The sequence below is a fragment of the Anabrus simplex genome, chromosome 7, assembly GCF_040414725.1.
Source record: "Anabrus simplex isolate iqAnaSimp1 chromosome 7, ASM4041472v1, whole genome shotgun sequence".
Taxonomy (NCBI): domain Eukaryota; kingdom Metazoa; phylum Arthropoda; class Insecta; order Orthoptera; family Tettigoniidae; genus Anabrus; species Anabrus simplex.
The window spans coordinates 245,731,649-245,803,737 of record NC_090271.1 but is presented as its reverse complement, the minus strand read 5'-3'; the positions used below and the strand labels follow the sequence as shown (position 1 = coordinate 245,803,737).

General features: G+C 41.0%; 1 protein-coding gene and 1 non-coding gene across 2 annotated transcripts; both read right to left on the bottom strand.

Moving 5' to 3' along the window:
- Nucleotides 1–31,853: 31,853 nt before the first annotated feature.
- LOC136877089 (uncharacterized) lies at nt 31,854–57,433 on the bottom strand. Its single transcript, XM_067150906.2, has 2 exons — nt 56,931–57,433; nt 31,854–32,758 (listed from the first exon to the last, which is right to left on the bottom strand). Exons 1-2 carry the CDS (start codon nt 57,391–57,393, stop codon nt 32,346–32,348), a joined length of 876 nt encoding a protein of 291 aa, XP_067007007.1. The 5' UTR covers nt 57,394–57,433; the 3' UTR covers nt 31,854–32,345.
- Nucleotides 57,434–62,353: 4,920 nt separating this feature from the next.
- On the bottom strand, nt 62,354–62,430 carry TRNAS-CGA (transfer RNA serine (anticodon CGA)). Its single transcript has one exon. It is a non-coding gene; the product is annotated as a tRNA-Ser (tRNA).
- Between the last annotated feature and the right edge of the window lie 9,659 nt (nt 62,431–72,089).

The window sequence follows — 72,089 nt, the reverse complement described above, 5'->3', positions numbered from 1 at the left end:
AAATTTATTGAACATCTCTCTTGGTAAGTTATTCCAATCCCTAACTCCCCTTCCTATAAATGAATATTTGCCCCAGTTTGTCCTCTTGAATTCCAACTTTATCTTCATATTGTGATCTTTCCTACTTTTATAAACGCCATTCAAACTTATTCGTCTACTAATGTCATTCCACGCCATCTCTCCGCTGACAGCCCGGAACATACCACTTAGTCGAGCAGCTCTTCTTCTTTCTCTCAATTCTTCCCAACCCAAACATTGCAAAATTTTTGTAACGCTACTCTTTTGTCGGAAATCGCCCAGAACAAATCGAGCTGCTTTTCTTTGGATTTTTTCCAGTTCTTGAATCAGGTAATCCTGGTGAGGGTCCCATACACTGGAACCATACTCTAGTTGGGGTCTTACCAGAGACTTATATGCCCTCTCCTTTACATCCTTACTACAACACCTAAACACCCTCATAACCATGTGCAGAGATCTGTACCCTTTATTTACAATCCCATTTATGTGATTTCCCCAATGAAGATCTTTCCTTATATTAACACCTAGATACTTACAATGATCCCCAAAAGGAACTTTCACCCCATCAACGCAGTAATTAAAACTGAGAGGACTTTTCCTACTTGTAAAACTCACAACCTGACTTTTAACCCCGTTTATCAAATGGCAGTGCCCTCACCAGTAATCATTAATACGAATATCTGATATGAATCCCTTTGTTCTTAAAAGATGTATCTCGATTGTCCACCCACGTTGCATTATTCATTGATATTTTCAATTTTTAAGTAAATTTTGGGTATCTTCCCACGAAAGTTAACCTGCGTTATCATTTGTAGCTACTACTACCCCTTACCGTATCCCACATCCGATATTTCGGTATCTCATCGGATAAGTAAAACTATATAAGGATGTACATACCCGCCAACCAGTCTGCAACCTAACGCCCGCGAGGTAACTTTCTTAATGCCTACCGTTGAAGCAAGTCGAGGCAGTAGAAGAAAAAGACGTGTGTAGTACGTTACGTAGGTTTATTTTATTCTGTATTCGTGTTGGGTGAAACAGGAAATAATATCTCACTTGAAGTTTTTGTTTAGGCTAAATATCTCTAATTTTGTTGGTAGTATACTTGAATCGTGAACTGTAAAAACAACATCAATGATATATTTTACAAAACCCATTTTAAAAGCGAATTTTGAAGTTAGGATATAAACTCATGTTTTGGTGTGAAAACAGCATACATGTGGTAGTCAAATGTGGTCTGAATGTAGTGGCGAAATTAGGTTTTATTGCAAAATCAACACAAGTGGCAAAACATAATGTTATTCTTACAACAAAGTAGCTGTTGACTAGCTGGCGATTGCAGTAGGCTTGACAGCTACTAGAAAATATCTCCGCTACTTTCAGATAGTTTTTGACAAAAATCGACTATTAAGCACACTTTTGAAGTGGTTTTTGACTATCATGGATGAATTCTTGGCTGAAGGAGATACCACAGAAAACAATTGAGTCCGTTAAGAAAAAACGTGAAGTGGAATTAGGAATAATTATTGCTATACAAGAAATGTGATAAAACAAGCTAGATTGATGGCCAAGAATACAAAATCGCGAAAGACAAACCAGCTACAGGTACCACAATTGGACCAGATTGCAAGCAAGAAAATGATAAAATTTGCCTTTACTTTGCCCCCTTTAATTGTGATAGATCTGCCAGCAGAAGAATGAGCTAGAAGAAATTTGTTTTGTGTTTATATATTGACTACTTCTAATAACCAGAACTTGAAAATCAGTTGCAGGTTTAAAATTACTTTAACTTACATATAATACAATACTTATCCGAGAAACCTACCAAATTTAACGCTTATGTATAGAATACCCAACCTAAGAGTTAGTGTTGTATTAAATTAGGCATACTTTGCACACTTGCCGTCAACAATCTCAGGGTCTCGGTATCGTGAGTACAAACTCACGGACTGTTCTTTATCTCAGGGGTAGTTGCTGTCCTTTGTAGTCACTCACTTCGTCGTGTGATCGCCAGGGTAAGAAAGAAAATATTAACTACTTGAAATAAGAAGAAATATTATTTTATTGACTCATTATTTATCGAAAATTGAAAAAGGATAAAAGAAGGAGAAACAAATTAAGTGAAATTAAGTTACGTGTCCACAAATAAAAACAGTCAGAGTAAATTCTCTGAGAAATGATCATAAATAATCCATTTTTTCTTACTAATTAACTCAGTGGCTTTCTGAGGTTTCGTTACATTAACACAACCGTTAACTGAAATAAATACACCTAAAAACTAAGTATGGATTTCAAGTTAGACTATAGAATAAGTAGTTTGCATGTGAAAGTTTAGTTGGTCGGATATCGATCTCCAAATTTTCATCCAATATAATGTCCACCGATTGAATACCCAAACGTGGTACTAGACAGTTACCGAATAGACAATTAATTCATGCTTTACAACCTGCAATTTAACCTGGACCATTCGTTGACTATTAGCCAATATTTGATTAAGTGAAATGTGCTTCTCATTGAAGCATAATGATCTAAAGCTCAGTTACAAATACTGTAACTGGAGATGAAAACAAAAAATATTGCATCACCTGAAATAAAACTGACTTCATGACAATGTGAAATAAAAATCCTTAAACTAAGTAGAAGGAAAACAATGTTCGAAATGAACATGGCAACCACATAGAAACTGCAAACTACTCTAAAATCTGTACGTTTAAATTAAGTATTAATAATAAATCTTAAGAGTGACTGAAGAGATAGGCTTAAAATAAACATTAGAATTTAGTTGGACAAAATTAACGTGGTCTCAAGTAAATGTTTCACTTGCTGTTCACAAAAATTTGCAAACTCCTTGGTCCGAAAATAAAAGATGCATATTGAGAGCTTTTTCGTTTCAACGTTCCGTCAAAGCAAAAGATTATGAAAAATATATTCTGACATGTGGATGTCTACTAAATAATCGGCTTCACTACCAATGAGTCCAACCACACTCAAAGAAATACAACGACGTCCCATACTACAGATACAACCTTAACCAACAAAACAAACTCGTATAAAATCGTCAAGATCAGCCATTACTTCAAAATGCCAAAGCATGTGATATGACAGTCAATGAACATACCATCTACTGGAGGTCATAGCCAATCAATATTACATGGGATTTCATGTGGTGAGAACAAATGAGCCGAATCAAGTTACTCAGTTACTAGACCGGAATGTGCACCCCAGTAGACTCGGTTTCTGACACCTACCACGACCTATCGTGCATCCCACTACACATCCCTCTATGGTCTAACCACTGCCTGCTCGATATGCACCCGATGGCTAAGCAGCCCCCGGGTGCATATCGAGCAGACAGTGGATCTAACTCAAAACGCTAGCAACATAGACCAAACGTACTACACAAACGATCTCTTGAATAAATAAACGCCAATTTTAATTTTAACATTTTCATAGACCAAAAAAAAAATGACCGGCGAAGAAGCCGAAAATTTAATGAAAAATTAAGAAATTATTTACATATGACAAGTCAGAAACAACTTCGAATTTATGATGTGTGTGCAGCTTTCTGACTTGCCCGTTCAAGGCATTATTTACTATAGATAACTGACAGTAAATGCTTACTGTAGTGGTACACAACCACGCTCGTGCCAGAGCTCGCTATAGCAGCAGGTAGGTATAGGCAAAGCGAAATTTAATTAGCGCAACGCCTCTCGGCCGAAATCATTTTGCACCCCACTTCCTTAAACATAATATGACAAACCTGCAATTACTATTATTTTAATGTAATGAATGAAGTAATACAGTAGAATGGCTCCAAGGTTAAATATCGAACATTAATACAATTTAATAATAATAACAATTCAACTGTGGGATGAAAACCAATGTGGTTTCAGACCACAGAATGGGTGTCAGGATCAGATTTTCAGTATGCGCCAAGTAATTGAAAAATTCTACGAGGGAAATAGACAGTTGTGTTTATGTTTCGTAGATCTAGAGAAAGCATATTATAGGGTACCGAGGGAAAAGGTGCTCCCCATACTGGGGGACTATGGGATTAAAGGTAGGTTATTAAAATCAATCACAGGCATTTATGTTGACAATTGGGCTACAGTGAGAATTGATGGTAGAATGAGTTCTTGGTTCAGAGTACTTACAGGGGTTAGACAAGGCTGTGATCTTTCACCCTTGTTGTTCGTAGTTTGCATGGATCATCTGCTGAAAGGTATAAAATGGCAAGGAGGGATTCAGTTAGGTGGAAATGTAGTAAGCAGTCTGGCCTATGGTGACGACTTGGTCTTAATGGCAGATTGTGCCGAAAGCCTGCAGTGAGTATGGTATAAAAACTAGCCTTTCGAAGACTAAATTGATTTCAGTAGGTAAGAAATTCAACAGTACTGAATGTCAGATTGGTGATACAAAGCTGGAACAGTTAGATAATTTCAAGTATTTAGGGTGTGGGTTCTCCCAAGGTGGTATTGAATCAAGGTGCAGTAAAGTTAATGCAGTGAGCTAGCAGTTGCGACCAACAGTATTCTGTAAGAAGGAAGTCAGTTCCCGGACGAAACTATCTTTACATCGGTCTGTTTTCAGAAAATCTTTACTTTACGGGAGTGAAAGCCGGGTGGACTCAGCATATCTTATTCATAAGTTAAAAGTAACAGACATGGAAGTAGCGAGAATGATTGCTGGTACAAACAGGTGGGGACAATGGCAGGAGGGTACTCGGAATGATGAGGTAAAGGCTAATTTAGGAATTAATTCGATGGATGAAGCTGTACGCATAAACCGGCTTCGGTGGTGGGGGTCATGTGAGGCGAATGGAGGAGGATATGTTACTTAGAAGAATAATGGACTCTCTTTTGGAGGGTAAGAGAAGTAGAGGTAGACCAAGACGACGATGCTTAGTTTCAGTTTCTGACGATTTAAAGATGAGAGATACCTATAGAACTAAATGAGGCCACAGCACTAGTTGCAAATAGAGAATTTTGGCGATGTTTAGTTAATTCACAGAGGCTTGCAGACTGAACGCTGAAAGGCATAACGGTTTATAATGGTATATGTATGTATTCAACTGTGTTCGTATTTATGATATTATTAACGACAGCTTTGACATAAGCGGAAGGGAACTTCCGTTGTTCATGTCGGGAGCTTTCGCTTTTGAATACCACAAAAGTGCGCGTCGTCTAAAAAGTAGTTTTCAAACTATCACAGCTTTTAAGTTTTGCCGTCATGGACCCAGGCCCATAAGGCGTATGCCTATATACGGCTCTGGGTATACTGTAGTTAAGAGAGTAATGGTAACAAGAAGCTGTATGGAAGATTAGGCACATTACTACACTTAGCTACAGTATCTGCACCAGAGTGCCCTAAGGAGGAGGACCTCAGAGACCAAGACTATCTAAGAATATCTTAACATGTCTGTACTAATAAAGAAATAAGAAATCGAAACTTAATTTTTGCAACTGACTTAAAAAAAGTAACGTGATTGAATTTTGTAAAAATTATTCATGAAATATAAAAATGCGTGGAATGTTGACCAAGTAAAGATCGAACGTAGGGCGTTAATTCTTATAGAAATTAACATTCAAAAGATACAAACCTCACAATTAAACCACAGAGGGGCTGTCAGGACAAGATTTTCGATATGTGCCAAGTAATTAAAAATGTCCAAGACCGAAGTAATGCTAGTAGGTACCGGTAACGAACCTAAGAACTAACGAACTAACGAACTGTCAGGTTGAGAATATAAAGCTGGAACAGGTAGAAGATTACAAGTATTTAGGATATGCATCTTGCCAGGATGGCAGTATAGTGAGAGAGATTGAATCAAGGTGCAAAAAAGCTCATTAAGTGAGCTCGGAAATGCGATCAACAGTATTTTGTAAGAAGGAAGTCAGCTCCCGGACGAAACTTTTTACATCGGTCTGTTTTCAGACCAATTTTTCTGTACGGGAGTGAAAGTTTGATGGACTCCAGTTATCTCGTTCATAAGTTAGAAGTAACCGTAATTAAAGCAGTGAGAATGGTTGCTGATACAAAATGGTGGGAACAATGGATGGAGGATATTCGGAATGAGGTGATAAAGTCTAAGCTAAGAATGAACTCGAGGGATGAAGCTGTACGCATAAACCGTCACCATTGGTAGCGTCATATGAGGCGAATGGAGGAGGATAGTTCACCTCGGAGAATAATGGGCTCTGTTGTGGAGGGTTAGGCAAGTAGTGGGCGAGCAAGACAATGGTTAGACTCAGTTTCTAACGATATAAAGGTAAGAGGTATGGAACTAAAGGGCTGGTTACAAATAGAGGCTTGTGGTGGCGCTCAGTTAATTAAGAGTGTTGCAGAATGGACGCTGAAAGGCATAACAGTCAGAGTTAGGAAGTAATTGAGGAAAAGTAATCGAATAATTGGAACGTATACCTACTATTATAGTAATTTTTACTTGTAATCCTTATTTTACATAATGTTTTTTTACTCGCAATTCACTTCTTGAAATAAAATTGTAATCGTTACATTATAGTAATCGTTAGGTAATCAATATACAAAGTTCAGAAGAAAAAAACAAAGTAGTTTTCGTGTTGATTATCGTTTTAAGAGTAAGTACAACTGGGCAACCATCCTCTATTCCGCTAGAGTGAAAACAACACTTCGAAAAATGAAGCTGTCGGCCAGAGAATGGCCACGGCCACGAAGGAGATGAAAATGAAATACTCCCTAGGAACAACCACGAATTTAAGAGCATGATGAGGAAAATGGCAATACGTTATTTCCCTGCTGGCAAGCAGTCAGAGACGTTGCCATGGTAACCTGTAGGTAACCTGTCGGTCACTCAATGCAGAGCATGATACCCGCAGAAAATAGTAAATTTCTCCGTCATGTGAAGAGTAAGGTAAATTATGAACATTAAGGTAAATTATGAACATAACGAAAGTTATTTATAATGAAGAGGCGTTTCACGTTCGGTACACGGAGTTTACAGAAAATCAATAGTATGAGAGAAAATGGAGGAAAACCAGAATGGTTTTCCTATAAACCCTACGTCTATTCAAAGATTTTAAAAATATGCATATCGAAACCTTCTTCTGGATGAGTATACTCTAAATATGAAGTTTGGTTGAGATCTATCCAGCCGTTTCGACGTGATGGGGGAACAGACAAACAGACAAGCAGACAAACAGACAAACAGACACGAAAAGTAAAAACCACCGATTCGGTCTTGAGTTGACCTAAAACGGGTAAATATATGAAAAATTGGAAAAACAAAAGAAATTACAGACAGCGGACCCCTACAACTTAATTTATATAGACTTGAAGAAAAAGTAATTTGTAATTGTAATTGAGCAAAATATTTCTCACATAACTCTAATTACTGTTTTCTTGAACCGTTACGATCATTGATAACAGTCCATAATGATGTATATATGTATGTACTGTATGTATTAATTCCAGAGCAATAAGCCAGAAAATGAGCACATGGTTTCTAAATAAATATTGAAAAGGAGAAGGGGACAAACTGCACCTTCGTATCACTCCTTTCTGGATTTCTGCTTCTTTTTCATACCCCTCGTTTCTTATCACTGCAGACTGAATTTTGTACAGACTATAGATAATCCTTCCTTCGCGTTATCTGATCCCGATCGCCTTCTGAATCTTAAGTAGCTTGGTTCATTCAACATTTCTGAATGCCTTTTCTAGATCTGCGAATGTCCTGTACGTGGACTTGTCTCTCTTAAGTCGATACTCGGAGATCAGACTTAAAGTCAGGGTTGCTTCACGTGTTCCTCTGAAGCCAAACTGATCTTCTCCCAGCTCAGTTTGAACTTGTCTATCAATTATTCTGTAAATAATACGTGTTAACATTTTGCAGGCGTGGGATGCTAAATCAATGGTGCACTAATTTTCACATTTGACAACACCTGCCTTCTTGGGAATAGGTACAACAACCTCTTCTCCGTAATATCTGGAAAATTCCTATTGTTCTTGACCTAGGCTTGATGTCAAAGCCACCCACACAGATCACACTTCGTGTGTGGAATAAACATGCTCGTCTCATTAACATTCCATGTGGAAACATGAACTGTATTGTTGTAGAATCTGCAGCATGCCTGTGCATCTCCCACGCTTATCTCGTTGTCAACAGTTATGTGACATAGAGTATTAATTGCTATATGTAACAACAGTTACACTAACTAGGCCGGCGAGTTACGAGTCGTTACATCCCTAATGCAGGAGGAAACGGAGATAGCATCTTTCTCACAAAGGTGAGCATTGTTAGCCCAATTCCTTCTATACATCATTCCTCAACTTCTGATCTTAATTGGGTTTGTCTCATTCCCACGCTACTGGTAACGAAAATTGAATTATTTGTTTAGTTAGTATCAACATCTAACGATCAAATTTTCTGAACGGTCCTACGTCTCTCCTAGTACTGTAAATGTAAGCCGATGAACAGCGATCATTAAAAGTAAATAGGCGTAAAAATGTCGAAGTACTTCCTGCCACCCCAGAAACTTAAAACTAGATCCCGGAGAACCTGAAACTCCTCCCGAGGGGACCTTTCAGGGGTGGAGGATGAGAGATATGTGAACGAATCCGATCCACGAAATGTCACTGTAATATTTGTGCCAAATGGAAGATAATAGTTACTTTTACTCAAATACAGTGTAAATCTGCGGTAAATTAAGAAATACCATCTTTACTAGAGAAATATGTATACGTACTTAACGGACTGTAGACAGTACTCCTCTTATGTTGCATTCCGCTGCTCGTGCCGTCTTTTGTTTCTTTCTTGAGGTCCAGGGCAAGCACCGACGAATGGGAGTGCCATGTCTGTGAATTCTCATTATCTTTGCCCATATGACTAGCGCGGGCAGTTGAAACAGCAAAATAGCATGATCCCTGAACCAATAAATATATGACTTTTTTGTTGAAAGGAAAATAGCAGGATCCTTGGACCAATAAATATATCACTTAATGACTGAGTTAGGGCACAAAACGAATGAGCAACATGAACCTAATTAATGCAAACAACTTCAGTGAGCAAAGACATCACACACGAAAGTGATAGACAAACAAAACACATACGGAAGCGCTGCGACGTAACAGAAAAAATAGTTGTAAGGTAGTAAAGGAGTAAAGGAGTGGAATCGGAGGTAAGGCTTTTTGCGGATGATGTTATTCTCTAGAGTGATAAATAAGTTACAAGATTGTGAGCAACTGCAACGTGACCTCGAAAATGTTGTGAGATGGACAGCAGGCAATGGTATGTTGATAAACGGGGCTAAAAGTCAGGTTGTGAGTTTCACAAATAGGAAAAGTCCTCTCAGTTTTAATTACTGCGTTGATGGGGTGAAAGTTCCTTTTGGGGATCATTGTAAGTATCTAGGTGTTAATATAAGGAAAGATCTTCACTGGGGTAATCACATAAATGGGATTGTAAATAAAGGGTACCGATCTCTACACATGGTTATGAGGGTGTTTAGGGGTTGTAGTAAGGATGTAAAGGAGAGTGCATATAAGTCTCTGGTAAGACCCCAACTAGAGTATGGTTCCAGTGTATGGGACCCTCACCAGGATTACCTGATTCAAGAACTGGAAAAAATCCAAAGAAAAGCAGCTCGATTTGTTCTGGGTGATTTCCGACAAAAGAGTAGCGTTACAAAAATGTTGCAATGTTTCTGTTGGGAAGAATTGAGAGAAAGAAGAAGAGCTGCTCGACTAAGTGGTATGTTCCGAGCTGTCAGCGGAGAGATGGCGTGGAATGACATTAGTAGACGAATAGGTTTGAATGGCGTTTATAAAAGTAGGAAAGATCACGATATGAAGATAAAGTTGGAATTCAAGAGGACAAACTGGGGCAAATATTCATTTATAGGAAGGGGAGTTAGGGATTGGAATAACTTACCAAGGGAGATGTTCAATAAATTTCCAATTTCTTTGAAATGTTTTCGGAAAAGGCTAGGAAAGCAACAGATAGGGAATCTGCCACCTGGGCGACTGCCCTAAATGCAGATCAGTATTGATTGATTGATTGTAAAGTACCGTAGATATCCATATTATTCTCTTCAAGTAAAACATTTCGTACTATTTCTTAATTTACCGCAGATTTTACACTTTATTTGAGTAACAGCAATTATTATCTTCCATTTGGAACAAATATTACAGTGATATATCGTGGATCCAATCAGTTCACGTAACCGAGGATGAGAATAAGGATTCAGAAGCAAAACAACATAAGTCCGCAAGTTCAAGCTATTTTGTTTTGCCCAGTAGAAACATATTTTTTTCTAAAGCGATGACAAATAGCTTTCGTGGGCTCGAAAGTTATTAACGTCAAACCCTAAGAAATAATAATTGAGGGGAGTTTTCGAGATGTTGTGGAAATAAGGGTACATAATTGATCAACAAAGGAAGCTTTTGCAGTCTCTTACAATCTTGTATCTTATTTACTACGCTACGTCTTCCATTTTCCCTATGATTAGTGTTAAGAGTCGATGGTTGCCGAGTAATACGTCATCTTAAAACAGGGATGTCAAACCTCGCCCATCGAAAGCGCTCTGCCCGTGCTAGAGATACCTATTCATGAGGGTGCAAGTCACTTTCCCTCAGTCGGCTTGTACTCCCCCACGTAGCTGACTTAGGGCTGTGCACGCCTACCCGTGATAAGCTCCAGTTACCTGTTTTGATCTACAAGTAATGGTTGAAACATTCAGTTGCATAGGCTGTGGCATAAGGACTGACACAGTAATTTGTTAGTGTGTATTTTTCTACTTCTATATCAACATGGTCGCACGAAGAGATGCTATTTTTATCGAGCCTATGCTTCATAAACGTTCATAAGAGAGTTGAGCATGTTGAAGACACGAGCAACTTCAGTCAAGAAATTAGCAACCACACGAGTAAGCTTAATGTGGGCACTGGTAACACCAGAATTAGAAGTAGGGATGGTACGTACAATACCATCAATATAGGACTGTACTCAGAGATCAGGAATTCGGGAAGTGGTGTCAGTTAAGAAGTTAAGGGCAGGTCCATTCAGCATGTTGTTGGGCCCATCTGTACTGCCCTGCATGGTGCCTAGGTAGCAAAGATGGACCTCGCCATGGACGTCGGAAGTGAAGGTGCACACCATGCAGCCTAGTGCGTACAGTTTGAGTCGAAACACGACGTCCTGTGGCTGCACGAAACGCAATATTCAGCATGGTGGAGTTGTGTTCAGGGTTCCTCCGAGCTGAAATCCCTAAGTAGCGGTCATCCACTGGAGTTGTCTCCCTAGGGCGGCCTGAGTGAGGCATGTCATCGACAGTTCCTGTATCTCTGTACCTCCTCCATGTCCGAACAACATAGCTTTGGTTCACTCGGAGACGTCTGGAAATATCCCCTGATGAGAGCCCCTCCTGACAACGTAACAATGCGGATACGATCAAACTGCGGTGTTGACCTTCTAAGCATGGCAGAATTACAGACAACACGAGAAGTGCACCTCCTTCCTGGTGCAATGACTGGAACTGATCGGCTGTGTACGCACTCCGTGAAATAGGCCCTGGTCATGCGTGGTTGTTTACACCACTGGGCAGGTTTAGTGACATATAGGAAGAGTCAAAGGGACTGTGTTCTTGATGCAATATAAAAACTCAGTGTCAATGTTCCGGCGATCTTGGAACGGAGGTGATGCAACACTTTTTTGATGTGTGTAGTTCAGTAGCATGATATTATTGTCATAAGACCATAAGCACATTTATTCGCGAAGAATACTTAATTGAACCTCTACACTCCTGTAAGGAGCGAGGATGTTCGATGTTACAAACAAGTGGGAACAGTGGCTGAAGAGTACGCCGAAAGAGGAGATAAAGTCTAAGTAAGTTATGAAATCGATCAATGAGCCTGTTCGCATGAACCAGCTTCGGTTATAATACAATAATCATATGGCCTCAGCTATCTTGTACAGACTTTTCAATTTGACGCCATCTGGCTGCCTGCTCGTCAAATTCGACGTTCCGTTTTACTCAAGGCCTACTAGATAGCAGCGTACACCGAATCTCTCTTGGGCGAATATAGCTGAGTTTTAATGAATTTTGTCCGGGTAAACACCAAATGAGTTACCAGGGACCTTTTACATGCCGACATCGTACGAGATGGAGTATCGAATGGACTTCTTTCCGCCCTTCCAAAATTCGACTACCCCTGCCGTGTTTGAATCCGTTGTCTTGGGATCAGGGAGCCGAAACTCTACCACTAATCCACAAAGACCATCTGGTAAGGACAATCGCACTGCCTAGAACTGTCGATATAAACTCGCTCCTTCATCTTCTAAGCAGAAAATATATATACATGACTCATCCTTTCCGTGCAGAGGGGCTTTTATTTGATGGTGTATTTCGTCGACAACTTCGTAACTCCCTCTCGTAAGAAGCGTTCATACGCTCCAGTATTAAAATTATTTTTGTGGGAGTGAAGTCTAGATTATTTTACTGTGCTGTTTTAAGCCTTTATAGGCCTTTTATAGGCAGCTTGTAGGATAATTCACCACTTTTGCAAGTAAACATTATCGTCACTCAGATGAATTATATATTACAGAGAGCTTCCTTCACAAAGCCATATAATTCAGTGCCACTAATGTTGATCATTAAGGTACGATTCTTCTTTTATGAGATCCTGCGTGGCTCGAGCCTCTTACCACTGGGCTCTGTAATTTAAATCCCGGGCACTCCGCGTGAGATTTGCACTGGACAAAGTGGTGGCGGGACAGGTTTTTCTCCGGGTACTCCGGTTTTCCCTGTCGTCTGCCATTCCAGCATCATTCTCCAGTATCATTTCCTTTCATCTGTCAGTCATTAAATCATTGCCCCAGAGGAGTGCGACAGGCTTCGGCAGCCGGCACTATTCCTATCCTCGCCGCTAGATGGGAGCTTCATTCATTATAATCCTGACCCAGTCGAATGACTAGAACAGACTGAGGATTATCATTTTCTTCTTTTATGAAAAGTGAAGAAGTGGGTATTTAAAATGTACCATATTGTTGGAATATGATCTGAAACATTTCTAAATATTTATCTGGAATTCATTCCCTAATTCCCTACGATGCATAGATACTGTGTATTATATTTTAAGGTAAATAATATAAAGAACTGTGAAAATGCGTCAGTTGATGAGTGTTATATGTAAAAATTTGTTCAGTCGGCTCCCAATAATACCCTCATGAATTAGAACTTTCTTGATTGTTAATAAATCCTTTGGTAGTGATCCGATTAGAGATGGCTGAAAAAGAACGTAGCAGTTACTTTGTCACGGTTACATGCCTGTCACTGTTACAAATGTAACGAAGACAAAAAAATAACAGTTTACCGAGTAACGACAAAAGAATAACGTACTAGTGAAAACAGTAACTGGGAAGTGGGAACTGTCACGAGTAGCAGCTTACAGACACAGAATGTGACCTCCAGAGTTCAGATAGTACGCATTTCTTCCAAGTGAGAGCGCTTTCGTAGGAGATTGCTTGAAGTCAAATACACTATAGTGTATAATATATTCTATAGTGTATTTGTTTAAGTTACTGTTGTCATCTGGTAGCTCAAGTGTAAACTGTTGTGACATGTTCAGCTGCTCAGGGGTAATCGTTGACTGAGACATCGTGCAGGGCTACCTACATTATAATATTGTAAGTTTCACCCGTATCATTTTTCTTGTGCCATAAATAAATTATTATACTAACTCTCCATATTGATATTATATGTAACATAATATTACTTCATTTTAATCGATCCCAGGCGCGGTTCTGCCTTTAGGTCACATGGTCACGTGCCCCTCCACCGATTAAAACTATTATAAAAATCAGAACAACATTATGCACGATTACTGTCACGACCACCTTCAGTGAGTTCAAGAGGCTATGATTCACCATGGTTGTTCTTGTTCTAGCAGCTGTGGACTAAACTAGGCAACATAGCAAAGGTCTAATCCCGGATGGGACCGACTCGTTCTTATACCTGAACATCATCCCCTCATTCTGCGAGCTCTGAGGGGTGAAGGGGGTAATGGCAAATTTCGTTGATCCGGTCACAGTATTTCTATGACGTGACACTTCAGCGCTATTTCGTATTTTGAACTTACTTCTCCTACGGCCTACTAGATAGCACCCAGCTACACTTTCTTGTCGGCATATGTATTATTAACGCGCGCAAATTAGTGTTTGTAGCAAACCTGTGCTTACCTTGTACGTCTGTTAGATTAATCGTGTCCATCGGCGTCGATGTTCATTGTAAGTCTGAAAAGTGTGTGAAGATTAGTGTGATATATCTGAGTGTATTCCTCTGCGAGCATAAGTGTTTTTAAAATGAATCAAGTGAGCTACTTACAAACAAAATCTCTTAATTACGAAAACAGATTATTAGCTAAAGAAATGGGCCGACCAAGACCAGAGCTTAGCATAAATCGTTCAAAGATAAAAATAGAACCTACAATCGCAGTTTCATATACAATAAATAAGAAGATAGATGATAGATAGATATTTATTTCAATAATTAATTCCAACGAGCCAAAGGCTCATACAGAGGAATTATACAATGAATAATATATTCAATGGCGGATTAATTTAAGATTAATTTAATTGATTTAATTGATTCCTAGTGTTCCTAATATGTTGAATGTGCCCCACCCATGTCTATCATCACGAGCCGCCACTGTACCGGTTTATGTCGAGGTATGGCAGACAGATCATCATGTTTTCTTGTCTTCTATCCTTGATCGGGACATTGTCAAACTCACTCCTCTAGATTTCAGAAAAGACGCTATGTTGTTTTCTCATTTCATCCGTTGCGTGTCTCTCGGTAACTTTAAAGCAAATAGGAATGCGTGTTTTGCTGCACCTTTCAACAGTATAGTGATGCGTGCGCGCATGTGCAAGTGAATGAATGGGACTTTGCAACACAGCTGCAAGGAGACAAGCTTGAAGCCGTGTAACGTTGTACGTTATTTTTAACTGTTACTTTTCACAGTTACTTTATTGTAGCAGTGACAGATGTAGCAGTTAAGTAAAAATAACCGTTTGTCACACCTCTAATGGTGATCATACAGGAACTACTCGCCGACCACGCTTACGTCACATGATGTCACCAGTCAGCTATGTAAAATAATAAATAAGAATTATTGCACTTATCATTTATAGACAACAAGTAATAATAAAGTTATTGGTTTCATGTCCCACTATACTTTTTCAGTCTTCGGTGACGTCAAGGTGGCGGAATTTGGTCCTACAGGACTTCCTTTACTTGCCAGTAAATCGACCGATAAGAGGATCACTTATCTGAGTATCTTCAAATATAACTGGAGTAAACCGGGATCGATCCCACCAGAAGCCCAGCGCTCTACCGTCTGAGCTAGACAGGTCGGCCCATTGGAATTAAGCGGCCGCCAATCGAACTATTGATCCTCTGCACCAAAGGATAATATGGAGCTCGGAAACAATAAATATATTTTCAAATATTTCAGAAAATCCTAGCATAGAAGAATGGATATGTTATTTTCCTGTCTCCCCCTGTGAGTAGGGGCGGTAGAATAACACCAATGGTAGCACCTGCCCTGATTCCTGACATTGGTTCCCCCTGATTGTGCCAGACTCCTCACTTTCATTTATTCTATCCGACCTCCTTTGGTCAACTCTTGTTCTTTTCCGATCCCGGCGGTATTAGGTTTGTGAATCCTAGGGAGTCTTTCATTTTCACGCCCTTCGTGGACCTTGTCTTTCTTTGGCCGATACGTTCATTTTTCGAAGTGTCGGATACCTTCCATTTTTTCTCTCTGATTAGTGTTATACGGTACAGAGGATGGTTATCTACTTGTACTTCCTCTTAAAACAAAAATGCCACCAGCTACACCACCACCAACTTATTTTTCTGTCGTGTACACAAATGACGTACGCTCATTGCCATGGTTACCATGGTGTCGGATAATGTCGACGCTAATTCTAGAGAGACCCCCGTTCCAAAAACATATCCATGTTATAATTAATCACAGTGTCAGATTTTTGCCCTAGGAAGGGTTAAGGTAAGCAGTTTAGGTAGTGTCAGACAGTGCTGTCCTTTAGCCAACAAGTTAATTACGCTCATACTGCACATTCCAGCTCGTCACTATTACGAATGCCAACCAGGAACTCCTCCAGTAGTGGGTTATAGGATCGTGACTAAGACTGCATTGCCAATTTACTGGCAAACAGCCCAGCGCACTGATGATGTCACACATGGTCCAATTTCTACAATTTAAAGCGATCAATATAATCGAAGCCAACCATTATCTTTTTTATCAAGCTGACTTGGCCAACTTCAGCGCACCTTAAATATTTGCTTAAGTCCGCCTCAGTGGTCCGGTATCCAAGAATAACGGCCGAGAGGATTCGTCGTGCTGACCACACGACACTTCTCTGCTGGCCTTCTGGCTGAGCAGCGGTCGCTTGGTATGCCATGGCCCTTCGGGGCTATTGCGCTTTGAGGTTTGGTTTCGACTCAGTGGTGTAGTTGTTAATGTGGTTAGTTGCCAACCCTTAATGCCCGGGTTCGATTCCCGGTTCTGCCACGAAATTTGAAAAGTGGTACGAGGGCTGGAACAGGGTCCACTCAGCCGGAGGAGATCAACTGAGTAGAGGAGGATTCGATTCCCAACTCAGCCATCCTTGAAGTGGTTTTGCATGATTTCCCACTTCTCCTCCAGGCAAACGCCGGGATGGTACCTAACTCAAGGCCGCGGCCGCTTCCTTCCCTCTTCCTTGCCTATCCCCTCCAATCTTCCCATCCCCCGCCACAAGGCCCCTGTTCAGCACAGCAGGTGAGGCCGCCTAGGTGAAGTACTGGTCCACTTCCCCAGTTCTATCCCCGACCAAATGTCTCACGCTCCAGGACACTGTCCTTGAGGTGGTAGAGATGACATCTCTCACCGAGTCCGTGGGAGAATCATCCCTGGAGGGTAAACGGATTAAATAATAATAATAATAATAATAATAATAATAATAATAATAATAATAATAATAATAATAATTCTACTCTATCTTATATTTTTCCTGATCCTTTTCCCTCATTTCTTGGGACGGGCACTTTGTGAAGATTTAGTCGAGTTTTAGAGTTGGATACCCTTCCTGGCACCAAACCTAAATAGAGGGAGGTATTCACTATTGTTTGTTCCTGCTGTGGATGGCATTGCGGTCTTTTCTTTGGAAGAAGAGGTGCGTATTATGACGAAAACAAATTCCGAGCTTGAGAAATTAACTTTGAGCTGTTTAAATTTCTGGTCCGGCCGGGAATCGAAGTCAGGGCCTTCTAAACCGGAGTCCACCACGCTAACTACTCAGCAAACAAATCGGGCAGCTAGGTCTAAAGTAACCTTCCTTTAATCAGAATGTCACGTCACCTCACCACCGCATACATACATACTGTACCAGGAAAAGTTTATTTTAAAGAGCATGAGGTCTTTCTGAGGGGTGCCTAGTCCTTAGGAGATGGTACAGAGAGGGAGGATCGCAAGGCGAAATAATAGATATTATATCTTTCTTTCCTTTATTCAATCTCTGGAAGGTCACCCTATTAGGCCGCCGAATCATAAATACACTGACTGACAGAGCAAATGCAACACCAAGAAGGAGTGGTCAGAACTTTATGCCAATTGCAGGGTAGACTGACGTCACTGAGGTATGCTCATGATGTGAAATGTGCCGCTGTGCTACGCACGTAGCGAACGATAAATGGGACACGGCGTTGGCGAATGGCCCACTTCGTACCGTGATTTCTCAGCCGACAGTCATTGCAGAACGTGTTGTCGTGTGCCACAGGACACGTGTATAGCTAAGAATGCCAGGTCGCTGTCAACGGAGGCATTTCCAGCAGACAGACGACTTTACGAGGGGTATGGTGATCGGGCTGAGAAGGGCAGGTTGGTCGCTTCGTCAAATCGCAGCCGATACCCATAGGGATGTGTCCACGGTGCAGCGCCTGTGGCGAAGATAGTTGGCGCAGGGACATGTGGCACGTGCGAGGGGTCCAGGCGCAGCCCGAGTGACGTCAGCACGCGAGGATCGGCGCATCCGCCGCCAAGCGTTGGCAGCCCCGCACGCCACGTCAACCGCCATTCTTCAGCATGTGCAAGACACCCTGGCTGTTCCAATATCGACCAGAACAATTTCCCGTCGATTGGTTGAAGGAGGCCTGCACTCCCGGCGTCCGCTCAGAAGATTACCATTGACTCCACAGCATAGACGTGCACGCCTGGCATGGTGCCGGGCTAGAGCGACTTGGATGAGGGAATGGCGGAACGTCGTGTTCTCCGATGAGTCACGCTTTTGTTCTGTCAGTGATAGTCACCGCAGACGAGTGTGGCGTCGGCGTGGAGAAAGGTCAAATCCGGCAGTAACTGTGGAGCGCCCTACCGCTAGACAACGCGGCATCATGGTTTGGGGCGCTATTGCGTATGATTCCACGTCACCTCTAGTGCGTATTCAAGGCACGTTAAATGCCCACCGCTACGTGCAGCATGTGCTGCGGCCGGTGGCACTCCCGTACCTTCAGGGGCTGCCCAATGCTCTGTTTCAGCAGGATAATCCCTGCCCACACACTGCGCGCATCTCCCAACAGGCTCTACGAGGTGTACAGATGCTTCCGTGGCCAGCATACTCTCCGGATCTCTCACCAATCGAACACGTGTGGGATCTCATTGGACGCCGTTTGCAAACTCTGCCCCAGCCTCGTACGGACGACCAACTGTGGCAAATGGTTGACAGAGAATGGAGAACCATCCCTCAGGACACCATCCGCACTCTTATTGACTCTGTACCTCGACGTGTTTCTGCGTGCATCGCCGCTCGCGGTGGTCCTACATCCTACTGAGTCGATGCCGTGCGCATTGTGTAACCTGCATATCGGTTTGAAATAAACATCAATTATTCGTCCGTGCCGTCTCTGTTTTTTCTCCAACTTTCATCCCTTTCGAACCACTCCTTCTTGGTGTTGCATTTGCTCTGTCAGTCAGTGTATCTACTAGAAAATAAATCCCATTTTCAACAACAGAATATCGAAAAATCAAGTTGATCAAGTAACATTCAACTGAATAATGTCTTTCTCAATCAGTTATGTCCATCATAATTTCATGGCATAAATTAATAATAAAGCATGTTGTAAGTAAGTAAGAAATCCTAATGTCTTTTCTGTTGGCACTTGCGGTTTCATATTACGCTTTCTACATAAATTAAATAAAGTAAATTTGGTAATTCCTTTTTTGTAAACACATCAAACTCAAATATGAAACACTTGAAATTAAATCTGATCTTCTAGCATAAAGTTCTGAGTATTGTCCTATTTTTTGTAGCTTATTGTACGCTTTACGTAAATATTGTAAATTAAGAGTTTATGATACACCTTCACTATGAATGAAGCATTCGATTGATATTTTAAAGTTCCAATAAATGAGAATATATGGCATTACGAGAGCACACTGTTATTTGAAAGTCTGTCTCTAATTTTAAGTGTTGTAAAACGTTAATTTTCCAAGTAAAATATTAAGTATGTGAACTTTTAATGTTCTTTGTCAGTAATGACACTGTTTATAAAAGTTCTGTTCATAGTCAGAATTATATTTCTGAATGGAAAAAGCACTGATATCACCTGACATACGCCTTCTTGTTGAACTCGAACAGTTGAATACTGCTCTGCAAGCAGCAATCTGGAACTCATAGTTCCATAGTACCACGTCCCTGGAACTGTCCCTCGTAGTACCAAGTCCACGTTGATCTGCATCAAATCTCCGTCGTTCTTCGTAGTCTCGAATCAGGATTTCTCATGTTACTAAAAGAATGGCTTTAAGACGAGAAAGTCCAACTAAATAGGTTGAAAATGTGCACCATTTGATTTTGCACTGTTAGAACTGATTATCACTGTCTCATAAATAATCACCATTCACTGGATGAGAAATACGTCGGAGCACTGTCTGTTATCGCAAATCATGATAATGAGAAAATACACTTCCCTACACATTTCATCTTGACACTTACAGCACACAGTTCGTATTGAAAAAAAAAAAAAAAACTTTCCTTCGAAGCACTGTTTATCATGTCTCCCTTTCACAGCAAATAAATAAATAAATGGCTCTCTCTCGTAATATCACGTAATGTTCCTTCTCACTACCACAGTTCTACAAGTATTCGTGGATGAATTCTATACTTCACAATATCACTGAATTAAGAAGGTCATTATACAGTCTATCCACACGGGTTGTTTTAAATGGTACAGTCTGTTATGACGAAACGCGAACAGTCTTTCGGCCCAAATTAAAGTGTTCTAGGCTCTTATAATACTCAAAATAGTCAATGTGTTGCGACCTACACTCACGATATTCTAAGTAGAAATAGTTCAAAATCATTACAATTTAAAGTAGCCGTGCTAACTTCAAGTTTGTTATGGTTATTCACACGAAAATTAAGGTATTTGTCAAGCTCAAATATTATAAGACTTATGACTCCGATATTGTACACACGTTAATTTCCAAAGTTTGAATGTCTGACAAATTGCAACTCCAACAATTTATAAGTTAATCACTGGTATTCACAGAAAATAAAAGTCAACTTGCCGTCGAAATTATATAAGTAATACGATGTCCGGCAGCATGAATAGTGAGTTCGACTCGTCGCGTGCAGCGTGACATGCGAGCCAGCTGTGAAGAATGCGAACTGAATTGCTACGGTCTGGTCCGCTGCTTATGTTCGTACGACCCAAGGTTGCTTGCCACGTCACTGGGGGAGGTGTGATTCCTTTCTCCCTTATATCTCTTGAATGCCGTGATGGATTTTATTGAAATTGACATATGTTTACGTTCAGAACATGAGCTACACTATGATGTATATTTCATTTCCGTATCTTTATCGGCTAAAAAGTTAGAACTTTTCCTTCCAGTACATTCGAGAGAGAGGCGTACAACATGTGGCCGTGACGTCACCCGCAGGTTCATTACTCGTGACGTGTTCAGCCGTGACCACCGATAGAGATCGGTGGTCACGGTCCAGCTCGCCACGAGGAGCTTCGTATCACGGTCGTACAAGATGTCGGGCATACGAACACATATTATTGCCGTCCCTTTTTCATATATTCGGGCAATTATAAAACAATGTACAGAGCTGGAACAGTTTCTGGTACAATACATACATATATACATACATACATCGACGGCCTAGATTGAATACCTCGTATCTCAAAAAGTTCTTCCTATCCATTTTTTCCCTTAAGACTGGTCACGCCTCCCAGCCACACATGAATATGCAGTCCATCAGAACAATGTTCATTGGGTTTATTTTCCTATGCTCACCCGTAAAGGAAAATGAACCTTATAAAAATTATACTCTAGGACAGGGCCTCTCAAACGTCCAAAATCTCACGCGTGCAAATCGAAGCGCAAGAGCTCCGTGCACTGTGCATCGGTCGCGCTCGGCTTGTCTCGGACCAACGCTTCGTCCTTGGGCTACTCGGCTAAGCTCGGCTAAGCTCGGCTCTACTCGGCGCAACTCAGCTCGGATTTGGAGCGCTACGGGGCAAGTGTGGAAGAGGGAGACAGGGGGAGCGAGCAAGACAGGCGTGGGGAAAGAGAGAGAGACAGCGCTATTGCTCCAAATCGAGGAGTGGGGGTCTGCACTCTGGTCAACCAAGCGAAGTCGTCTTTTGCACCGTGCACAGTGCATGCACCAAGCGCATGCACCCTGAGAGGCCCTGCTCTAGGAGTTAGTAAATACGTCACGCAGACATACTTTCCTATAGTACGGTACGATAAGGTTCATTTTCCTTCACATGTCGGCATAGGAATAAAGAACACAACGAACATTGTTCTGATGGACTGCGTATTTATGTGTGGCTGGGAGGCGTAACCAGTCTTAAGGGAAGTAATTGATAGGAAGAACTTTGTGAGATACGAGGTTTTCATTCTAGGCCATCGACATACATCTTAATTATGGAATAGACAGCCGAGATGAGTGACTCACACTGCAAAGAGCTGACTATTTCAGCTCACGTTGGCAGGTTCTATTCCAGATTAATCTGGCAATATTTGAAGGTGCCGATATACACCAGCCCAATGTCAGTAGATTTATGAGCAAGTAAAGGAACTCCTGCAAGACAAAATTCCGGCATTTTAACGTCTTCAAACACCATTAAAGTAGATAGTGGGGCGTATAACCAATAGTATTACCGTATTACACAAAACCTTGAAATCTCGGTCAGTGCACCTCAGATTTTTAAAAAACCAAGAATCAAATCCCTAGTAGAATTGAAGGTCCCGAGGAAATGATCACGATATTGACAGCAACGTAAATCTATAATTGGATTTTACCCTTCTTTTAAAACCTAAACATTGACACCTAAGGAAGCCATGAAATGCTTTCAAAGGAAAATATTGCTGATCGATGAAGATGGATAAAGATGGAATGAAGATTCACTATAATCGAGAAGTTAATGGATTTTTTAATACATATTACTTAAGAATGGGTGTACGTGTCGTCTTCGTCATCATTTCATTTTCATTACGACGCACAGGTCGCCAACGGTAGTCAAATAAAAATACCTGCATCTGGCGAGCCGAATATGTCCTCGGACACTCCCGCCGCTAAAAGCCATACGCCATTTCATTTCAGCCAAGTTTAATTCCTTCATCACGGCAAAACATATCGTCGTTGAAGGAACAAAACCTCGTATGTTACAGCCCATTTCCTATCAATTGCTCTCCTTAAGACTGGGCACGCCTTCTAGACACATATGTATGAGCAGTCCATCAGAACAGTTTTCGTTGTGTTCATTTTCCTATTCGCAGGTGTAAATGAAAATGAACGTTGTTGTAATGGACTACATTCGTAGCTGGGAGGCGAAACGAGTCTTAAGGAGAATAATGGATAGGAAGAGCATTGGGACATACGAGGTATTGCTTCTTCACGGACGATATGCTGATCTGCTGCTAACAGTAAGCATATAAATACTTCAAGGAACGTAGAAGTCTGCAGAAGGAATCACGACCATATTAATCACGGCCCCCTACTGACCAGACTTAGGAATCGTTTTAATGGAACTTGGCTGAAAGCTCGGCTGTTCCTTAAATACTTGTTAATATAAGTAAGTGACTTCAATCCATAAATAATATTTATTTAATAAATGATAATGAATCACGAAAACCTCAGTTCTTTAATTAAGTAAATGGATTAACTGGAAGAGAAGGCCTAGTTAAATTCATAAAACTGCAAAAACAAGGTGATTTGGACCCAAGAGGAGATGTTGGAAACTTGGATGCTCGTACAATCTATTCGTTGCCACAGAAAACTAAAGGTTTTGTCCAAAGTTAACATTAATCTAGAATTGTTTCGATAAGGAAGAAGAAGAAGAAGAAGAAAAGCAAATCTCTGGGCAGTTTCATTGATAGACCAGACAATCCCAAATATTTTTTTTTAAATTCAGAAACGAAGCAAGTGCTATGCTTTAAATAATCTGTATCACCGAAATAATAATTTTAGGTCGTGAATAAGTGATACAAGCCGCCTCTGTGGTGTAGTGGTTAGCGTGATTAGCTGCCACCCCTGGAGGTCCGGGTTCGATTCCCGGCTCTGCCACGAAATTTGAAAAGTGGTACGAGGGCTGGAACGGGGTCCACTCAGCCTCGGGAGGTCAACTGAGTAGAGGTGGGTTCGATTCCCACCTCAGCCATCCTCGAAGTGGTTTTCCGTGGTTTCCCACTTCACCTCCAGGCGAATGCCGGGATGGTACCTAACTTAAGGCCACGGCCGTTTCCTTCCCTCTTCCTTGTCTATCACTTCAAACTTCCCATCCCCCCTCAAGGCCCCTGTTCAGCATAGCAGGTGAGGCCGCCTGGGCGAGGTACTGGTCATACTCCCCAGTTGTACCCAGTTGTACGCTGAGTCCGAGGGAAAAGCCGAACCTGGAGGGTAAACAGATGATGATGATGATGATGAATAAGTGATACAAATGATTTGATAATTTACTGTAAGATGCAACTAATAACATGAACAAATATACGTGCGATGGAATGTCTAAAATAAAATGATAAAATGGAACGTGATCTCCGTGAAGCTTAAAGACCCTTGGAAAAATGGAAGATGAGGGATTCCACTGACCATAAGCTCAGCAATATATGGAAGGGGCCGTTAGATCCCACCTAGCCGCCTGTAGAGTATGGTTGCCTAGTTGTACTTCCTCTTAAAACAAGAATTACCACAACATGAACTTCTGTACGTTTTGTGGAGAATTTTGCTCCACGTCTTCAGAAGAAAAATTCGTCTTACCACGATGAAGACTTATGTAGTAATCTTCTTCTTACGCTTCTTTCACCTTTCCCACACCTGTGAGTTCACTGGTGCGAACTGTGTAACACATGTGGATTGACCCTGTTTTACGGCCGGATACCCTTCCTGACGTCAACCCTATGTGAATGGATATATTCAATATTGCGTGTTTCTGTGGTGGTTGGTAGTGTAGTATGTTGTCTGAATATGAAGAGGAGAGTGTTCGGACAACACAAACACCCACTCCCCAAGCCAGGAGCATTAATCAGAGGTGATTAAAATCTCAGGCCCAGCCGGGAATCGTTCATCAAGTCGGACGGTCACTGAGCTACAGTACAATAAAGCAACATATTTTGGCCTACACTGTCGTAAGTCCCTAAAACTTATCAATTACAGTTGACTGACTGTAGTCTGCAATACGCGTTATTCTGAACGCTCCAATTGTTATGTTTTATTTTCAACTTCTTGTGGTTGTGAGCGATATTCAGGCCGATGTGTTGGACAGTCGCCCGGTGTGTGGGTGGAAGGGAGGGCCATAACGGTACTGGACACTGAATGCATAGTTAGAGAGACACCTTTTTAAATAACAAGATGCAAGAGAAAAAACAGATACCACATAAAGTGACATTCTCTATAATGGCTAATGTTAGAGGCTCGCTATGCATTAGACAGCACTCTCCCTGTCGCGAGAGGTGACTGAAAAGGGAACCCACTGGGGCTCACATTTTAGGGCGAGGGTTGGTGACCATGGGCCCCTCTACTGAGCCTGGCATTGCTTTCACTTACTTGTGTTAGCTTCTCACTTTAATGTTTTCTCCTTTCTTGTTCTACTATGAAGTAGATTGTACAGTTCATTACATTTTGCTCATATTAGAATAAGTTTTACTTTAATCTAGTTAGTAGATACATTCTTTAGTTATTAATTTGATATTTTTCTGTTATTGCCTATTCCCTATTTATCCTGTACTTTTTCATAAATCCTAATCTTAATTAATTGTATTATTGTTACTTCTTATCTGATTTACTCGTCGTATCTCATTAACTGCCGTCCCCCTGATGTAGGGTAGCGTGTTTGCGTCTTGCCTGGAGGCCCAGGGTACTATTTCCGGCCAGGTTAGGGATTTTTACCAGGATCATAGGGCTGGTTCGAGGTCCACCCAGCCTACGTGATTAGAATTGTGGAGCTATCTGACGGTGAGATAGCGGTCCCGGTCTAAAAAGCCAAGAATAACGGCCGAGAGGATTCGTCGTGCTGACCACATGACACCTCGTAATCTGCAGGCCTTCGGGCAGAGCAGCGGTCGCTTGGTAGGCTAAGGCTCTTCAGAGCTGTAGTCCCATGGGGATAGGTTTATTATCTCATTAACTGCAATTAATTATAATGATATTTTAAATTAATGCTGTAAAAATCTAAAAATTGTATGTGGTTAACTGTAAGAGGGAGCCAAGAGCCCCAACTTCGCCACTTTACAATGACACAAATAAATAAATAAATAAATAAATAAATAAATAAATAAATAAATAAATAAATAAATAAATAAATAAATAAATGTGAAACAGTGTGTTCACAACTTGCGACGCATCACATCTCCTGACAGGGGTAGTGTGCGAGTTTGTCTTCACCCCTAAGGTGAAGGAAGCACCTGACGGTATCAGATTCAGTATAATGTTGTGAAAACTCTTTAATAGATTGCTCTATTTAAGTGATCGGCACTATTATTCTGATTTCAGAATTTTAATTTAAAACTACAGCGTATAATAGTGCATTTTGCACTCAACAGTACCGTTTTGTGAAACATTTAAAATACAGTCCAAGGAAGACAAAATATTTCAAATTGGATTTTACTAGAAATTTTTTTCAATGTTACAAGCAATACGGCCTTCCTATAGAACATTCGGTGCCACGTGTTCACAAATATAACACTTTTATTTCAATAAATTACCTTTATTGGCTATGGATATGTTTTTTTCCTGCTGGACAAAGGAAACAATTAACTTGTTTCGTATTTTTCAACATTTGAATGATTTCCGTTTATTTGGCAAAGTTAATGCCAAATTGCCTACTACGTTTCGGCATTCTTCAAGTTTCCAGATTCGCGCTCATCCGCTTGACCTTCTGACAAACCAAGCAAAGCCAAGGAGAATGAACTTCCAATTTGTAGCAATAGAAATGAGTCATGAATTATTTTATCACGTGATACCTCGATCCGAACTCTTTTCCACAATCTTGTGAATAACTGCGAATATTTAGACAAAAATAGCCTATGAATGTTTTCATTTCACTATAGAATTCGTAAACGCCTGATTAGGCCTACTTTGAGACGACCTGAGGCGAATATGAGAGAAATACAACAAATTGATAGTAATTTGAACCCACTGTTTAAAAATGTTGGGTATTTTGTAATTATTGAAAATTGCTCCAGGATCCCGGACAGGCGGATAAAGTGAAGGACATGTCAGGGTGAAAAGGAGGACTTTTCGTTACCCTTGACAGGTATAACAGTTCGTAATGAAGATGTATATAGATGCACAACAACAAAATAATACATACAGAACATTACAAGTTGCTTTACGTGGCACCGACACAGATAGGTCTTATGGCGACGATGGGACAGGAAGGGCCTAGGAGTGGGGGGGGGGAAGTGCCCGTGGTCTTAATTAAGGTACACCCCCAGCATTTGCCTGGTGTAAAAAATGGGAAACCACGGAAAACTATCTTCACGGCTGCCGACGGTGGAATTCGAACCTACTCACTAACTCTACGGTCAATTCGCTCGGTAAAATAAATAAATAAATAAATAAATAAATAAATAAATAAATAAATAAATAAATAAATAAATAAATAAATAAATAAATAAATACTAACATTTAGATCATACTCGACAGTAGACCTAACACATGTGATAAGTGATTCAGGGTCCGGCTCCATGGCTAAATGGTTAGCGAGCTGGTCTTTGGTCATAGGGGTCCCAGGTTCGACTCCCGGCAAGGTCGGGGATTTTAACCATAATTGGTTAATTTCGCTGGCACGAGAGCTGGGTGTAGCTGTCGTCTTCATCATAATTTCATCCTCATCACGACGCTCAGGTCGCCTACGTGCGTCAAATCAAATGATCTGCATCTGGCGAGCCGAACATGTCCTCGGACACTCCCGGTACTAAACGCCATACGCCATTTTATTTCAGTGGTTCAGGGAGTTCAGGAAGGATCTAAAAGAAATTGGACTAAATCGTGAAGATATTGCTAACAGAACCAAGTACCGACACCAGATCAATAACTTCAAGGGCTTTCGTGAAAAATGACAGCAGAACAGCGGGTGAACAGCAGACAGGAGACAGGCTGCCAGAGAGAGGGAATTCAACGATACTGGGCTGCAAGGAAAGCTTCTAAAAATGTGTAAATGTTGCTTATGATGGTCTCTAATGGCCGTAAACGTCTAATAAATAAATAAATCAATAAATAATAATAAACGGAAATTATTTGGTTCTACTCGGTGTGGTTTTCTCCCGATGTGTTCCACACTTCCCAAGAAATTGTTGTACCGCGCGAGACACCAACCCGAATCTAAACATAATCTCACTACTATAGCCACGACCTACGGTACACCATGCCTGTTGTAAGACGTGATTAAAAGGGACCCCAGGGTCTCCATGGCTAAATGGTTAGTGTGCTGGCCTTTGGTCATAGCGGTCCCGGGTTCGATTCCCGAGAGTGTGGGCTGGCGACCTCGGGACCCTTAGCTGAGTCCTGGCATAGCTTCCACTTACTTGTGTCAGGCCCCTCACTTTCATCTAACCTATCCGACCTCATTTGATCAACTCTTCTTCTTTTCTAACCCCGACGGTATTTTGTATGGAGGCCTAGCGATTCTTTCATTTTTACGCCCTTCGTTGCCCTTGTCTTCCTTTGGATGATGCCTTGATTTTTCGAAGCGTCGGATCCCTGCCTTTTTCTTTTTTCCCGCTCTGATTAATGTTAACAGAGGATGGTTGCTTAGTTGTACTTCCTCTTAGAACAATAATCATCACCACCACTCCTACAGCCACAACAATCACACAGGTTATCAGGCACGTTTTGGCACACTCAAGAACACAGGAGTGATGGAGTGGCTGAATGTTTACCCCCTTAGTCCTGTTTCCTGATACGGGGTCAGGGATGAAGTGAGATTATATTTTATAGCACGTTTTACGCCGGGATGCCCTTCATGACTCAAATCTCAGTTAAGGAGCTAATAATAATAATAATAATAATAATAATAATAATAATAATAATAATAATAATAATAATAATAATCGTATGGCCTTAGGTACCATGTACAAACATTTAATTTGACGCCATCTGGCTGCTTGATCGTCAATTTCGACGTTCTGTTTTACTCTAGACCTTTAGGGGTCGATGACCTAGATGTTATGCTCCTTTGAACAACAAGCTTCATCACAGGCCTACTAGAGGGAAGAGTAAACCAAATATCTCTTGGGTGTCTATGGCTGAGTTTTAATTAATTTTATCGGGTAAACACCAAATTTGTTATTAGAGAGCTTTAATATGCCGACAGCGTACAACTTGGGGTGCCGCACGAACTTTCTTCCGCCCTTCAAAATCCCCACTACCTCTCCCGAGTTTGAACCCGCAGACATTCCACTGTTGATACACAGAGGGAGCTAGTTGATGAACTTATGAAAATGAAATGAATGATAGTGAATGAATTTGGGTAAGGAGGTGGAAGGAATCGTCTGTGTCCGCCGAATAGGAACTGTACCGGCAGTTGCCTGGAAGTAAAAAAGGGAAACTACATAAAATGATTTTCAAGACAGCTGACGGTGGGGTCCGAATCCACTCGCTTTCCGAATGCAGAGCTCGGCTCTCTAGCCGTAGAGCGTTAGTTCGCGCGGCTACTTCACTCATTCTAACAGTAATGGAATACGTGTCAAATGATCAAAACTAATCCATAATATCATTCTCATTGGATATTGTTAATTAATAACTGCTTCATGACTAAATGGTTAGTGTCATTGCCTCTGGTCTAAGGGGTCCCGGGTTCGATTCCTAGCCGGGTGGGGGATTTTAATCTTAATTGGTTAATTCATCTTCACCGGGCGAGTTGGCCGTGCGGTTAGGGGCGCCCGGCTGTGAGCTAGCATCCGGCAGATAGTGTGTTCGAACCCCCCTGTCGACAGCCCTGAAGATGGTTTTTCGTGGTTTCCCATTTTCACACCAGGCAAATGCTGGGGCTGTACCTTAATCAAGGCCACGGCCACTTCCTTCCTAGTCCTAGGCCTTTCCTACCCCTTCGTGGCCATAAGACCTATCTGAATCGGTGCGACGTAAAGCCAATTGTAAAAGAAAATCGTCTTGCTCGGGAGCTGTGGGCATGCTGTCTTCATCATTAGAAATCATCTTACGTAGGACCTCACCCTCACAGGCATGCAGGTCGCTTATAGGCCGTCTACTAGGATAGGACTTGCACCAAGCCTCTCCGGAGGTCATACGCCATTATTATTATTATTATTATTATTATTATTATTATTATTATTATTATTATTATTATTATTATTAAGAACTGCTCTGTCGCTTCTCCGTCAGATGGTTCTGCTGCGCGAAAACTATCCGGTCAGACGCTGGCCTCCTGACCCCAACTTAGCAAGTTCGTTCCTGGCTCAGTCCGGTGGTATTTGAAGGTGTTCAAGAACGTCAGCCTCGTGTCGATAGATTTACTTGTACGTAAAAGAACTCCTGCGGGACTAAATTACGATACATCAGCGTCTCCGAAAACCTTTAAAGTAGTTAATGGTACGTAAAGCCAATAACATTAGGAGAAAAATATTGAAATGAGCATAGGAACTGGAGGGATCAGGAATTGTGTGAACGCCCTGAGGGCTAGCAGGATTCAATCAGGTCTTCTTTTCTGTTAGGGATACTGTAAAAAAATAAATAGCTAGAATATAATTTTATTTCTTTATTTACAAAAACATCTTTACACAAATTTCCTTGGCACAATGAGAAAAATGTCGTCAGTCTTACTGTCTTGTTGAGTCTTCTGTTAGTGTATCTAGCAGTGTTGGTCAGTAAAGTTAGTCCGTCACGTTTTTTCTGGTAACTGTTACACCCGGCAAATATATCCATGTTATCTGGAAACTCTTCTAATGTACGGTATAGTATTAAAAAGTGTTAGACATGGAAATATTGCTATGGGCGTTCCGTTTCACAAAGAGTGGTTTGTTAGTCCTGAGCTTGTTATTGGTAGCAACTGAGCGTCCGTTGTTCCCATTCATGTCCTCACGCGACTATTTGTCAGTCAGGTAAGGATTTTAAAGAGGTTAGTTCAGTAAAGATCATGCAAAATGTCCTAACCACTTGTCTGAAAATAGCAAAGGAAAAGAAGAAGGACCTTATTTTCTGTTAAATGGTTGAAGCAGTAACATTTTAGATATGTATAATGACTGCCGAGTTAAGAAGTGTTTGTAATGAAACAAACTCTTTAATGGGATTTCCTGAAATTCAAGTATTGATTTTAAACTAGTCGTACTGTGTATTCTACTAATTGTATTTGTTAGTGAGATTAAAATATTATTAACATGTCAAAGTCATTAGTTATATATTCAGGAATAACTTTATGCGACTCCTTTAGTAAAAGTATTGAGGAATGTTAGCCGCAAAAGCATGATATTAAATCTAAGCACTCTCGAGCCTACTATACATCGAGTGGAGAAATTAAATATTTCTCATGACTTCCTTGGTTACTACTAATTTTGGAATAAAGTGGGTCATGATGCCTCAAGCGTCTGTTACATATAATCGTGTTCAACTTTGTCGTTTATCACATGTGATTTTTTAATAATTCACTGAAAGTAAATGAACAGTTTTCTTACATTTTGGTAGAAAACATAGGACTGCATGGGAACCATTTTTCTGCATCAAGATGCGACCAGGTGAAGAAAATATGAAGTTTCAGATAATATTATTATTAATATGTGTGAGTATAAAAGTGACTGAAATATAACTGACTAGCTAATCAAATTATATAAAATATATTACATAGTATTAACACATATTTAGTTACTCACTAAAACTCCAACGTTGTCACATCGACTACATAAAAAAATCAATTTTTACTAATGTGTGTGAATTTATGTTTTGCTATGAGTTTGTCAGAGTGTATTTTAGTGGTCATTAATCTCATGTAGCGTAATTCGTTATCCATAATATTTTCTGTCAACTAGAAAATGTACCAAGTGCAAATATCTTGTTGTGCATTATAACATAACAAACATATAACATAGATATAAATTAACTGAATAACTTATAAAAAATAAATTAAAATAATATTATACATTAACAAAAAACACTTGAAGACTTAAATGCTTTTATGTATGGAATGAAATCTAACATTAAATTAAGAGAATGTATATGTACACAAATGTGATATTTCTGTATGATACAGGAAATATCTATCAAGATACGAATTACTGAGGAATTTATTTTACTAAAGTAGCTTGTGTTTTTTTTATTTGGTTCAGATATTAAATTCTATTTTTGAAATATCAATTATATTTTTAATATGTTTTGTGTTGTGGGTTCTTGAAAGATGAGCCCACATGTAAACAAAATACTATACAACGTAATCCCTATCGTACAGTGTGACTCTTAAATTATTGCTGTAAATGAAACAAAGGGTTTGCATATTTTCAAGCAATAAGCAAGTTAATTGAAGAACGTCACAAAGGATAAGGATATTTTATATGCAAACATCTCGCCTTCACATTTTACTATAGATAATAATATCGAAATAAGCTATCTCCTTCACATTACGTTTCGATTCGTCCTTGACGATGCTGGGAAATCCTAAAACACAGATATGTTTTTAACCTCATTATAGACATGATTTCAAAAATTCGTAAATTTTAGAGCCAAAATGGTGGCTTAATGAAGGTAACAACAATGTCGAGATCTTCAAGAATGTTTCACTGATCCACAAAATCATACTGTAACTGTTATCTGAAAGGAAATAATACTAGAGAAATGTCTTCATCTATGCAGCGGAAACAGTGCTTTGTTGTTGGGGGATCTGCGCCTTAAATGCCATCTGGTGAGCGTCAGCATCGTCAAGACTTCTGGACCACCCGCCGGAAGAGCCCGACCCGGTGCTCCATCCTCCTGTGCCGTAACCAGCACCGCTGTAGCCGGCGGAGCCTCCAGAACTCCAGCCTCCCGAACCACCGGAGCCCAAGCTGTTTTTACCAAAACCTCCAAGTCCACCTCCTCCCAGAAGCTTCTGGATGGCGATAGCACCGGCGATCAAGAGGGCCAGCTTGCTGACAAAGAAGGCCTTGACTGCTATCAAACCGATCAGCCCAATACCAGCGGGGATCAGCAGAAGCAGCTTAGCTCCAATACCAAGGATGAGGGGCAGGAGTGTCTTCAGGATCTTCTTCTTTCCACGACCTGCAAAATTCATTAATTATGTGCGTTAGAACAAAACTGAATCCACTTTCCTCACAGTTATATTAACTGGTGAAAAGAAGGAGAAAATAATTTCTTTCAAACAGTTAAAACAAGAGATAAAAATACAAAAATCTTAGAAATATTTTGGTTAAGTCTTCTAGTTTGAGGCAACTTGGCACTCGCATGACAACTGACTGTGACACACTATTGGACGCCCAAGCAAGAGTTAATGCTGGATAGTTAAAGTAACGTCAGGTCTTTCGTCCAGAAACGTTCTATGGGGTTGAATGTTGTCCTTGACTAAGAGTTATGAGCAGATCCTTCATGTGGTGTTGATGAGGATGCTAAGAAGGCCACTGGACAACTGGATCACCTAAGGAATGAAGACGTTAGGAATTCCCTCAAAATCACCCGAATACTAACAAAGTTGAGAGAGGCAAGGCTGCGCTGGTATGGGCATATAGCCAGAGTTGATGAAGAATCAATTGCGAAATGGGAACTTTAATACAGCCCTAACGGACGGTGACCCGAAGGATGACCGGAAAGGTGGTGGATGGATTGTCCGTTGGAGGACATGCGATATGAACGCGTACACCCATCCGATCTGTAGACCGGGCGAAGTGGAGGACAAGATATAGAACGGCAGAACCTGAAACCTGACGGGAATAACGTCAATGAAGACGTACAGTATATTCAAATTCACGGCTCGGGTTAATAGAGTTGATATCATTTAGATTTAAGCCCTGTGAAAGAGACAAAGTTAATGTTTCGCGAAGACTTCGCTCTGCTATCCTCAGAAGGGAACCACGGCTGTTCTGACAGTAACGAAATGTTTGAATTCGCTCTCGTTCGCCACCAGGTGCCTCACTATGCATTGTCATATTCCGATAAGCAGTTCATGTCGCCATTATTGTTGCACATTTGATACTTTCTGAGCCGTGACTTTGGAAATAGGAAAGAATAAGGTAATTAGCAAATTAAATTCAGGATATTCATGGTAATTAAAACTAAAGAACAATTAATCAATGGCGTGTGGCCTTCTGAGCAGCTTGGTGCTGATCTTGCGAGTTGACGTCTTGCAGGAAACCTGCGCGTCTGTGAGGATGGGACCCTACCTATCATGAAGACGATACACACACCCAATACCCGAAACAGCGGAATTAAACAATGGAGGTTAAAATCCCCAGCCTGGCCGGTATCGAACCCGGGACCCCTTGGACCAAAAACCAACAAGCTAACCACTTAGCCATGGAGCTGGGCACCAAGAGCAATGAAAGAGAAATAAAGAAGATAGAATACAAGAACACTGAGATGAAGACGAAGAGAGAAATAAATATAAAATTCAGGATGGAAAGATAGATGGAGGATGTGGAGAGTTAAAGAGACGAGAAAAATAAATAGTTACAGTATATTAATATTAAGACAAATAAATTTATCTCATAACATGTACTTTTGGCTTTATTGTGTTTTATTTTACTGCGTAAGTTGCCAGGTGCGGCTTGAGGATCCGATAAGATATATTTGTAATTTCTTTTTTCAGGCACTGCTCCGTATATCAGTGAATATATCCAATAACTAGGGGAGTATGAATTTGGAAGAACGTGGACTGCCTACCCAGATCTCCAACAGCCGGCGCCCAGGGATTGCTTAAGTGATAGCAAGTGCTCCTGTTGAGACTGTTAGGATATCCGTAGACATTTAGGAATAAAATCGATTTACTTCTTGCTTTGTGTTGTGGAATAGATCTGACTATCCCAGGAAGGACAGGAATATCTAGTTGAGACCGTAAAGGTGTACTCGATTCACTCGAAAGGACGTGAGTTCGATTCGCCATCTGGAAGTTGAAAAATTCAGAAACGAGATTTCCACTCCTGAAGAGGAACGTGGATTTCAGATTAGCTCATCCCGCACCTAAAATGAGCAATAAGTTGATTCTCAGGGTGGAAGGTAGTCGGGCATAGATCTAACCTTACTACCCCATTTAATCCCGAAGTTACTGATAGTGGAACCCTTTACCTTCCACACCTAAAGGGGTTCAAGGCCTGTATACGTCGTATGTTTTGGCTTCATAGTGTGGGCAGAAGATATAGCAGTACGGTTTATGACTCGCAGACTTTTGATGTTTATCGATGGATGTACTCTGTGTGAACCGAAACGAATTAACTGTTCATTCTTTCCTCGACAATGTTGTGAAATGGACAGCAGACAATGGTACGATGATAAACGGGAATAAAAGTCAGTTTATGAGTTTCACGAAGAGGAAAAGTCCTCTCAGTTTTAATTGCTGCGTTGATGGAGTGATAGTACGTTATGGGGATCAAGGTTAAGTATCTAGGTGTTAATATAAGGAAAGTTCTTCATTGGGGTAATCACATTAACAAACAAATTAATTAATTAATTAATTAATTAACAAACAAACAAATAAAGGTCACATATCACTTCAGATGGTTTTGAAAGTATTTGGGGTTTGTAGTTAGGATGTAAAGGAGAGGACGTATAAGTCTCTGGTAAGACCTCAACTGGAGTATGGTTCCAGTGTATTGGACTTTAACCAGAATTACTTGATTTGAGAACTGGAAAAATCAACAATAACTAAGAAAGCAACTCGACTTGTTCCGGGTGATACCCGACAAAGAAGCAGTGTCACGAAAATGTTGCAAAATTTGGGGCTGGGAAAAGTTGGAAGTAAGGAGACGAGCTGCTTGAGTGAATAGTATGTTCGGAGAGATGGCGTGGAATGACGTTCGTAGACGAATAACCTTGACTGATGGTTTTAAAAGTAGGAAAACCGCAATATGAAGATAAAGCTAGAATTCAAGGAGACAAACTGGGTAAAATATTCGTTTATAGGAAGAGGAGTTAGTTTTTTGAAATTATTTGAGTAAAGACTATGTAAACAACTGGTAGGTAATCTGTCACGTGGGCAATAGCCCTATGTGCAGACCAGTGGTGACTGATTGATTTCCTACAGGCCGAAGGAGTTCCACTTTTTATAGTAGGTCTCACTGTAATCAGAATGTCACGATCTGTGCTGAGTTGCCTCAGGCGATGGAGTGCTGTATTTCTGGGTCCAACTTAGCGGGTACAGTTCACAGCTTAGTCCGGTGGAATACATCAGCCTCGTGTCGGTAGATTTTCTGATGTGTAACAGAACTCCAGCGGGAGAAAATCCCGGTACCTCAATTTCTCCGTAAAAGCAGCAACATTGTTATCAATATTTTATTTCGTGTCATCCGTAGCCTATTGCAGCCACTGGTAGGCAGACACTCCGACGAGGGTCGGTGGCATCTACCATGTATGAGAAACGGCATGTTTGTCCGATACAGGATAGTGTTGTGTGTTGAAACAACCCAGTCCCTGAGCCAGGGTATTTAACCGTTGAAATTAAAATCTCTCTATCCGGCCGGCTTCCGAGGACTCAAGGTCAAGACTGAGACCACTCAGCCATTCAAACGGACATAATTATTAAATCGCAGGACTTCGAAAACTGCGAGCTGGGACCAGATATTATTATTATTATTATTATTATTATTATTATTATTATTATTATTATTATTATTATTATTATTATTATTATTATTATTATTTGACACTGGGATCTCTAATATTTGAAAGTCCTTCCTTCATTAAATAATTAATTTGAAGAAATGAGGCAAAATACCGGTAGTTACTTGTATTGGCAGAAAGCAGTGTGCGATAGAGGGAACAGTTTCTGTGATAGAAATGCTGAAATATGAGACATCTTTCAATCTTCTTCTCGAAAACTAATAACTAATAACGATAACGGCGACGACTAATAAGGTCCGTATTCACCAACGCGAGTAAAAGCTTTTATCTTGGTTTAAAGTTAAGAAAACCGAGATAACTATTACATTATTGTATTCACCAACAATATTATCTCGATAACGGACATTGTCTCGGATTTGAAATGTTACCGAAGAAAGGTTGGCCGGTAAAACAGGAAATTAAGGCGGCAGCTCGTAGACGGCTGGAATATTTAACCGAAAGAGAATCAAAGCGACGAAGAATATGACCAAGATTATGCAATAAAACACTCTAAGTGGACAAAACGAATGCGCTATATACTTTGAGGACTACGATAACATTGATTTTGAAACACACTTTAGGTTATTTAAAGCTTTGATATTGCCAATGATCGAACATAACCTGGAATCTACAACACATGAGTAGGCCTAAGCTGATGAACTCTCAACTATAGCTTATATTTTGTACGATTCACGACTGGATGACTTTCTAATGAAGAATTTAAAAATACTGCCCTATTTTTTCAGTGAAATATACAATCTGTAAGCTATAGTTTGTTTTCTTATTCTCTATGATGTTACTGCGTTTTGCCACCAAATTCACTTTCTTTGTTTCTGTTCAATAGCAGACATGATTTATGACAAATTATTTGCAAAACCCTAATGGAATTAAAGACCTGTTTACATTTTTATAGTGGCGCCCGTACGTAGTCATGTTAGCATGAAAAATTTAAGGCTCAAATTCACACTGAAACGAAAAGTTAGTTTTGGTAAACCGAGATAATAAATGCTGTGCTGAATACAGAAGTGAGCGTTATCCAAGATAATGGCATTATCCGAGTTTGGGAAATCTAAGATAACAGCAAGAGTAACTGACGTTGGTGAATACCGCTCTAATGGTGCTTCCGTTCTCCACGCTGTAGTGGGTGACATGGATGAGGCAATTACAGAGTACTCAGCCTGTGGGCTTCGTCACGCTGATGTACACGCGGCTCGGGTGGCCTCGCTTGCAAAAACATAACCTTATGAATACGTCACCATAATCACCCCAAACTCGTCTCCACAAAGCATAACAAAAGTAAGGGATCTTGTAGCACCTCAGGTTTATCCCTTCGCGTTCATAGACCACAACTTAATAAATTATTCACCGTTACCGCAGTCCGACAATGGAATCTCCTAACAGTGCCAGTAAAAGGCAGCTTTCAAACCTGCCTGTATACGAATACTAGGAAAACACGAATGTATACCCTAGTTATAACTTAACTCCTCCTTTTCATTTTTGTCTCCCACTTTTTCTTAACTTTCTTGATGATGCTTGTTGTTTAAAGGGGCCTAACATCGAGGTCATCGGCCCCTAAAGGTACGAAATGAAATAACAAAAAAATTCAAATTCATCCACTGACTAAAATAAAATAAAAAATGTCATGAATAATGAATGGATGGACATGAACACTACAAAAAAATAAAAACAAACAAACAAAAACAGTGCATCAGACTCAAAAAGAAGGTAGTTAATTAGAGTATTACTGACCAAGGGACCATTTATAAAGCACAATGATGCTTGATGTCTGAAGGGGTGCTAAATTCACGTCTAAGGCCCCACAGAATGGTACATGTCGCGAGTAAAGTAGAACCATGGTATTTGTCATTTTGGGGTACTGATCAAAAGTAGCGAAGACTCACGGTGGTCCACACAAGATGGTACTACTCACAAGTATTGCAATTCGTACAGGGAACGCAGACCTAGGGTGTTTCTCACACAATGGCGCCACTCATAGCCAACCCAAACCTGTAAGGCCCCTCACCTAGGTGTACTAGTCACGGGCGCCGGTATTTCCGTGGTGTTCCTCACATAGTGGGTACCAATCACAGGCAACGCTGACCCACGGTGCCGCTCATATAGCGGTACAACTCACAGGCTACGCCCAGACCCGCGGTGTTGCTCACATGGGTACAACGCACGGGTACTGGAATCCACCAGGCCAGGCTTTTTACTGCAACTAATCACAAACCTATTTCGTACCAATTTACTGATACTACTCGCAGGTACATGCAACCCATGGTGTTCCCCGCATGATGGTACGAATCAAGAGTAGTTTCATGGTTCTAATTCAATCATCCCTTGGTCACCCCTTGTAGTCGCCTCTTACGACAGGCAGGGGATACCGCGGGTGTATTCTACATGTGCGTCCCCCACCCGCAGGGGGTCTTAACTTTCTTCTCTCCATGTCCATACTGAAGGCGATGTTTCAGTATCTTCTTGAAATTCGTATAATTTATTATTGTTACCTTGTCTTCTATTAACAGGGAACTAGGTTAAGCCTGGGGAAGTGAAAGAAAGGGTGAAAATGAAATGAAAATCCATAGCCTGTTTCCAGTCATTCGACCGGGTCAGGAATGGAAAAAATGAAGCCCCCATCTAAGAGTGAAGATAGGAATCATGCCGGCTACCGAAGCCTGTCGCACTGACAGATGAAATGAAATGAAATTGAAGAGTGTTGCTGAAATGAAAGATGACAGGGAAAAACGGAATGCCCGGAGAAAGCCTCTCGCGTCTCCACTTTGTCTACCACAAATCTCACATGGAGTGACCGGGATTTGAACCACGGAACCCAGTGGTGACAGGTGGGCATGGAGCCGCATGAGCCACGTAGGCATTTGTAAGAAAGGGTATATATTCTTAACTTTTTAAAATTTTATCTTACCCTCTGTTTTGGCCAGGTTTCTCACGTCAAAAAGTATCCCCTGTAGGCCTACATCCTAAAAGGAGGAGTCCCTCCAAAGTACGATAGTATTTGAAGTTGATCATTAGGCAGTTTCAAGCTGATCACAGCAATCTGGTCACCTTCACATACTCGCTCGAATTCCCAGGTACAAATATGGAAAGTGCTTCTGGGAGAGCAGTTAAACCTCGTGACCCGGGTGCAACACGCTCTCTTCTTCCATAATGTGGCTAGGGCGTGCTCGGAGAAACTCGTCCAGACCGAATATGTATGGGACCACGTCATTGCCATCTTAAAACGTCAGATGTGGTGAGATGTCTGAATACAATCTAATCGTATTTCTAAAGAATTATAAAACTCGTATCATTAGTTTTGTTGATTGCTCCTTTCTTACAAGTGAGGGATGTTATAACTGTGTCATGGCCGACTAAAGATTCGAGCTATGTGGGTTATTTCGGAGGCCACAGGCGCTGTGAGTGGTGAAACTGAACAGCCTATCTCATCCACGTCCAGCGGTTAGCGACGTGAGGGACAAGTAAATGCATCTGGTGAAAATATAATTCGTGCACTACTATTGCGCTGTATAGATGTAAATACTAAACCAAAAATTTACACATTTTGAAAAATTTGTAGTTTTTAAAGTGGTTTGTTATTTAAAAATATTCAAAAGTGTTAATGCATAAACTTATCCTTCAGCTTCAATAACAACGTACAGGAAAAAATATTAAATATATCTGAAGATGAGAACAAGTCGAAGTGTATATATATTCAAGTCAAAAGGTAAATCAGTTTACCCTAGGATATGTAGCCCGGATGCTGTTGGCTTGAAGAAAAGTGGAGTGAACACGCCGCCACAAGTAGTTCCGACTGAGAGTACTTGTCCCTCTGTAGGATACAACCACGATAACCCTCATACGTAATAAGAGACGACTAAAAGCGGTAATCTCCAGGATGTGTTAACATGGGAGGTCCCATTTTCACACCAGGCAAATGCTGGGGTTGTACCTTAATTAAGGCCACGGCCGCTTCCTTCCAACTCCTAGGCCTTTCCTATCCCATCGTCACCATAAGACCTATCTGTGTCGGCGCGACGTAAAGCCCCTAGCAAAAAAAAAAAACAAAAAAAAAACATGGGAGGATACGCTGGTAGCTGCAGGCGTCTGACATTGTTTCAAGTCACTGACTAGGGTACGATGACCTAGATGTTACCTTTAAACAACAAGCATCATCAAGCAAATTACTGCTGCCAGCCTTCGTGGTATCAACTCTGTTATCCGACCTCCCTTGGCCAACTGTTGTTCTCTTTTGACCCCGACGTTATAAGATTTGCCAGTCCATATGAGTCTTTTATTCTCACACCTCTTATGAACCTCCTCTTCCTTCTTCCGTAACATTCCTTCTTCGAAGTATCGGAACTCCTTCATTATTCCTTCTGATTAATGTTATGTTGTTATTCCCCTTAAAACAATAAGCAGCATAACTACTACATATAGATGGAATCTATCCATGGAAGGTTTCACTCCGGTTCTCATTTCGATACCTGGCTAACTTGACATGGAGCACTATCAAAATATCCGCCTTTACTGGAAATTGGAACTCCATCGCCCCACTTTGGACACCAACAGTGTTCCTGTGTTAATGACTTACTTCATTCTAGAAGGTTATCTGAGACCTACATTTCCGGCGTGATTCAAGTTCGCGCTTTCGTCTGAGTCGTTTGTGTTGTTGTCTGATAATTGAGTGATACGGCCGTTATCGTCATACAACAGCTACACTGACTTTCGTGCCGGAATTTGGAACTATCTGGAGATAAGCGATTGTTTGGTCGGGCATTCCTAGATAGGGTGTTCTAATAGGATTATGTCCTGAATTCATCCTTGCACTTACTTTTCTTCAGTTTCTTTCAATTGACGCAAACCAGTAGAGTACCCGTAGAGGTCATGAAGGCCCAGTACGGTCCCTCTATCCACAACCTCAGCACTACGAGAGTGGTTAGTTGTACGCTCGGCCGACCTCTGCTCCCGGTAATGGTCCTCTTACTCAACTTTAGCGTAAGCTGAGTGAATCTTAGGAGCATGTGCTTCTCCAGGAGCAGAAGTCTTGTTTCTAAATTTTCGACTTCTTTTGAGGATTTGAACCCCACATCCTTTACCACTTCGGCTTAGGCAGCCCTCGAAAATTAATTTATACTGCTCATTCAATCTCTTGAATTGCTGTACAGTAGATTTGAAGAGGTGCCATGTCGACTTTTGTCCCATAGGAGTTCCTTTATGAAGCCGGAAGCTAACACCGAGGAGTTGTCAGGTTTGAATATCGTCAAATACCATCGAACCCAACGGGGATCGAAGCCGCTATTTTCGGAACAAAAGAACAGTCGCTTACATTCTGCCACTGTAAGTAGTGGTTAGTAATATAACTCAGCGATCGACTACTGCCAAAAAAAATGTTTGAAATACTGGTCCATGAGACACGTCTCATCCTTCATCTGAATGATAATTTTGTGGTGATCTGTGTACAATAATTAGATTACATAGCATACACCGTGAAAGAAAAGGTTGATAATTACACTGTTTTTTAACCTTGAAACAATAATTACCACCGTCAAATTAAGTTCAAGATGTTTATTTGGTTGTTGCTTTCCGACTTTCATGGTGTAACCGATTTTTAATTAACGTGGTAAGTACCTCGGCTTCTTTTCAATACAGTATATTGACCAAAAGAAAGTAAAACTGTTCTGGTAGATCACTGCAGGGTGATCATGAAGGTTAATGTCAATATACGAGCCAGATAAGAACTTGTAAAATGAAACACAGTTCAGGGAGAGGAAATCAAAACTGTGATGGAATGATTATTTTATGTGAGTAGAGAAGAAATGAGAAAATTGCTAAATGGTATTGGCGAAGTCTTGGAGAAAGAGTACAATATGTAAAATAAATAAATCGGAAACAAAATTAGTGGAATGCAGTCGTATAAAGCCAGGTTATGCAGGAAACATTAGATTAGGATATAAAGGGTGAAGTTGAATGTTGGTAAGTAAGGATGACAGAAGTAATGAGGACATGAAGATTAGCCCAAGCAAGGACGGTCTTTTTTGGAGAGAAGAATTTGCTGACTGAAGACATGTCCCTTAAGTCATGGATCCTCGAACAGTACTACCAAAGGCTATGTGGTTATTCGGAAAATGCAAAAACTGAGGGTAGCGCTGTAATCAGGTGTTGAGGGAAACATGAGGAGTGAAGTGGCTTCCCATTGCTTTCTTCTCTGAGTCAGCCAGTGCTACAGCATCATGACTGACAGTCTGAGTAGCACCTTCCGTAACATCCATATGCACTAGTGGGACTCTGAATGCCATTACTCAACACTACCCATACCTCCATATTGTTACAGCCATACTTGAAATTGAGACTTCAGCTACAATTTACTCTGGTCTGTGAAAAGAGACAGATAAAAAAATACTGCACCTTCAAGACACGACAGCAGTTTTAGACTTTCGACATATTAGGAACATGTCTCTGAAGACGTTTCTGTGAAGCGTGGCTTTGTGTGGAAGTGAAACATTTATTTACTTTATTCCTGACTTACATTTATGACGAAGTTAGGGATCACGGTCATTTCTTACACTTAACCACTTTAAACAATAACATTTTAAAATATAAACATGAAAGTAAAAGTTAAGACATAGTATTTGTACAAAATATAATACTATGAACAGATACGCTAAGAATAGGTTACACATCGGTAGGGCAGTTAGAGTGATAATAATAATGATAGTAATTATAATAATGACTGAAGTGTATAACAGATAAAAGAAAATCCATTCACAAAACATACACAGGATGACTCACACAACTCATTTATATGTTCTTAGTAAAAGCTTTCGACAGGCAGATTTGAATTTATGAGAGGAAATAATGTGCCGAATGTCCATTGGGACTTTATTCCAGAGATTCTATGCAGCAACTATAAACGAATGATTGTAGAATTTCAAGAAGGAAACCAGAACGGACCTGGGCGAGGTACTGGTCATTCTCCCCAGTTGTATCCCCCGACCCAGAGTCTGAAGCTCCAGGACACTGCCCTTGTGGCGTTAGAGGTGGGATCCCTCGCTGAGTCCGAGGGAAAAACCGACCCTGGAGGCTAAACAGATTAAGAAGAAAAAGAAGAAACCAGAACGGGTACTAATTTCATGGAATAAGGAAATGAAATTAGTAGATAGTTAAGCAGGAGTGTTCGTCGAGAGCAGGTGGTAAACAAGTGTCATTAGGTGAAAATTCCTTCGTTCATTTATGCGTAGCCATCCCAGTGTTTCGAAGTATGGTGTAAGAGAAACTGACAGAGAAAACTGTATCTCTCTTGGTCGATCTATGGTAAAATGTGGAGTCTCAGAAGAATATTGAAAGTGAGAACGGTAGATCAGATCACAGATGGAAACACATTGAATGAAGCTGTTGAGAGGAGGACGATTTGGCAAAATTTGGTCAGAAATATAAATTTTTTTTTTTTTTTTTTGCTAGGGGCTTTACGTCGCGCCGACACAGATAGGTCTTATGGCGACGATGGGATAGGAAAAGCCTAGGAGTTGGAAGGAAGCGGCCGTGTCCTTAATTAAGGTACAGCCCCAGCATTTGCCTGGTGTGAAAATGGGAAACCACGGAAAACCATTTTCAGGGCTGCCGATAGTGGGATTCGAACCTACTATCTCCCGGATGCAAGCTCGCAGCCGCGCGCCTCTACACGCACGGCCAACTCGCCCGGTGAAATATAAATTGATGAAGCACATTTTGACTCACCGAGGGCTTCTTGATGGAGCCAATGAGGCACGAAGAGTAGATGTAGGATGTACCGAGCGGGTTGCAACGTCGGTGCAAGCTTGCATTCAGGAGTTGCACCGTCAGCAGCCCTGAAGATGGTTTTCCGTCTTTTCTCATTTTCACATCAGGCAAATGCTGGGGTTGTACCTTAAATAAGGTCGTCGAAAGCGTTCCATGAGCTATAGTGGCATTAAACTACTACAAGAGGAAAATGACGTAGGATGTGGCAGTTACGATAGCACTGGTTAGGGTAACATGGAGGGCTGCGTCAACACAAATATTCACGTAGATGGTATCTGAAAATGTATCGCGTTACGGAATGTTGTTCTACACAGGAGTGGTCTAACCGGAAAGATGCTAAGGCTCGGTGATTAGGCCGTTAGTATTCATGAGGCGGGGTGAACCGACAGTGATGAAAATCACTCACAGACCTCTGACCGCTTTCTTTCTTCGCAAGCCATTCTCACGGGTCAGTTTCTCTTGTATTTGGGTTAGGTTTGCTTTGTCCCCTTTTTTGAATTTTCATTGTATCCACATTTCATTGGCTCGTGACGTCACAGATGCCCAGCCTCAAGCGTGATACTGAGACGTACAATTACATTTGATGTTGTCCGTGACTCAGGTTCGTGGAAGTGTTGGAAATTCAATGATTCTTAGAAACCGAAGGCACTCTCTCTATCCCACTTCCGACACTGGGTGAATGTAGTATGCGATAACATACATGTTTAATATTTTTATAAAGATATACTCGGTAAAATTAATGTTTTCTCGGTCATAAATGTGAATCGTAAAATATCAAGAACGTCTATAATCATGCAGGTTAAGAGGTCCTTAAAATGAGACAGCCAAAACTTTCCAAAAAGTGATAGACATTGATTTTCACAGTAAAATAATGTTTGTATAAATTATTTTCATGTTAAGGAGCAGTTAAAACATAATACATTTCTTCCAGTGGTTGTAATACGTTAAATGTCCTAAAATGTCCTAAAAATAAAGCCACAAAACATCTTCTTTTATACAAGTGTATCACTTATAGCATTATATATTTAATCTTACGTTTTTAAGCCGTTGCGTTTAGTATTTACATAGAAATCCTACATGCATTACTTTAGGAAAAGCTGTATCACTTTTAATATTTTGGATCCAAAATATGATATATTATTTTTTTCTAAGTTAAATTTATTGTTGTCATTAATAATAGTAATTTCGTGTGGCTATTTCTAGCCGGGCGCAGCCCTTCTAAGGCTGACCCTCCCATGAGGGTGGGCGGCACCTGCCATGTGTAGGTAACTGCGTGTTATTGTGGTGGAGGATAGTGTTATGTGTGGTGTGTGAGTTGCAGGGATGTTGGGGACAGCACAAACACCCAGACCCCGAGCCACTGGAATTAACCAATGAAGGCTAAAATCCCCGACCCGGCCGGGAATCGAACCCGGGACCCTCTGAACCGAAGGCCAGTACCCTGACCATTCAGCCAACGAGTCGGACATTGTAGTCATTAATTTAATACAATAGAATTCATCTAATTAAAGGTATTGTTTTCAACTGAGTGTCCTTTTCGCTTCAGAACAAAAATAAAATTATAATGTTATGATTCTGCATCACAATTAGGACACATTAACTTAGCCTTAGACTATGCAAGAGTTAAATTATTCTTTTCCTAATTTGTTGGGATAGGAACTACATTTGGATTAGGCCAAGTTTTACGGCCGAATGCCATTCCCAACGCCAGCGCTATATTTAATCATTATTGCGTGTTCCTGTGGAAGTTGGTTGTATGACGTGTTGTTTGTAAGTGAAGAGAAGACTATTGAGACGAGGAGAAACATCCCGTTCCCGAGCCAGAGGAATTAAGCACATGGAGTTAAAATGCCAGGCCCTGTCCGTAATCGATCCGGGGCTTTCTGAATCAAAGGCTACGACGCCGACCTTTCAGCCAATGAGTCGTTCTGCGTGCGTTGATTTATATTACATTTATTTATTTACGTATTTTATTTATTTATTTATTAAATGTCTTTGCTTAGATCCCGCTCCTTGAATTGGAAGTCATTGTGGTGCCAGGTCTGGTTATTTCTTGCATTTGGAAGCTTCGTGTTTGTGTTTACCTTAGTACACCTGTCTTCAGCTACACACAAGACACCGCGCTACAAACCAGTACAACGAAACACGCCATAATTAATGCATCCCTCCACATGGGTTGGGCATTCCACCGTAACACTGGGTTTAATCCCAAAGTAGTGCCGACGCCAAACAATTGAGAAAAGGCTAGAAAGAGAGGAAGAAAATGTTTATTCTTCTTCTTGTTACAAGGTGGCACTCTTCTGTCCGACCATACATACAGATGTATTTAAAATATGACAAGCATATTTTACTAACAAGTTAAAGTTTTACGCTACTCATGATATTGTGATCATAGGTATGAAGCCTTCACTGTTACGTAAAATCCAAACCACAGATACGTAGCTTTTCATTTCATAAATTCATGCTGCACTTATCACCCTACTGTAGAGGAAAACCAGTCACGATGCTAGTCACATTTCATGCCCCTCAGTTTAAAAATTACAACTAGGTACTAGCAACTTATAATAAACGTATAAATCTTTCGTGGCACGGATTAAGAGTATAAGTCAAAGTTTGCTGTGTTTCAGGACATAAGTTTGAAGTTTTACAAACAAAGGCAGTGTTAACTGTAGAGGGTTTGAAATGAATAATCCTGCATCAACATCTTTCAGAAAATTATATTTTCACATTTTAATCTGCTAACTGTTAAAAATTAAATTAAATCACTGACTTGTACTATGAGGACCCGATATAGCATGACTTATTCTCTTACTTCACGGCATGAATGATATATTTTAACTGAGTATACAAAGTAACTCACATAGGACTATAAGAAAATGATGGTTGTACCTTCGGCTATCTGCTTCACTCTGATGTAATAAAGTAACTAAAGATGGCAGAAATAAGGAGGACGTAAAATGCAGACTACCGCAAGTAAGGATTGTCTTTCATAAGAGATTTGCTCACTTCGAACATTGACATAGGAATTAGAAATATGTTTCAGAATACTTTGGTCTGGAGCGTGACATTGTATGCAAGTGAAGGATGGACGAGAGAATATAACCTTTTGAAATGTGGTGTTACAGGAGATTGTTGAAGGTGAGTTGGGTAGATTGAATCACGAATGAAGAGATACTGAATCGAATTCGTAAGAAGACATCGATTGGGCTAAATTCGCCGAGAAGAAGTTGGTTTTTGAGGGAAGTGTAGGTGGTAATAATGGTAGGGGTAGACCAAGGTATGAATACGACAAGCAGATGTAGGATGTAGTAGTTACAGGATAGGGTGGCATTGAGAGCTGCATCAAACAAGAAGCAGAAGAACAACAACTATTTGTACATTAGCCTATACGTAATGTTTTTGATTTATCCTTTCTTGTGTCATAACAGCACAATATACGTACTCCGTACCAATAGCCTATATAAAGCTGAATGTTGGTTTTGATTTCACGTAAAAGCTGCTGAACGGATCGAGCTCAAATATATCAGTTCGATTCCGGCCCAGTTTGTTGCCGGCATTCTCGTCCTCGTCCAAGGCCTAGGATGGACCTCTCCATTCTTATAAAGATGCTCTTGGTTTCTCGTCTCAGGAGCTACTTTTACGGGTTTTGGAGACCTCAATATGCCGAGATTTTTTCCCGCAAGAATTCTTTTATGTTGTACCTGTACCAGGCTTTTGTTTTTGGTCACTTTAAAATACCACCGGTCTGATTATGAGCCGGCAACTACCCTATCACCTAGGCCTTAGAAAGCTACTGTGCTATCATCTGCGCCTCTCAGTCTCAGCCACCAAAATGTTATCACGTGTGGGCAGACTGAAACACTCGATGTATTATTTAAATTGGATGCATTTTAACAGGAACCTAGCCTAGTTAAAAAATGTCAACTACATAGACTATATGTCTCCAGATTTCTGCTTACCTACACAATAATAATATCGAGCGTTTAGGGGCGCTCAGCTGTGAGCTTGCATTTGGAAGGTAGTGGGTTTGAACCCCACTGTCGGCAGCCCTAAAGATGGTTTTCCATGGTTTCCCATTTTAACGGACAAATGCTAGGGCTGTACCTTAATTAAGGCCATGGCCGCTTCCTTCCCACTCCTAGTCCTTTCCTATCCCATCGTCACCGTAAGACCTATCTGTGTCGGTGCAACCTAAATCAAATTTAAAAATTAAAATAATAATAAATGTTATATCCCACCAAGTACTTTTACAATTTTTAGAGACACCGAGGTAACGGAATTTCGTCCTGTAGATCTTTTAAGATAAAAAAAAACAAATTTCATGGTTTGGAATTGTTGCCCTGATCGAACTTGGCTGCTCGGTCCGCTTGCAGATTACATAACACATGGTCCCTTCGTCCGAGATTCTTGCCTTTCCAGTCGAAGGCCGCTATCTCACCGTCAGATAGCTCGCCAGTTGTTCTAAAGTGCGCTGAGTGGACCTCCTACCAGCTTTCCGATCCAGGTAGAAACCCTTGACCTGCCCGATAATCTAACCCGGGACTTCGTTTACCATCCTTTGACCAAGGAACTTAATTTTAAGTGTATGACCTCTGGAGAGGCCTGGTGTAGGTCTTCACGTTGACGCTCATGGGCTACCTGTGCGTATCTGAGGATGTAATGTAAACGGCGTATAAAAATTCAGTCCCCGAGCCAGAAGATTAAAGTCCCTAATCCGACGAAAATCAAACCCGGCTGGACCAGAGACCAGCCTGCTACGCAGTGGAGCCATGGATCCAGCCGCCACGAGGCCGACAAAAGTTCTTTTACATGCCGGTAAATCAGCGGGTGACGAAATTGAACACTTTCAGGTAGCTCTGAAATGAGACGGGATCGAACCCGGCAACCTGAGTTGAGGAGGCCAGCACTCGACTTACTATCTGAGCTACTTAGCCTGGCCCAAAACTAAGAACTTCTCTCCTCATTAAAAGGTCTTGACCTCCTCAATTACTCACTATGACAAACCTGTTCCGAAATGAATCAGACATTGATTCGCACACTTGAACATGAACTTCCTCATTGTTCTGTTCGACCCCAGCAGAGTCAGGTATTCTCACCTTTTAACTCATGACTGTCATCTTTTGTGTCCTGACACCATTCTTCCTTCTTTTCTTTTTCATATCAAACACCATCCATCACTCTTCTTCTTCATCCTTTCGTGTGTTAGATCACCTCTCCTTAATCTAAATTAAAGTGTCTCCACATTTAATTAAACTTTGTCGTTGTCAGAACAGAGAATATCGTGATGATCTTCCCACAATTGCTGCTCACATTCTAAGAGCACAGTAATTAAATTCTCACCCTCATTTCCTTCTTCAGATTTAACAAAGATAACAGAAACTTCATAAAGTACTGTCATCCGTTAAGTTTACTTCCATTTTATTAAACAAAACAAAAGTTTTGTGAAAGTTACGGGGAGATTAGAAATGGAGGCTTCTTCTATTCATATCCTTGAAAGTAACCGGGGTGGAGTGACTAGCTTAAGGCCAGCTTCCATTGCTCACAGAATTTCTGTTGCAATAAAATGTAGACAGAAAACAATGCCCAAACACTGCGCGCAACCTCAGCACTATGTGGATACAAATTGCCATGGTTCTCATATTTTACATGACTGACCCCTCAACAGAAGTAGAAGTCTGCCTTTCTGAAGGGGAGTCGAGCCTACGTTCTTCCGATGAACCGAGAACACCTATATTGCCCGGGATAATTTCTAGATATAGCAGATTTATTTTAAAAATTCTCCATTTCCCGACAGGAATCAAACACACTTCCTTCTAGAAGAATTAGCCATGCGTCATTATTGTACTAATTTTATCAAAACCCTAGGTTTCTATATGACGTAGGGGGTTAATGTCGCTCTACCGTATTCAAATCACCGAGCCTGAATATGTTACTATATAGTAGGTAAGGGTTATTCTGCCCGAAGGCAGGTCCGAACCTCCGCAGAGGTGTTCCTGAGCCGGAGTTTACGTGCGGTAGGGTGGCCAGTTCCTTTCCGCTCCTCCATTCCCTTACCCCCCACCAACAGCGCGTGGCAACCCAGCCAACTCCTGACCACGCCCAATGTTGCTTAACTTCGAAGATCTCACGGGATCCGGTGTTTCAACACGGCTACGGCCGTTGGCAAAGGTGTGTTCTGCCCGAAGGAAGGTCCGAACCTCCGCAGAGGTGTGCCTGAGCCGGAGTTTACGTGCGGTAGGGTGGCCAGTTCCTTTCCGCTCCTCCATTCCCTTACCCCCACCAACAGCGCGTGGCAACCCATCCACTTCTCGGCCACGCCCAATGTTGCTTAACTTCGGAGATATCACGCGATCCGGTGTTTCAACACGGCTACGGCCGTTGGCACTATATAGTAGGGCGTGTTAAATGATGCTTTCTCACAAGGGTAGCTAGATTAGAATCCATCCAAAGAGTGTGTTATTTCTAAAACCGTAGTTTGGATTCCTTGCAAAACAAAGGCTATATCCTATGGATATTATCACGATATCAACAAACCTACAAATCTACTAACTTCTTCGCTTAGAAGAAAAATAAGCCTTTCCTGTACTTGAAACTCTATACTATCAATGCGTGTCACAAGCTTTTGCGATGCCTTTGTGTTAAATGTTAACTCGCCACACAGATTCCTGGAAAATCTGGCCTGAACAAACAGCGAGCAGCTGAGTGGAACTCAAATCCTCGTCACCCGCCATTCGTAGGCATGTCCGCATTCACAGTAGGGAAAATATTTTAAATATAATTTTACATCCCCCTGACTACATTGACGGTTTTCAGAGACTCCGAGAAACCAACACTATGTACCGTAGGAGCTCTTTAACGTGCCACTAAAGGTACCGACACGAGGCTGAAGTATTCGAGCACAGGGCTGACAACTTTGGGCTCGGAAGAGCAACGCTGTATCGACGTGAGTCAATCAGCCGGCTGGAAAATTCTTCACGAGCAATTGAAGGCCCCTGGAGGAGTAGAAGATAAAAATTTCTCATTATCCATAACCTCAGCACTTGTTATAGACAGGCCTATACCGAGTGAGTTGGCTGTGCGGTTAGAGTCACAAAGCTGTGAGCTTGCATTCGGGAGATGGTGAGTTCGAATTCCACCATCGGCAGCCCTGAAGATGGTTTTCCGTGGTTTCCCATGTTCACACCTGTACTTTAATTAAGACAACGGCCGCTACTTTCTCAATCCAGGTCATTTCCCATCTTTCAGTCGCCGAAACCCTTCGATGTGTTAGTGGGACGTTAAACCATTAGAAGAAAAGACAGGTCTATGCTTGGCCACCTTTGTCGTGCTAGTCATTTCTGTAGTAGGCTGAGTGAAGCTCACGATTATGGGCATCTCGAAAAATAGAAGTCTCCTTTGTAAATTTCATACCGCACTCCATAACTGCAGTCGCTTAAGTGCGGCCGGTATCCAGTATTCGGGAGGTAGTGAGTTCGAACCCCACTGTCGGTAACCCTGAAGATGGTTTTCCGCAGTTCCCCATTTTCACACCAGGCAAATGCTGGGGCTGTACCTTAATTAAGGCCATGTCCGCTTCCTTCCCACTCCTAGTCCTTTCCTCTCCCATCGTGTCGGTGCGACGTAAACCAACTAGTAAACAACCGGGCGAGTTGGCCGTGCGCGTAGAGGCGCGCGGCTGTGAGCTTGCATCCGGGAGATAGTAGGTTCGAATCCCACTATCGGCAGCCCTGAAGATGGTTTTCCGTGGTTTCCCATTTTCACACCAGGCAAATGCTGGGGCTGTACCTTAATTAAGGCCACGGCCGCTTCCTTCCAACTCCTAGGCCTTTCCTATCACATCGTCGCCATAAGACCTATCTGTGTCGGTGCGACGTAAAGCCCCTAGCAAAAAAAAAACTAGTAAAAAAATGCCACGGCTTCCTGTCAGTAAACTGAACCGCCTATTTGGGAATGAACCATGCAAGCCTTACCTTACCGGTAAAATGTTTACATTGCACGATAAATTTCATGTCCCTAAGATCAAGATACGATACAAGAGAGAGCGTGCAAAGCCATCTCCGTACAGGCCATGAAGGCCCTTGGAGGGGTGGAAGGTAAAGGCTTCCACTATTAGTAACCTCGGCACGTGATGGGGTAGAGTGGTTACCTTTACGCCCGGCCGCCTTTGCCCCCAGGAATTAACCTGGTACTCATTTTTGGTGTAGGCTGAGTGAACCTCAGGCCCATATGCACCTCCGGAAGTGAAAATCTCGTTTATTAAATTTTACGATTTCCTGACTGGAAATCGAACCCACGTCCTTCCGGGCGAACCGAGCACGCCTTTACTGCCTTGGCCAGGCAGCCCCTATACATAGACAGCAATATATCTTAAATAAATCGGAACTAGAATAGTTGATATTAAGAAGTGAAATAACCTTCAGCTACGCTCTTAATGGCTTGGAAGGTAATGGAAATGGTAAATCCGAGAAACGGGCGAACTACGCTGTACTTGTCATGTTCATTGCGAACGAGATAGAAAGTGGTGATTCTTCGTAGCTCTCAGTTCCGCATGTAATCGTGATTAGCTAAAAATATAAATGGTTTGTCGTAACCGCTCAGGGCGAGAGTTGAAAGTAGTCCTCTTGTGGAGCTTCTGAAGTGCTTCGTCATTTCCCTCATTGATGGATGTTATAGTAACCTGACCGGTAGAGGGTCAAGAAATGATTCCTCATTTCCTTCAGGCTCTGTTAATAGAGTGCGCTTTCCTGAACACAAAAATGCATACTATGTATAAGTTCCTGCATTAAAAGCATATTTTAAATGGCTGTTTAATTATGACGGCATCAATATCACTCCCCTTCAGCTGATATTACAATTCTGAAATGACATCAATTAATCTTTAGGTATATATTTCTTAGCAATCATAAGAGATAGAGAAATCAAACTACTAGCTGCCAACCTCGGAGGCACGGGAACGAATTGCGGTACTGTCAGAGAATAAAGAATAGTAAGAAGGCTGATATTTGGTTAAAATTAGTGGTGGCCATGAAAAGAGTTGTGTCATTTCGTGGAATACGAAGACACGACTTTGCATAAAAGAAAGACGTACAAAGAGTATACTTTGATATAAAATATTAGTATGATAGTGAACATCTCCAAATATTTGAGGGAAAGAATATTTTATGTTTGAGAGTCAATTTTAGGGTAAAATACCCTCGAACTTTGCGGTTGCCATCTCAGCGACCCTGCAAGGAATGTGAGACAGGCAGCCGGGATGACGTCTCCTCGATCTTCTGGCAGTAGAATAATACTAGTTTCCTCATCTTACAAGCACTCTTCCACTTCTAATTACCCGTGTGGTCAGCGTCGCAGACCTGAGAATCGCACTGTGATTCTTGATTTTAGATAATAATGTTATTAATTGGTATAAAATAACATGACTCATATGATTATTCCGCAAGACTTGGATCTAAAATCGTGGCGGAAATGTAACCCATTAAACGTGATTTTTTTCCTACTTGCATCCCTGTTGATCAACTACTGTAGATAGGTAGTTGGTAATATGTGTGTGTTTTGACATATATATGTTTTATGGCTGGGGTTACCTGAAAATTTGCGTCACGAAATGAGCGATACAAAATGTGTGACGCGATGTTACCTAGCAACCGTGCAGGCTGTTTCTTTTCTTTTTTTTTTTGCTAGTTGCTTTACGTCGCACCGACACAGATAGGTCTTATGGCGACGATGGGACGGGAAAGGGCTAGGAGTGGGAAGGAAGCGGCCGTGGCGTTAATGAAGGTACAGCCCCAGCATTTGCCTGGTGTGAAAATGGGAAACCACGGATAACCATTTTCAGGGCTGCCGACAGTGGGGTTCGAACCTACTATCTCCCGAATACTGGATACTGGCCGCACTTAAGCGACTTCAGCTATCGAGCTCGGTCGTGCAGGCTGTGATGTGAAGTATTGATGGATGACCATGACTGAGAGATATCTAGAAGGTGCTTTTAAAGAGGTCTAGTATTCATTGTTAATTGTTTAATATAGGAGAATCTAGCCTTGGTCTAGTGAGGAAAGCAATGGCAAACTACCTCAGTCCACATCTTCCCTAGTACGCCTCATTTGAGTGCTGTCATCGGTTTCCGCTGTTTTCTTACAACCACGTAACATTTGGTGGTGTTATTTGAGGATGGAGGCAACCTTTGCGCTGATGATCTAACGGACGTTAAGTTTGTGTTGTTATTACAGTCTGTACTGCTGTGATGTCTGTAGTTTCCAGCAATGTACGGCTAAGTTAGTGAAGGAAACCTGCCATGCTACCCCCTAAACTGAATGGGTAGGATTCCCAAGGAAGTAACTATGACGTCAAGAAAGACTCCCAGTGGGTACAATGACTTCATAAAGAAAAATTCAAACCATTTCTATATCAAGATCTACACGTGTACATACTACACTGGTTGTGCTCTCATCCTCAGAACTATCGTGGTTGTTACAATTCATCGTCATCGTGGTAATTTCGAAAGCTTGAAGTTCTGAGGTTATCACAGAGTTTAAATAAGTTACTCTAGAAAAATGTGCCCATAACACGTTCTGGGTTTTATAGGCTGAACAGGAATTAAAGAAATCCTTCTTCTTCCTCCTGGCCTTATCCCAGTTACCTGGGCGGGATACTTTGTGGGGATTTAGCTCAGTTTTACGGCCGGATGCCCTTCCCGACGCCAACCCGATTTGTTTCTATGGTGGTGGTAATTAACAGTGTGATGTGTTGTGTGTAAATGAACACCCAGCCCCAGAGCTATCAGAATTAACAAGACGCAGTTTAAAACGCGGCTCGGCTGAGCATCGAACCGGTGCCCTCTGAGCCGAAGACCACTACGCTGACCATTCACCCAAGGAGCCAAAAAAGATAGTAATAATAATAATAATAATAATAATAATAATAATAATAATAACTTTTTCTGGCTACTGATATATAATCTACACAGAAGTGTGTTGTGATACTTTCTCGTGGATTACTCTTACGGCTTGTTATTTTGTGCCTGATTATTATTAATATAGCATTTAAACCAATACTGTAACATTTATTCAAGTCCCACAAGATAATATTCTTCTTCTTTTCTTCTTCTTTTGCTACCGCTTTTTCCCACACCTGTGGGGTTGCAGGTGCAAATTGCACGTGTAGATTTGGCCCTGTTTTACGGCCGGATGCCCTTCCTGACATCAACCCTATATGGAGAGATGTAATCACTATTGTGTATTTCTGTGGCGGTTGTTAGTGTGGTATGTTGTTTGAACATGATGAGGAGAGTGTTGGGACGGATACATACACCCAGTCCCCGAGCCAGAAGAATTAATCAGAACCGATTAAAATCTCCGACCCGGCCGGGAATCGAATCCGGGATCCTCTGAACCGAAAGCCAGTACTCTGACCATTCAGCCAACGAGTCAAGTCCCACAAGATAATATTTATGTTAAAATTATTAATTTAACAACAAATCATCGAGCTACTATTGCACGGTGTTCAAAGATTGTTGCACGTTATGTTACAAACAAGGATAATACTAAAGAAAAATTGAATTCAACCATAATTAAGGAATTATTCAAGGCACTTGTAATATTATTCATCACTATGTTTAATGCAAATCCAGTCGTTACCTTTTCAGCACTGGGCAGTGTTTTTATGTGTACAGAATATTCTAACACCTACAGTAAATGTACATAATAAGTTGCTAAATAAACCTGTATAAATAATGAAATTGGGAATGGTGTACATTTTGTGTACCGAATTCTAAGTCAGTCAATATTTTATTATATTTTTCCGAAATGAAAAGAACATCACTTTTAGTAATCATTGGAATAAATAGTCAAAAAATTACAGAATTAGTTGTTGATGTGAGCAACGCTTGATACATAATAATAATAATAATAATAATAATAATAATAATAATAATAATAATAATAATAATAATAATGTAATAATAATAAATTAAATCCTATTGAAATTGGTCTCATTAAACTCCTCGGCAGATAGAGTGACAGATAGGTGTAGCTTTTTATCAGGTAATGGAAACGGAATTAATGACCTAGTTAAATAGATTTTTAACACATATCCTAGACCTTATATGAACAGTTCAATAACATACTGACGTCCACTCATTTTTATAAGTTGGACTGTCCGACCACTACTCGAGTGATCCTGGGTTTGATACGTTAGTTAACTGACTGGAATATTTGTAGGCCCTATGGAATCTGTTAATTAGTGAGCTGTTTGGTTAGATATGTATCGATCCCGGTCTCACAACCCAATATTGATGGCTGTGAAATTGATCACACTGATCACTTGACAATCAAGTCCATTGTCATGAATTTAAAGACATGTAATATTTAACATAAGAACAGTAATATTATTGAAGTAAATCGTGGCTAACTCCTCGGATGTTAACACGACTAGAAAGAAAATACCTTAGATAGGAGCCTAAAAGAAGATTTGCATGATATTTAGTCTATGAACAAGCAAAAAGAAACTGATAATATCACTGAACTGAGACAATGCTATTTTTTTGAAAACTCCTCGGAAGTTGACATGACTAGATAGAAAATATATTGGAATGCGGAAGAATATTTGGAGAATATTTATGAAAGGGCAAAAACTAACGTATAATATTAATATTGGGCTCATAAAGTAGTAGAAGTTAACATGGCTAGGTAGAAAATATATCTTGGAAAGTAAAATATCATTTGGAAGATATTTATTAACGAGTAAGGAAAGATCGGGTTATGTTACAACTGATCGCAGAGGGTAGTCTACTATTCTGTTATTTTTAAACTAGGCTAGCGTTAGTCACACAGTGAAAACATAAAGTTGAAGAACTGACCTTCATCTAGGGCCCTCTGGATCTGTTCAGGAACTGCCTGTGGAAGACGGAACTGGATGGAATGTGTCTTCAGGAACCGTGCAGCAGCTTCAAAGATCATGTCTATGAGTCTAGCCGTCTTCTGACTAGGCTCCTGGTCCAGAGAGTTCTGAACATCGTTCTCCGTTACGAGTGCTCTTCCACTAGCTTCGGCCTCACTAGTCTTTACTAAGGACACGCCGTCCATCAGATCAATGTTCCTCATTCGGGCAGCCCGTTCTAGAGCGGTCACTGCCTTGACGCCTAGACAGGACGTCATATCTTTCTCAGCGCAGTCATCTAAAATCTTTGCCACTATCTTCCAGTTTCCATCTTCAGTACTGCTTCGTCCATCCACTTCATTATCTTCCGGCACTTGCTGCTGAAGAGGCACAGAAGACACTATCACTGGCAAAACCAGAAGAAGTAAGTATCCAAGTTTCATGATGCTAAGTTAAAAAACACTTTCTCTGATGATGTTCACAGTCTGGACGCTACGCTTGTGAGTGTGGTATTGGACCCACAGCACCCCTTTTTATCATCGTTCACTTCCTCCGTCCCACCTACCTCTCCTCCTTAACCGCGCGCTACGGAGAAAGGGGTTTCTCCTGCGATGAGATAATACCTACCAATCCTTACTTTCTACAAACCAACGCCCCTCCTTGAAACACACGATAACACAGACACCAGTATAGGACAGTAGGACGTATGACCTCCATCCAGACATTGGTCTAATACGAGAAGTATGTTAGAAACTATTTGTTGTTGGCTTTGGTCGTTTGAACATGCTGCTCCTGGTAGAGGGGCAGCAGACACTGACGTAACACAAAGCTGTTTACTAGCTCGCAGCCAATCCCCTCTCAGCCAGCTGGGAGACTCACCATCAATCCTTTACTCTTGGCCTTCCCAGGAATGTTCATACGGCTCGTTATTAATGAAAGCCTTCAATTTCTTAGAAAAAATTGAACAAGAAGAAGACTGTTTCTCGCTCCATTATCAGCTGATGGCTTTTAGAGGCGACATTTCATCCTAAACAGGTTCCTTTTGTTCTTCGATGAGATTTCAAGAAGAGTATTTTAGCTTCCTATCTTGTTAGACCAGACTGTCACCTCTTTCACCAATTCTCTTTGTAGTACTAATTATAAAGGGAATTGATACGAACCTAATGAATGGTTGGCCTCAGTGCTGAAGTCTGTTTTCCTCCGTCCTAAGAAATTGGGTACGATATCAACTGAGACTGGTGTTCACCTCTGTGGTGTAGTGGTTAGCGTGATTAGCTGCCACCCCCGGAGGCCCGGGTTTGATTCCCGGCTCTGCCACAAAATTTGAAAAGTGGTATGAGGGCTGGAACGGGGTCCACTCAGCCTCGGGAGGTCAACTGAGTAGAGGTGGGTTCGATTCCCACCTCAGCCATCCTGGAAGTGGTTTTCCGTGGTTTCCCACTTCTCCTCCAGGTGAATGCCGGGATGGTACCTACCATAAGACCACGGCCGCTTCCTTCCCTCTTCCTTGCCTATTCCTTCCAATCTTCCCATCCCTCCACAAGGCCCCTGTTCAGCATAGCAGGTGAGGCCGCCTGGGCGAGGTACTGATCATTCTCCCCAGTTGTATCCCCGACCAAGAGTCTGAAGCTCCAGGACACTGCCCTTGAGGCGGTAGAGGTGGGATCCCTCGCTGTGTCCGAGGGAAAAGCCGACCCTGGAGGGTAAACAGATGATGATGATGATGATGATGATGATCAGCTGAGACTGGTACCATTTGAGGGCGATGAAACTCCCTATGTCTTTGTCAGTGGCTTCTAGCATTTAAAAAGACCTAGAGGACAAACGTACGACATCCGGAGCTCTCCTAGGACAATTTATAGCTAGAATAGGATGTTAAAGAAATATATTTCTTCTTCTTCTTCTTCTTCTTCGTCCAGGCCTTTTCCCAACTACCTGGAATCGGCTCTTTGTATGCAGGCAGGCCAGTTTTAAGACCGGATGCCCTTTATGAGGCCAACGCTAGGTGGAGGAATGGTGGTTTGCTAGTTGCTTTACGTCGCACCGACACAGATAGGTCTTATGGCGACGATGGGACAGGAAAGGGCTAGGAGTGGGAAGGAAGCGGCCGTGGCCTTAATTAAGGTACAGCCCCAGCATTTGCCTGGTGTGAAAATGGGAAACCACGGAAAACCATTTTCAGGGCTGCCGACAGTGGGGTTCGAACCTACTATCTCCCGAATACTGGATACTGACCGCACTTAAGCGACTGCAGCTATCGAGCTCGGTAGAGGAATGGTGGTAGTTGTGGTGATTATTGCTTTGAGAGGGAGTACAACTAGGCAACCATCCTCCACATAACAGTAATCAGAGAGAAAAAAAAAAATGGAAGGGACCCGACATTTTGAAAAATGGTGGTATCGGCCAAAGGAAAGCAAGGACCACGTATGTATGTATGTATGTATGTATGTATGTATGTATGTCTAGTCCTCAGCCCGAAGGCCGGTCGGATCCTCAACAGCTCCGCCATCAGCTGTCATAGATGGCCTAGGCATCACTGAAGAGGCGTACTAAGGAAATGAGGAGTGATGTAGTTTCCCGTCGCTTTCCTCACCGAGCCAGACGAAGGGCTTGAAAATGAAACGCTACCTAGGCCTCGTAAGAGTTGACCAAGGGAGGTCGGATAAGATAGATGAAAGTGAGGAGCCTGCCACAAGAAAGTGGTAGCAATGACTGGACTCAGATCAGAGGTCCTTGGTCACCATCCCATGCTTCCAAGTTGAGAGCCTCTGGGGCCCCTTTTTGGTCTTCTCTTAAGACAGGCAGGGGATACCGTGGAGTTATTCTACCACCCCTGCCCACAAGGGGAGTGTATGAATGTATTCACTGTTGTGCATTTCTGTGGTGCTTGATAGTGCGACTCGTAACATGTAAATGAGGATGTGTGTGAAAACGAACAAAAACACTTAATCTCCAAGTCAGAAGAATTAATTATACCGCATTCAGTTAAAATCACCAACCCAGCCGGATGCTCTGAACCGAAAGCCGCTAGCCTGACCATTCAGCCAAGGAGGCGGGATTGGTTATAATAATAATAATAATAATAATAATAATAATAATAATAATAATAATAATAATAATCCTGGTTTTATGTCCCACTAATTATTTTTATGGTTTTCGGTGAGGTCGGGGTGCCAGAATATCGTCCTGGTGGAGTTCGTTACGATGCTGGCAAATGTATCAACACGAGGCTGTCTTATCTGAGTACATTCAAATACCAACTTTGGCTCAGGTCTTACCATCTGAGCCAGTCAGTTCATAATACGAGTTAAGGAGTCAAACATATCATGGATTATTACCCCCCATAGTTTTTAGACACTCGAGGGTGTTTCGCGAGTCTTCCAAATAAATTCTCGTTTCACGTCGTAACTTAACCAACAGAAAGTGATTACTTCAAGAAATGAGACTTCCTAGGCTAACGTTCATGGTGAAAACAGAGACGATGCAGGTAGCTAGTAGGAAGAAACATTGTCTCTGTTTTTACCTATTTCCAACATTCCTCTAATAACATTATGTAGTTTTATTGTTCTCCCTAGTTTCTTCTATTCTATGTTTAATAACTTAACAAAGGGGTAACGTCGAACTACAGTTTCAAATTAACATTTTTTTCTCATTTATGTACATTTTCTGATATTTCCTGATTCTTTGCAATATTACATTAAATGTGCGCTTCCATATCGTTATTACATCAAATGCATTGATTTTCTTTATTTGAATGTGTTATGGATTTATATTCATTAACAACTACCTAATTTATTACCACCATTTTCCTCTTAATACATTGTTCGTTCCATCTTGTCATATTGGTATTCTCTTTACAGAATTCTACCAGTGTTCTCTTGCTGTTACATTATTATTATTATTATTATTATTATTATTATTATTATTATTATTATTATTATTATTATTATTATTATTATTATTTTGCTTTACGTCGCACCGACACAGATAGGTTTTATGGCGACGATGGGACAGGAAAGACCTAGGAGTGGGAAGGAAACGGCCGTGGCCTTAATTAAAGTACAGCCCCAGCATTTGCCTGGTGTGAAAATGGGAAACCACGGAAAACCGTCTTCAAGGCTGCCAACAGTGGGGTTCGAACCCACTATCTCCCGGATGCAAACTCACAGCTGCGTGACCCTAACCGCACGGCCAACTCGTCCGGTATTTTTATTATTTTTATTATTATTATTATTATTATTATTATTATTATTATTATTATTATTATTATTATTATTATTATTTGTCAGGTGTTAGAGAAGGAGTTAATTCACTCGCCTGTGGAGGAGGGTTAGTAACGATTAAGATAGGAGAGGAGAACCGTCAGGGTTGAAATAAAAACTCGATTTGACAAAAAAAATATGTGAAGAAGTCTGTTGGAGTCCAAGTGACTAGTGGATTGGGCTCTGTACTTGTCTAATCCGTTTCGTTACGATTGTTTAAATTCATAGTGAAAAAATAACCCTGTAGCTTTACGTGGCTCTTGATATCGTGATTATATGGACGTGGAAAACGAATCACTCACTTGAACATACATTGGCCGAGATTCGAATCGCGACCGCCTTGATAAGAAACCACTAATGAAATCACTCATCTAAGACACTTCCGTTCGTTGTGGTACCAAAAATCGTTTGTCTACGGAAGGTAGCTCAGTTCTGATACATTAGAGGAGAAGAACCAGTTATTATTTCCCACGAAAGACAGGTGGACATAGTTAATCAACTGTTACCGTTATTACGAAAGGAAAGCGACCCGGCCACTTGAAATGATTTATTTTAATGATATTTTAAGCACCTATGTAATAACACCTCGATGTAAGGTCCGTGATAACCTTAGGATAAGTAGCAAAACGAATAAGAAGTTGTTATTGGGCTAAGTTTTTTTTGACAGACACGTAACCAGATGGTACAGCACTTTTTCTTCATGAGGTGGAAGTTATAAATCCGGTCATTCGACTCCTTGCGGCTCAATGAACTACTTGCTGCTTCATGGAACCTCTCAATCATTGTGTGATCGAGTCGGTGCTACTTTACTTTTAGGCTACCAGTTGTCCTGCTGTGGTGGATGTCGTAAAATTTAAAAAAATTAGAATAACAGCCACTTCTGACAGATGAATAAGAAGGAAACCGACTTCTCATGTATATAAAACGAATGGGAATCTTGCAAGGCGATGAAGGTCGGAGGAGAGCTGACTAAATGTTGAACAGCCTCTTTCAAACTCGACTCCACGAGAACCACACATGGGTGGTTTAACCAAAATATCAAAACATTCTGCAGAATCGAAACAGACTTTCAACGTATTAGGTCGTGTTACGTACATGTAGTACGTGTTGAAGAGATGTTAAGTACAGAACAAAAATGGCCAGCCGGACACCAGTGGGATCCGAACCCACAACCTCCCGATTTCGCGTCGGTTGCTCTACCAATTGAGCTATGGTGGCCTAGGCCATCTTTGTTCTGTTTGAAAGGATCTGAGCTACAGGTCTGGCACTGCTGCTAGCGCACAGTAGAGTGCGTTTAAGTCGCCCGTTGTGGGGCATGTCAATGAATATTGAATTTTCACGACCGCATTGTAATCGAAACAGACTTTCAACGTATTAGGTCGTGTTACGTACATGTAGTACGTGTTGAAGAGATGTTACGTTACGGACGACAGAAACACCCAGTCCCCAGGCCAGGGATATTTATCATTTACCGGCCGAGAATCGAACCCCTGGGCTGCCTAGTAACAGGCGGACGCGTTGCCCCCTACACCGCGGGGCCGAACATGCGCATACCATTCATTACACTTCTTCTACTACTATCACTTTCCCCCACACCTGTGGGGTCGCGGGTGTGAACTGTATAGCACGTATGAATTTGGCCCTGTTGTACGGTACAATGCCCTTCCTGGCGCCAGCCCTATGTGGAGGGACGTATTCATTACCGCGTGTCTCTGTGGTGGTTGGTAGTGTGATGTATTGTGTGAATATGAAGAGGAGAGTGTTGTGACAAATAAAAACAAGCCCCCGAGCCAGAAGAATTAATGTCACGAATAAAAACGCAAGAAATGAGGAGATAATTTTCAAAACCTCACATGTCCAAGTCATTGAACTTTTCAGTATAAAGAAAACACTGTAATAACCTAAACCATTGGTAAACATAAATTATGCTCAGACTCATTCAATGTTTTGTATCACTAACATGTAAATAAACTACTATTTACACATCAAAATATATACAAGCTTTAAAACAACATTTCAAATCTGGACATGTGTGGTTTTGCACGGAACAGGGTTAGTGTGTGGGGTTTTGCTTCATTTATTCATGGACCACGCTGGTAAACAAAACATGTTGTTTAGTAGAATTACGTGTAAAATAAAAAAACATGTGAACATCACAAAACAAGAAATAAATGAAAGTTCTTATTGAGCAAGAATAGGGCACTTTTTAACTTAAATTTTAAACATAAATCGCACAGTCATCTTCTAAACAATCACATTCAATAGTACCATCTTCATCATTGGCTTCAGGGTCATCAGAACATACTTTCTTGTACCAAAACAAGCTCCCATCTTCTGTCCAATTTTCACCATGTAAAATATTAAGAAGTTCAGCAATGTCCCTTTTTTTTTTGCAACACTTATTGCGTGAACAAGAGGAATGTTGTTCAGCGAAGATTTTAATATATTTTTCCGTTTGCAACCTTTTCTTTAATAAGGTGTATGCTTGTGTTGTATCATCCTCAAACCTCTAAAATTCATGGCTCTTCACCGCAATTTTCATTTGTCCATTTTCAGCTGACCTGCTAACTATGATTCTATTTTTAATCACTAATTCTCGGTAGGTTTTTCAGGCTGTTTGTGAGGCATTTTGTATCAAATAATTCCCAGTCACAATTAAGTTTTTGACTACCCCAACCTTGATTGAAATAATAACCTTTCCATACAGTTCAATATATTCGTTCTTGTCAGCTATGGTGGACCTAGTTCTCAAATTCTTTTTCTATTCTACCAAACACTCTATCCGCTGATAAAAAAATACATGACCTCTTACAGGAAATGTGAGAGATACCTGGCACACACTACCGGTATGCTGAGCTAAGAAATACATCATGGCATGCAAAACGTGATTATTTTAATTTTCTCCAATACCGCCATCGCTGAATAGGCTAATACGTTTTATTCCAGATAAGTCTTGATTTTTTTAGGAAACACAAGATAGCTGATGAAATTTCAGTAGATCCACGGCCTGCTTGGTCCTCTGTCCAAATAAAAAGATACGGTTTTTGCGTTTTAATGTCCATCGCACACACATTGTAGAACCCTAATTGTCTGGTGTCTGCTCTATTGGTGTGCGAGGTAAAGGTTGAACCTGTTGCAAATCGAAACATAATTTCAATTCATCATCTTCAACAGGTTGTCGCAGGAGGTCGTAAAAAGCCTTAGCTCTCAACACACAATTTATGAATTCGTTTTCTGCAATAAGCTTTTGTTTTTCAATGGCAGTTGCTAATTTTAATTTGTTATTTAGCATAGTACAATAGCCACAAACATTACTAGCTGGAGATCTAAATCCAATATTAAACTCGGAGAAAAATATTTTTCGGAACGTAGAAACGTTAACCTGAAGGTTTGGGTCTGCTGTTGCGCTATTATAGATTGCCCAAAGCTTTCTTACTGAAAGGCCACAGTGTAAATAATTCCTCTTAGAATTTTTACGGTTATAAAGACTTTCCTTACCCTGTAAATTACCTATGAATTTTCGGACAGACTCTTTTTTCAACGTAGAATAATCGCTCGCCTGCTCGCCACCTCTGCAGTGTTTAAATAGCTTTTCCACACTAAAGATTTTTAGAAATTTGCCTCACTCTATCTGACGAAAACTTTGTTAATTGTAGATAAATTTTTTTGCTAACACTCACAACACGCTCACCTTTTGATGTTGGAAACTGGGCATAAAAATGTGAGGCTTTTCTTTTTGTGGCAAGCCTAATCTAGGCCTTTGGCAGACTGACGAAGGCGATGTCTTTTTACTTGAGATTGATATATGTGTCAACTTACATATTCATCCGGATGTTGTTTGTCTTCTAGGCTATATAGTTTCTTCCTCAAATCGATGGCATCTTTGGGCCTCACCTTACAGCATTTCAATGCTTTGTTATTATGGTTAAAAGGGACAAATAAACCACTTCCAGATGGAAGTCCGTATTTAGCTTTCCTCGTAGCTTCTCGTGTAGTTTTCTTTTAGTTTCTTCCTGGAACCCTCATTTGCTTCACTGACTAAAACTAAAATGTCATAACCATCCATTTTCGGAAACAATTATTAATGACCTTCATACTTCATACAAAGAACCATCAACTCACCTAACCTCAAACAACAACTAACACTCACTAGAATGTAAATATCTTCCCAATCACGTGACTAAAATGGACGCCTGTGATTGGTTTGCCGGACATGTGGGATTTTGCAATAACTAAGACACAGGACATGTGAGCTTCTGCTTTTAGTCCTTTGTTTTTGCATTTAAATTTAAATATGACATGAGAGGTTTCGCTATATTTTTCATTTCAAACCTTATACATTTAACATGACAAATATGATAATAGTGTTATCTCAATTTTTTCGAAAGTGGACTTGTGAGGTTTTGAAAATTACCTCCTCAAATGTATAATAGAAGGCACGTGGAACGTACCCACGATAGGGTATGGTATACATGTTAAGGAATTACATATTTTTGGTCTGGATTGCTCATGCCGTTCGATATTATTCAACAATTGCAATGCACATGGACGATAAACTAATTTTTAGTTTGAAGTGGAAATAGCACCTTTTGAACAGAATTCCTCAATTATATTGCCAAAATTTACGAACACTTGTATTTTTTTTCTGATATCTTTCAGCCTTACAATGTGTTGTATTACTGATTCTGACATCAGATTGTGAACCGTAGCTAGAAGGCTGGACATAAACTTCGCATGAATCTCAAACTTCGAAAGCAAATTAGAGCGTTCGGGGCGAAGCATGGAAATCTTAAATGATAGACTATTGCCTCCTCAAGAGGTTACTAGCAACACGTACTGTGATAGCAACTGTTCGTGACCTGACACACTGACGTCATCGTGTACTTATCTGAACCTCACAATGGGCCATTGTTAGTATGGAAACCTATAGCAATAATTGTGCATCAGGAAATGGAGATGTGTTAGAAGACACGCGGCGTAATGAACTCTGATGAAAGCAATAAAACGCTCTCTCAGTTATGCACTTGTTTGGTGTAACTTGTGGTTCCAATGTTCTTCTATTTTGAACTCTGATATTATTAGTAACTAGCTTTCGGCCGCAGCATCGTATGCGTAGAAATATTGTGGCCATTTATAGAGCACTGCAAACTAAATCAAAAATATTCAAAATGCCTTTATTAAAGACGAAACATATTAGATTTTATTGATTTGTTGAGAGAAGTTGGATTTTTCAGGAAGAATATAGTAGGAATGTAGAAAAGCCATCAAACCTTATAAAACCACTGAATTAGGGCATATAATACAACGACCGGGAAGAAACACAGTACCGGCGTCTTCAAATGGTACAGCACTGAAACGGAGGTCTCAAAAAAAACGTGCTAATACAATCATGATTCATGATATTTCTCAGTGTCTGCTTACTGGATTGAGGTCAAACCAAGAGTAAGGAATTGTTGAAGTTTCTCTTTCAATACTGGCGAGTTTTATGAGAAATGGGTTGACGAATATCGGATTTACTCAATCCAAACCGAACGACAGAAGGACGGAAAAACAAGCCGGCAAAATTTTCGTATATGTTTGATATCGTCTCCTCATCGTATATACTATCAAATTTCTCAAAATCGCCACAAAAAAGGAATGTACCGACGGACATGATGTTTGTATTACAGTAAATCTATAAAAACCCCATTAACCGAAATAAACAAGGGTTATATGATTTCGGTAAACAAAAGTTTTAGACAGTAAGTAAATTTTTGCCGTCAAAAGGTAGAAAATTACTAATAAACTAGTTTAAATTACAATAATTGTTTCGGCTAACTGAATTTAAATTATAACAATAATTTACAGATTTTTCTGAGAAAATTAGGCACATTTTTGTAGAAGACGCATAATGTTTAAATCACTCACGCTCTAATAAAAAAAAACACCAGTATTCGGGAGATAGTGGGTTGAACCCCACTGTCGGCAGCCCTGAAGATGTTTTTCCGTAGTTTCCCATTTTCACACCAGGAAAATCCTGGGGCTGTACCTTAATTAAGGCCAAGGTCGCTTCCTTCTTATTCCTAGGCCTTTCCTGTCCCATCGTCGCCATAAGACCTATATGTGTCGGTGCGACGTAAAGCAACTTGCAAAAAAATAAAAAAATAAAAAAAAACATTTATCTCTAACGCATTAAATCCATCGTCGGCGATGGTAGTACAGGGCACTCCCCCAAATACAGTATACTTAATGAAAATGTCAAGCAGTAACGCATTTAGTCTAACAAAGTTACAAGAAGTCTTTAGAGAATACCAATAGGCCTCAGAGTTGGGCAAAATCGGTGATGGTGAACTGGTAGTTTTACTTACAAGACAGTTGCAATGGCTTGCACTAGTGGTAACTGATAATAATTAACCAATAATTTATTGTAATTAATAAATCTTTAATTAATCAGCAACCAGTACACCGTTACAATGTGTTCAGGTTATTTGATATTGCCAGTCTGTTCTAACCACACCAAACCTCATGGCGCAACAGCCTCGGAGGGCCATGGCATGCCAAGCGACCGCTGCTGAGCCCGAAGGCCTGCAGATCACGAGGTGTAGTGTGGTCAGCACGACGAATTCTCACGGCCGTGAGTCTTGGCTTTCTAGACCGGGACGCCATCTCACCGTCAAATAGCTCCTCAATTGTGATCACGTAGGCTGAGTGGACCTCAAACCAACCTTCAGATCCAGGTAGAAATCCCTGACCTGGCCGGGAATTGAACCCGGGTCCTCCGGGTAAGAGGCAGGCACACTACCCCTACACCGCGGGCCAGGAACCTGTTCTACCTCCAGGAATTGGAATTGGTGTACGGAGATACTGGAGATAGTAAATGTTTTTCAACACCCCCTTCATTGTAATTGATAAGCATGAGTCGTTTCTGTACGATAAGCGTTTAAATAGTTTAATAACGACTGTATCTAGTGATTTGTCTATACAGTAGGTACCACGTACTTGTAAATTTGCATTCGGTAGCTCGTGGGTTCGAAACCCCCCCCCTAGGCATTTCTGAAGGTGATTTTCCGTGGTTTTCAGCTTTTACACCAGGAAAATGCTGAGGCTGTACCTCAATTAAGGCCACGGTTCCTTCTTTCCAGTTCCTAGTACTTTCATACTCTTTGCCGCCAGAAGCCTGCCTGGCATGGTGCGACATCAAACTACTACCAAAGAACAACGTTTTCATAGCAAGTACACAGGGGACCCACCATATTTTGACACCAATCAGATGGAACATTGAGGCCCTTCGAAGTATGAGACTATGGTATCGACAAAAGTAAGAGAACAGATGCGAAGGGCGTGAACATGAAGTACTCCCTGTTCCTCGTAAACGTACTGCTGTCGGGGTCGGAAGAGAACAAGAGTTGGCCAAGGAAGGTCGGGTGTGAAAGACGAATGGCAGGAGAATGGCACAAGAAATAGACAACAATGCCAGGCTCGGACTGGGGTCCCCGTGTTCTCCAACGCACGCTCCTAGGATGATAGCTTCTAGGATTCCCAAGCTTAGCCATTTCTTACGATAAGCCGGGGATACCGTCGATGTCTTATAACGCCCCCACCCCCCGAGCACAGGGGGAAACGTTCGTTCTCTCAGCCTGTCAAGTGGGAGGCAGAGACTGGACGCATTGATTTTTCAGTTCGTTTTCAGGTTTAGTTTGATCAAGAATCAGTGCCTACAGAACATGTACATGTGGTATTATCGCTGCGTGTGGTATATTGCTCACGTTAAGTTGGTCTCTGCCAAGTCATGTCCTTGCCAGAGCTCACGGTCCGCTGAGATCGTTAAGTGGACGTCGAGGTGATAAACGTTCCTGGAGGACGTTAGTAATGTCCACTTTGGTCTACATTTCTCTGTCACGGTCATGGACTCTGGTTAGGAATTCTACGGTAGTGTAACCTACACATTGTTATAAAGAAATCTCACTCGTGAAAGTATGAGTAAAATATTGGTAGCCGATAGTATTGACAGTGACAATGTCTATATGTTTCTCAATAGAAAAGATTCGACCACCTAGAACATACATACGTCTGAAAAGAATTGGTTTGTTTAAAATCGTGTTTGGCTGATAAATGTGAACCAAGAATTTACTAAAATTACATTGCGCCAATCCAGGAGAAAATGAGTGAAAGCTGTCTGCAGCGATATGGACATGTTCTGCAAGCTGGAATATACGTAGCCTATATATGATCTTTAAGTGTTTCAGTCTGACGAAATACGAAATACAACTCTATAACATACTTGTAAAGGAACACTTTAATAACAAAATAAGACGTTCCGCTTTCCAAGAATCCATTGATTATTTAAAATAACTTTTTTCTTTTACAATCTGATGTACGTACCAGCGACACAGATAGGTCTTACTGCGAAGATGGGATAGGAAAAGGCTAAGAGTGGGAAGGAGGCGGCCGTGGCCTTAATTAAAGTACAGCCCAAGCTTTTGCCTGCTGTGAAAATGGGAAACCAAAGTACATGATAATTATGCTAATCCAATTAAAGGCCCTGGTATGCTAGCTTCCTTTTGGAAACTCTTAAAACAAATGTTGACGCATGGCATAGCAGCACCTCACGCAAGGATGGTAAACTTAGTTATGAAACATTCAGAATCTAAATATATAATAGGTCTTTACCCCTTGAGAAACATGAATGCAAAAACTCTACTAACTCTAACCAATGATGTCTTTAACCTGCATGGATGAGCTTCAATTTTATGTAGTTTGCTTGATAACATTTAACCAAAGCATGAGTCTGAAGATCAAAATGAACTTCTGTTTCGTCATCGAATTCAAAATAGTCACGATGTAATCGAAACAGACTTTCAACGTATTGGGTCGTGTTACGTACATGTAGTAGGTGTTGAAGAGATGTTAAGTACAGAACAAAAATCGCCAGCCGGACACCAGCGGGAGGTTGTGGGTTCGGATCCAACTGGTGTCCGGCTGGCCATTTTTGTTCTGTACTTAACATCTCTTCAACACCTACTACATGTACGTAACACGACCTAATACGTTGAAAGTCTGTTTCGATTACAATGCGGTCGTGAAAATTCAATATTCATAGTCACGATGTATTTTCCTAACCAATTCGCCCTTTATGTTTTATTCTTTAGAAAATCTCAGAATAGTTGCATGAGAGGCATTGCCTTAGTTCGAATTAAAGCCGGTTCACAACACGATAAAAGCAAATACATTCTCACATTATTGCATATAATTACAGTTCCTAATACAGTATCTACCGTCAACTTTCTTGAAATGACACCAACTGTTATACATTCTGTTCGACTGACTAGAAACATTTCACATTTTCAGCGTTAACAAGTCTGCATTGGAAAGTGTGGCTTTAAGCAATCAGAAGACGATAGGATCTCAAGAAAGTAGAATCAGGGGCATTAGTTCAAGTTATTAAGCATCTACAGTCAACCAGCTGTTAAAGTGAAAACAAAACAATACGTCCACAGATGTCTACAGACTATAATGACTCTTTGTGAAGTTTATGGTAAAACTCTGACCGGCTGTGTCACGCGTATTGGTTGGGTCTCTCGCAGTCGTTAATATAATATTATATTTGAAGCCTGTGAGGGTGCATCGGAAATGCAGCAACACTAGGTTCCTAATTTCTTGTATACATCCTAATATTTACTTCCAAAAGTTCTGTTAAACTTGTACCTATCTAGAATATACGTTCTAACCCTTACTGAGTTAATCTAAATCAATATGTTGTCCCTCCGAAAACTGCCAAAAGTAGAAGTGGGGCGTAGAAACAATACCAGTAATATGTTGCCCAATGAGTATTTGATTGCCCGAGGTCTTCTTTATGAATACAAAACGAATCACATTTGAGACTTGCTAAAGGTGAAGTATGCTTAGAAATTAATGCAACGTTATTTTATCGACCTAATTATTTTTGCTAGAGGCTTTACGTCGCACCGACACAGATAGGTCTTATGGCGACGATGGGAGAGGAAAGGCCTAGGAGTTGGAAGGAAGCGGCTGTGGCCTTAATAAAGGTACAGCCCCAGCATTTGCCTGGTGTGAAAATGGGAAACCACGGAAAACCATCTTCAGGGCTGCCGATAGTGGGATTCGAACCTACTATCTCCCGGATGCAAGCTCACAGCCGCGCGCCTCTACGCGCACGGCCAACTCGCCCGGTGACCTAATTATTAGGCCTATAAATTTCACTCGGTCCATCATTGATGAAGTCACCGTGGATGTTTTATCACCTCACCTGTTGGGCTCAGACATTCCTTTTCTTCGTGCTGTGGGTGGCTGGAGGTCAAGGGCCACTTCGTTTGCCTGGCTTTCAAACTCGATAACTGGAACCAACCTAACTTCTTGCGCCAAACGATCGTCTGCTTCATGTGAAGTGCGCTTTGACGCGATCGCTTCGAATGTGGTTCTTTCAAGAAACGTGAGACAATATTTGCGCAGCATTTCAATGTGTACTGTTCGCCATTGTTCGTCACATAATGTCGTCTGGAGCTGGTTTATTTTACCAAAGAGATAATACATATCAATAAATGTAGTAAATTTTTAGTAACAGTTATCGTGACACCACTCGGCAGGAAAATTATGGTGTAACAATAACAACATCATGAACGTTTTCAGTTTGGTCAGGTCTCGATTGTTCCACTAAATGAACCAAATCTTACGGCGCAAGTTCTCTGTTATTTATTTATATGAATCATTGATTGTCAGTTTTTTATTTCTGTTCTTTGGCAGTTCGAAGTGCATTGCATACTTTTGTAAGAGCTATCGAAGTTACCATTTTCTGAGTTTTCAGCATCGTTGGAAAGTTATTTATAATGTTAACTGTTCTTGTTTGCCTTAAAGAAAGCAGCGATGCGGTCTTAAGTTTA

Excerpts from the sequence above, each read along its gene's own strand:
- LOC136877089 (XM_067150906.2), bottom strand. The coding sequence starts at position 57,393 with ATGAAACTTGGATACTTACTTCTTCTGGTTTTGCCAGTGATAGTGTCT. Across the intron at positions 32,759-56,930 it reads CCAGAGGGCCCTAGATGAAG|GTCGTGGAAAGAAGAAGATC; the intron begins GTCAGTTCTTCA and ends TGAATTTTGCAG.